The sequence below is a fragment of the Astatotilapia calliptera genome, chromosome 18 (assembly GCF_900246225.1).
Source record: "Astatotilapia calliptera chromosome 18, fAstCal1.2, whole genome shotgun sequence".
Taxonomy (NCBI): domain Eukaryota; kingdom Metazoa; phylum Chordata; class Actinopteri; order Cichliformes; family Cichlidae; genus Astatotilapia; species Astatotilapia calliptera.
Genome location: NC_039319.1, coordinates 17,417,064 through 17,478,011, shown reverse-complemented (window position 1 = coordinate 17,478,011; position 60,948 = coordinate 17,417,064). Strand labels below are relative to the sequence as shown.

Genomic DNA, 60,948 nt, shown 5'->3' with positions numbered 1-60,948 from the left:
TGGACACAGCCTATATATGAAGCTTTTCTTTTTTAGGAGGAATAAGTTTAAAAAATAGAAAAGAATAACACAACTTGCTTGAATGTGCTTTGCAGCCCACAAGAAAAAAAAAACAGCTTGACTTTTCTCCGCCTTGAGCCTCACAAGCAGAGTGGTGTTTGAGCTGTTTCCCAATCTCATGTTCTTCTGTTACCTCTGGAGTAGAATATAAATGATTCCCTCTCAGTGTACAGTGTATGCCAAGGGGCCTGCAGCGACCGTAGTCCGGTCTAAAATTCTTCACTGCAAGCAAACCATAATTCAAGGCCTGACTGATAAATAAACAATACAAAGCACAGCATACTGTGAAGCACTACCTCAATGTCTCCACTTGGAGCACTGTCGCACATTATAGGGCAAACACCATAGGCTACATTGTAAAGGTGGGTCTACGGAATAATAACTACTGTTTTTGACAGTATTCTGTATATCATGGTGGAGGATGCATATGTACAACACTGCAAAACCGAAAGAAATGTACACACAGTAAGTTAAACCCTGCTACCTCTCAGCTCAAAGTACAGTCTCATAGAGCTTGTAGCCCAACGACTGACTGGACAGTTCCCTGTACATGAATAACTTGCAGGGACTGTTTCATTTACATAAGGATGAATCTTTGAAATTCAGCAAATAACTCCAGGTAAAATGCTATGTTCCATATACAATGAAAGTATCATGCTTGTGTGGATAGATACGAAGTTGCCTTATGCATGTTTGTGTGTGTGTGTGTGTGTGTGTGTGTGTGTGTGTGTGTGTGTGTGTGTGTGTGTGTGTGTGTGTGTGTGTGTGTGTGTGTTTCCCTTTCATTTTGTGTAAACAAGTATCCTGCAACAAAAGTAAGAGATTCTCTATAGAATTCATCATGCCTTAAACAGTTTTATATCCAAAACACACCCCAACACACTGTCACTCCCAAATCCCACACACAGGTCCTTGGTCATCAGCCTTTCTTTTCACATTTTAAGTTACACTGAGTACTCCTTTACCACCAGTTTTCAATACACAAAGTATTTCTCTTTATAAGTAAAAATAAAACACAGATTTAACTCTGTAAAGCCATATTTAAGAAATAGTTGTTTAGAGGGTTTTTTTAAAAGTATGGCTCTATGGTGTAAATTACTCTTAGTACATGTAGTGTTTCAAGCCCACGTTATCCTAACGACCCATTTGAAGTTTCACATAATTTCAGTTTTTATGAATGCATAAAACCTGCCAATTTTACACATTAATTTTCCTCACCGTATAAGCTAAAATGGTATGAGAAGCCTCAGCGTATTATGAGTTGGGAGTAAGAGCGGGCTTTAACGATGCATCCATAAAGATACCAAGCTACTCTTTCAGATATAAACACTTTTCAATTAATCTAAGACATTTAGCTTCAGCCATGAATGAGCACCAGGTTACTTTCTCCTAAAAACTAAGGAAGCAACCTGTCAGACTTAGCAAATTTTACTAACTTCTATCAACATTTCAGAAGTCTAAATTGGATGTTGTCACATTAATGGATAAGCACACGAAAGACTGCAACGCTTAGCATGTATTTCACATAGGAAAAAATGGGACCTAATTACAGACTCCACAGTCAATATTAGCTGCCACAAGTGCTAGAAATCTGCATACAGTGCTGTGAAAAAGTATTTATCCCCATACTGATTTCTTATCTTTGCTTATTTGTTCATCAGATCATCAGAGAAAAACATTTCAGAATAAAAGCTATCCAAAACTTGCCTTTGAAAAACTAATTGCACCCAAACCTGTATAACTGGATGCGCCATCCTTGGTAGCAAGAACTGGAATCAAGTGTTTGTGGTAACTGGCAATGAGCCTTTCATATTGCTGCGGAGGAATTGTGGTCCACTCATCTTTGCAGAATTGTTTTAATTCACCCACACTGGAGGTTTTTTAAGGTCATGCCTGGGCATCTCAATTGGCTTTAAGTCCCGACATTGACTGTGCCACACCAAAATTTAAATAAAGGTATGGGAGGCACCTACTGTAGAAAATATTTCTACAGATCAACACAGAACAAGAGACAAGTGTACAGCTAAAGGAACACTGGAGGTTTTGTGAGCATGTTTAAGGTCATGGCAAAGCATCTCAATTGGATTTAAGTTTGACTAGGCCATTCCAACACGCACTTTTATTTATTTATCTATTTTTTTGGTGCCATTCAGTGGTGGACTTGCTGATGTTTTGGATCACTGTCTTGTTGCATAACCCAAGTGGGCTTGAGCTTTAGACCACAAACTGCAGGCCAAACGTTCTCTTTCAGGATTTTCTGGTAGAGAGCAAAATTCACGTTTCCATCAATTATGGCAAGTCATCCAAGTCCTAAAGCAGCAAAGCCAAATCCATGTTTGACTTTAAGCATGATGTTCTTTTTATGAAATTCTGTGTTAATTTTATGCCAGATGCAGTGGGACTCAAATCTTCCAAAAAGCTAAACTTTAGTTTGGACAGTGCACAGAATGTGTTCCCAGTAGTCTTGGGGGACAATTACTTTCACACAATGCCAACTAGGTCTGGATAGATTTTTACCCTGTATAAATGAAATAATCAAAAAAGAAGAAATTAGGAAATGGGTAAATACTTTTTCACACCTCTGTCGATACACACATGGTATGCACCTGAACCTTGGCTCCATTATAGTTGTGGAAATGTCTGGATGAAGCTGAATGCAGTCATATGAACCTAAAAAAATCATTCTAAGTCTCAAGTACTTATCATAAATTACTGGATCATAATTCTGTTAACTCTCTCATTAGTGTCCCTCATAGCTTCATTCGCATATACGCTATATAAACAAAAGAATTGAGCCACACCTCTTCATCTGAATTCAGGTGCTTTCAGGCTCATTGCCATACAAAAATTGTGGAAACGATGGGTCTTTCTAAAGAGCTCACTCAGCACTGTAATAGGATGACAAAACTGCAACAAGTCAGTTTGTTTAACTATCGGTGAGCAGTCTTATTGCAAAGTGGAACCATATAGAAAACAAAGTAATTCAGCCACAAAGTGGCAGACCACTAAGTGCAGCTTTTAAAACCTACTTTGACATTAACAGCAGCACAAAAACTGTGAACCAGGGTCTTTTGGCATGGATTTCCATGACTGGGTGCCTTCTGTACTTGTAATGTGGCCCAGTACTCTGGTCCATATAATCTATGACAGTGATGGAAAGAGTTAAGGTCTGCACATGATTCTTCGGAAGTGCAAATGGCTTGTTGCACATACAGGAATAGGAATTGTCAGTGTTCACCCAAAAATTCACTCGATCAACATTGTGCATAAACGCAGAGTCTGTGCACTGTGTGCTGCAGCAACTGCCCATACACCTTGCACACTGCCTCATGGATTAATGTCTTAATCTTATTTCAGATTTGAAATGAAGTTGATTAGACTTGAGATTGTTTTCATTCCATAGTGGTAATCTTGTACACACCTATTCATTAATGTGAGCACATGCAGTCAGGCTTGTGCCAATGGGAATAGTGATACATAAATGTTACCAAGTCTGCCTCGTTAGCATTGTCCATCACTCCTCTTATAAAAGAAAAAAAAGGAACCAGAAGACAGCATATTTACATAGTCCCAAATTACTGGAAAGTAGGCATTCCCAAAACCTACATGGGCCTTGTGACTTTAACAGATAAATAAGGTCAGCAATGTTACACATCCAGTGGTTGAGAATGGCTATTAACTGAAGCAAAGCCACAATGAGATATCATTATACTAGCGAGTGTCCGTTTGAGATATTATTCTACCGGCGGTTGTCCAACTAAAAACATTTAAAGTACCAAAGACTGCGAGACATTCATCACACCAATGAACTATTCTTTTCCACCAGAAATAATGGGTGGAAATATGTGACCATTATATTATAATAAAGGTATTTATGAGCCTTCAATCTCACAGCCTCACTATGAGATATCTTTGAAAATTTGAAATCAGCTCCTGAGGCTGAGGTTGGGGGAGGAAGGGAGGGAGAGAAAGAGAAGGAAAGAGAAAGAGAGAAAGAGAGAGAGAGAGAGAGAAATGGCAAGGGAGAGATGTGGGAGTTGTGTTTTTCTTTTTTGCCATAGGTTACATTTATAATTATCTTGCTGGCATAAAATGGCCAAGAGGCTTTTTCAATAAAGGTAGGAGGCACCTACGGTAGAAAATATTACCTACAGATCAACACAGAACAAGAGAGAAGACTGCAGCTAGAGGAAGATGGTGTACAGCGTACATGATCTAATAAGTCTGTTTAGTTTGTATATTCATTAGGAACTGGAGCCACTGCTTGCACTATAGGCTGTAGAACTGAGCACTGCGAGGGCTGATGATCTGAAGATGAGGTGAATGAGTCCATCCACTGACCTTCACTAGTGGTGAGTAAGCAGAGCCTCGGGATTGAGGGAAAGATGGCCACAGCCACTTTCTCCAGGCCCTGCAATGCCTTTTGATGACTGGAAATAATCACTAGAGAGAAAGCAAGTGAAAGAGACATAATCACAGAGGCGCCACAGAAGAAGGAGGAGGATCCCAGATTACTTTATTCTCCTCCAAACTACTGCCCTTTAAAGAACTGGAAGTCAGTTTTTAATACTATTCATCTTTTCTTCAGCATAATGCGTTCTGAGAGGAGGATATCTCTAATTCCTTTTCAAGTTAGTCTAAATCCAGGAAGTGAAAAGCGATAGGGATGGACAAGGTCTCATTATACTGAGGCTGCCCCACAGGTAGTAAACTTAAAGAACGAAAATCACATATGTTGCACAAAAAGTAGGAGTGCTACAGAATTTAAAATAAAGCTCACTGGTTTAGTGAGTGACACTATCCTTAATAACATTTTATTCATAAGAAGATTAATATACCTATAAAATTACAACTTATTTAAGAATAGCAAAATGTTTTTAAAAGAAAAAAAATGCTCTAGTTACTATAGAAATACTTGAGAGACAGGCATACCACTCTCATGCGATGCATATGAGGCTACAGCCAGTAGCTGGTTTGGTTAGCTTAACTTAGCTTAGCGGTAGATACAAAATCTATCCAGCAGCACCTACAAAGATAACTACATGTCTATATTTACATGTTTTTACGTGTGCGTAAAAACATGTTTTTACATGTTTTTACATGTAAACATCTACATGTTAAGTCAATCCTAAAAATGTAAAGATTAAGTTCTTTGTTTGGCCTGTAAAGTAAAAACAGGCTTTTGGTTTTGCAGGTTTTTGTACTTTGTCGTTGCAGGTTGTTGCTATATGTTATGCTATGTGTTAAATGTTATAAACCACTATCTGTGTGAATATCCAGACCCTGTAGGGGAGGGATAAGACTGGTGGTAGTGGAAACTTTCTGATTTGTAGTGTATTCGTAGTCTGAGTGTTATAGACCAATCTGAGTAAGCTTTGGTTGCACCAAAGTAAAGTTCCTGTAAATTGGGTGATGCCCATCTATCTAGAAACCAACAAGGTCACCTCTTCCAATCATGATTTAGCTTTTAGAAATGTATCTGCAGTCACTGGTAGCAATATATCCTGGCCAAGATGTCACCTTTTCACTTAACTTTCAAAAAAAAAAGCAAATGGCTCTGCTTAAAATGATCAGTCATTTTAAATAATGAGTACTGAAATAAAAATTAAAAGAGCTGAATATTTAAAGCATTATATTTAGCTTTGCTAAAAGAATGTTTAGCCAATGATGTATTGTCTTAAACACAAAGTTTTAATTGAGTGAATTCTAGTGCTTTTAATTGAAAGTTGAAAGTTTCTTCCACGTGCACAGGAATTGTTTTTGATTTTATGACTGAGAACAGAGCATTGCTTTGAACCACTCACAGTTGCACCTCTAGCCTATGAGCATAACAGTCAATCAAAAGGGAATCTGGGGCAAAGGGGCCTGAAAGGGAGACATATAGCATAAACTGTAGATAGCCAAAGAAAGTGGAGATTCTGCCAAAAGGGATGGAGACAAGACAACATGGCTCCGTGTGGGATTTCACTTTGGATTTTGACCCTGCAGGAATATGTGGAAGTACAACTGACAGGACTTGCGTGGAGAAGTCGGCTCTATTCAATATAACTAAGTAAAGAATGCCCTGTGTAGTCACTGATGCACCAGCATAAATCCTCCAAGGTATAATATTGCCTCGGCAGTTTGCTTTACCTCTCTGGTTGGAAAGAGCAAAGACACTACATAATGTCATGTTTTGGGTTTTTTTTTTATCATGTTTGCCATAAATACATTCAGGTTTCTTGAAATAATTGCGAGCGGTACAACAGATGCAGCAAAATCAAATTTATGGAATTACTAATTAACTGCTGTGAGACATGTGAAAGCAGTCCCTGCAGCAAAGTAAAAACTGTGAACAGACACCATAACTACTTTAGCTGAGATTTATTTCACTTTTTTTTTTTGCTACATTCTTCTTTACTCAAATCTAGGGAGCATAGGTGGGTCAGTTATTTAAGAAATACTTTATATTCAACTTCATATGAATATGTGCTACAAATAAAAGTGATCTTGGAGTGGGTAGTACAATAAGCTTTTAATCTGTTCAGTCATGTCTGAAGCAACAAAATTTCCTTTAAAAAGTTTAAATGTAAAAAACACAAACACATATACGATGAAAATTTACAGGTCATGACTCAAGGGAATTTTTTTTGATCCAATTAAATAATTCCCAAAGTAGGACGCGGGGGGTTTGCAGCTCATAGTCCCTGATGAGGCAAATGGTGTGTCATAATAATTCACAAAATGATTTCCTTACTGCATCTAGCAGCTCCATAGTGTAGTGGTTTACACATTTGCCCAACAAAAGAAAGATCCCCAGTTTGAGGAGACACAAATCCCTTTTGGGGTTGTGGCAGGAAGGGCATCCGGAATAAGAACAATCTGTCAAATCAAACATGCAGAGCCACCCGCTGTGGTGACCCCTTGTGAATAAGAGAGCAGACGAAAGTAGCTTCTTCTATTTCCTTACTGCATACATGTGTGTGTGTATATATATATATATAAATAAAAGTCTTTGAAGTTAAATTTTGATGTCAACTGTATTTTTTGACTTAGGCCAATAAAATAAGCAATTCAAGAAAAAAACACTTCATTGGTGTCGTAATTATTTAACGTCATGTTATTATATGAAAAACAGATGCTGTTGTTGAGACTAACTGTTTATGACAACGAAGACATTCTGCACTGTAAGCAACACATTAGTGACCTTTTCAAAACAAGGGGTAAAAACTGATTTAACCAATATGCCAGCGACACTGAATCAAGTCACTGGTTGAAAAAAATACAAATAAAAAAGCTATGCAACACATAAAATCAGCAACAAATTCTTTTCTTTTTAATTTATATGGGAAAATTAGGACTCCTATTCAACCTAATGTAGGCTCCAAGTTTTAAAACAAACTTTGTTTGGGGATCCAGCATATATAAATCCTTTTTTAAACTGGTTTAGGGGGACAATCTCAAACTTATCAAATATCTTGTATCTTCTTATGGCAAAAAAAAAAAAAATAAAAAAAATCTCCTGTTGCACTTCATTTTTATTCTTTAGATGATTCTCAAGTTTAAGAAAACAAAAAACATCAACAAGGGAACAAAGAAAAACAGAGTCCACAGAGCTCTGCAGCGTCAAGCGTTTGGCTGCCACAGAAAAGTCTAGCACCTCCTGCTGCTTGGGAGGCTTCTAGTCTAGCTGCTCCTGCTTTATCCTGTTTGAATTGGGCCCTCGCTGACTTGTCCTCCTCAGTTCCCTCCTCAGGACGTACTCGCTGAACTGGGATGAGTCCACGCCTCCGCCGCAGGAGCCAGCGATCTCGAAGCCACGTTGCTGGAGACGCTCTAGAACCTGGGAAATGTGGAACAAGATAGAAGGGGGGAGGATGTCAGAAGCAAGATATTGATTATAGAAGGAAATGCACACGGTTGGTCATTTCTTGGTAAAAGTCAGTGTGATAAGCCAGTCAGGGAGTCGCTACAACAGTGATGCTAAATTGTTAACCACTAACCTTTTGTTCACTGCTGCAAAGCTGAAAAGCATTCAATCACCCAAAACTCCTCCAATTATGTGCTGCTGCCTTAGTCTAGCATTGGAAACAGCTTTGGGAGTAAGTAGCAGCAACATACGGCTTGTGACGGGAATTTGGATGGGACTTTCGCAAGACTTTCACAAAACCAAGAGCCTCTCATATTGCCTCATACCTCATTTTCATTGTTTTCTAGTGTATATGTGTGTTTGTCTATGTGTGTGTAGCTGTTCCTGATCCCACAGCCTCGCAGACATCTACAGACGTGTCCAGGGGGGTTGTAGGATCACATTCCATCGAAGAGGCCCCAGGGAGCAGTGAGGCTTTCTCTCTGCCACTTGGCTCAGTGTGGGCTGCTCAGGAAAAAAAAAAACCTCTCCCCAATTCTCCCCCAGGCCCAAGCCTTCACCAAAACTACAAAGGTCCCCCTACTGCTGGCAGCTCTCTCTGCTCCCCTTCCTTCTCTCAAACCCCCCGCCCTGCCTCCATTAGCCGCAGATACAGCATTCACCGCCGGCGTGCTTTAATAACCAAACAGGATTATGGGCCCTGCCTGGGGACAACCTGCTAGGGAGCATGCTCACTCTCTTGCTTGCTCTCCACGACTCACACACACACACACACACACACACACACACACACACACACACACACACACACTCCAGAGTCTGGTTTGTGTGTGTGTTTTTTGGGAAGGAGGCGGTGATTTGACTTCCTCAGACGGAGACATAGTCCAAAATCATTGTAAAATCTTTTCAAATATGCCTTTACTTCATCCTTTATGGATGCATGTCTGAGGATTTTACCATCAATGAGTTATTGGAGTATGAATTTATAATCTGGGAAATGCAGGATTGCCAAATACATGCAGACAATAACAATGGAGGTTGACACAAAAAGAGTGTTTTGTTGAGTAAAGGCTTACTTGTGTGTGCAGCATACACCTATTTTTTAAAAGCTTCAGTTTTGCATGTATTAGTTTCAGGTAAAAACACAGTTCCTGGGAAAGGATCATATTTTAATAGAAAGCAAATTGAAACTTGACCTCTAGTTCTTACAACAAACTTATTTTCTATCTCCTTGTAATGAATGGTGTTCGAATAGACTCCCAACCCTTAGATTTATAACACCCCTAATAACTTATAAGAGTTTACAAAGGCAAAGTTAACTTTAATAAACAAAGATAAACTAATATATCAGAAGTGCACAACCTCAAGATATTGCTGGTATTGATTCACTAAGGCATCCAATTCTTAGTAGGAAATCTTGCCAAATGCTTTTCGGATGTTATACGCAGAAACAATACTTGAACAGAACACCATCAAAGTCTTGATTTTATTTTAAATTGGACGTCAATCTGTTGATCCACTAAGACACTCAGAGTTACTGACTTGTGTTTTCATTACACGCTGAACTTCCTCTTTCTTCTTCCTTACAGTTTCCTTTTGCACCACTGATAAAGGTCTCAGCTGTTCCACTATGTAAAACTCCCATCATTAACAACTTTCTCATCACTTTTCATTAGTTTGGCCCTAATGCCCACTGTAAGCTGGCGTTTTGGTCATCATTGTTCAAATAATTCACAACAAACTTGAAATGGGCTGAGAGGCTCCTTCAGCTTCTCTGGTCTCTGTTTTCAGTCTTTAAACCATCTAGCACATGGTGGAAGACTCTGGCCAATGTAATGACTTTTTAGACCAAGAGACCAAAATAAAATGTTTATAGGTTGTGAGACATGGTTTCACCTGAAGTAATGGGTTGAACAGAGACCTTTCAAACTGTATGTAAAACCAAAAGTCCAGATTAACTGATTTTTTTTTTTGGCATATGAAGCACACCTACAGCTTCATTTTTGTGTGATGCAATGTTATATGTTCAAAACCATCCAAAAACATAGTGTTACATCAGTGGATAGTACTGAAGCTCAGCCCTTTTTCAGCTCTCCAGTTACAGTCAACATTATTATTCCATACAAATCACAGAAAGTAAAGATGGTGGTAGACTTGTGTAATGATAGCTTTCTAAATTAGCGCTTTGATGAACTCATCAAAGCACCCATTTTTCTGCGAGGCCGTTCTTGTAATTTGATTGGATTAAAAAAGATTAAAAAAAGAAAGCCTGCAATCAGACATAACTAATTTTTTATGACAGAAAAAGGCTAAATGAGCACAACATTACTGCAATCAATTATTATGTTTTCAAGATAGATGGATACAAACCTGGACAGAGTTGAGGTGACAGTACCCATTCAGTGGGAACCGGATGACGTGTGTGGAGTCGTGGTTCCAGCCAGCATTGACGGAGTTGCACATAACGTCTCCGATTTCTGGAAACACATCTTCGATCAGGGCCTTGTCACCGCTGAGTGTGATCCTCTCACCCAGGTCGGGTGCAACACGCACCACCAAGCACTCGCAGGGACGGGACACCCGACCTAGCTCCTGGTCCTGGCGCCAGCGCTCCAGCTCAGCAAGCATGGGCTGCAGCTGGAAATATCGTGCTTCCTCATACAGCAGGCTGTAGTCCTGTAGGATATAAAAGTTGAAGGGTTTTCACATCATTGCATTCTCGAAAAAGAAATGTGAAGTTGTCGGCCTTAACGGTTTACACATTAAAACCATGGTAAATATGGTATATGTTTTCAGGGTTGTATCAAATATGTTGTTCCTGTTGATTATTCTGTTTAGATTTCAAAGTATTTTGTAATATTTTTTGTTTTTTCCCTCCTAGATCGATGCTTAATTGTACAATATTATCTTCTACAGGTAGTCTTGATGCAGAATTCTGGACAATCTGGATACTAGAGAGCAACATACTAAAAGACACAAAAAGCAAAACAGTTAAAAGTCGTCATTTTCTTTCTAAAGCTGAGATATTCCAAAAAAAACCCCAGAAAGAACAAGGAAGCTTTAAAAGCACTGTTCTACATGAATGAACAATAAACCCTAGTCGAGACACCACTCAGGAAAAATTACAAAAGATCCAAAGTAGAGAAGATACAGGGCGACGTGTAACACAGGGTTGCATGGGCTAGAGGAGCAGAGCCTTTACTCACAGCACTGCAGGGCCTAAACTGCACCACATTCCAGTTTTCACATGATCCTCTCAACATCTACTCACTGAGCATATGGCCTTAGCCTGAACTTGGTCTTGTCTTTTGCCTCTGCTTATTTTAACTGACATACTTTTTGCACAGTGGACAGTCCATCTGATAATGTGGTTATTTGTTTTCTCCCAGGGCAAGTTCAATAATTATTGCTTAACTATTTGAGTGGGGGGTGGGCTGCTTATGTGCCACATACAGTGACAGGCACCTTGGATGGACACTTGGCACAAGAACACAGAGAGCTGCAGAAAAAAGGATATCGTATGGCCATGGGTGTCAGTATAATTGTTTCAGTACGAGCCTGCTTTTTTACTTATGTATTGCAAAAGAATCTTTGCCAGTTTGTAGCTAGAAGGAATCAAACTGCATCTCTTGATGAGGAAATGCTTTGCAATTGGGGTTTGTTTGGTAGAGCCCTGATATTTTCTCTCCAGCATGTGAACCATTTTCAGTAACTCAGGGAGGACCAGTGACCAAAGGCGTTCCACGGCCTTAGCATTCATTGTGTGTGTTAAGTTGTAGGACTGCTGACTGGCTGATGGGAATTTACAGTTTCTAGGATGGGCATCAACTTACTTTGAAGTCGTCGGGGATGAGGAGCTTGGACGTCCTGAGGAAGTTGAGGATATAGCGGAACATGTGTCCATCCCTGTCAATGAAGTAGTGCTGCTTCAGGCTGTCCAGGACTATAGGCTCTGTGCCATCAAAGAGACGACCAATTCTGCCCGTAAGAGAGAGAGAGGAGGGGTGGTGATTTAAGCAGAAAGGGAGGTAAGGAAGGAAGAAGGAGGACAACATATCAGTGTATTTTTTACACTCACAAACAATACTTGTAACAATTTTTAAAACCTAAACTTGATCTCACTAAATCTGTCTTAAAGAAAGAAAGAAGGTCCTGAGAGGTCAAGGCCAGCTGGTGCTTGGTTGCCTGAGGCAGGGAGGCAGTCACCCGCGGGCCTGTGCTTGGAGCGACAGTGTGGCCTCCCAGCCTCCAGATGGCTCCATGCCCTTTGGCTCTTTACTGCCGCTGTGACATCTGTCAGAATAACCAAGTTGCCTTTGTCTGCTCTCTGCATTCTGCACTTAAAGTGCTCACAAATTGTTTACCCCTTTAAAATAGCAGAGTTTTACAAAATGTGACATCTGGCCGTCGCGTTACAACAATAACTAATAAACAACAAACTGCAAGGAAATTCTGACAAAAAAACATTAGGCTCCATCAGAAAACATCCCTGTAAAACACACAATACATGCAAAAATCCTGCCACAAATGGTTACCTCTGACCCTGGATCTTAACCTTCCCCCTCCACTTAAAATACATCTGTATGGCAGGGCAAACTCACCGAGATTCTGGAAATTTTGTTAAGGTGGCCAGACTGCTGGTGTACATGTGCCCACCTACATCGATGTGCACAGGAGCATTGGACTTGGTGAGCTGAGCAGGTGTTGGGATGCCCTGGTTACTCAAGGGAGACACCGGTGACCGTGTGATCATGGGCCTGGACATGCTGGAGCGATTATCCTGAGGGAGCACAAAGGAAATGCATGTAGGAAGACACATTAGATTGTAATCTTCTGCTGCAAATGAAACAGACAATTAAAACAACTCTAGGGAAGATCGAAAAAATTAGTATATTAGGAAAGCAAAAAGAAAGAAAGGCTAATAAGAGACAACAATCTGTGCATTTCTTTATCCAATATATTCTGCAGTCAGGAGTGGAGAGCAAGGGTGGGTTTTTTTCTTGTTACCCTTTTCTGTGCAAGATAGAGCAGCCCGACCTTGACCTGAATGTTGCCACAATCCACAAGCATCCACTCCTGTGGGCCATAATCTCCAAAACCAAATTAATTTGGAGCATCAATCTCAGTCATGAAAATGAGCAATAATGATTCCTGATTTGAATACTATAATAGGATTTGGAGAATAACGTCTCACGATAACCTACAAACACCATTAGGAGACGATTTCTGTTAAGCTCTGAGATGAAAAATGACTTTATACCCGAAAAAGTTTGAGTGAAGATTGGAGAAAACCTCAAAAGTGTCCCGATCACTAAGGAGTGAGCAGGACATTAGACACATCTGCTTTAAAAAACAAAACAAATAAAAACAAAACAAAACCGTGAACTCAACACATACATTTTACAGTATATTGCACAGGAAGGACTATCTGACACTGTGTGCGCAGTCTACGGTTGAGGGCACCGAGGTGATGATTTCTTCGATTCGGTAAATAAAAAAAACAAAACTACCAAAAAACAAAGTGTCCGGCACTTCGCTCCATAAAGTCGAAAGTTAAATCGCTCTCCCCCTCCCCAGACAACACGACACTTTTACGCGTTTACCTGCGCCGGCATCACTGTGGTTGGAGAGGAAGTCACCGAATGGTCATTTTGCTTCAGAGATGCTGCGGGAACGGGCTCTCCTCTGACAGCGAACATCAGCGAGCTCTCCCTGCACTCCGCCGCTCGGATCGGGAGCCGTTTGAGGGAAGCGTGCACGGACTCATCCACGGAACTGATTGGACGGGGACGCTTTCTCGCCTTCTGATGCGTTAAGTCCATGATATCCGTTTCGTCCATTACGGCTCAGACGTTTAGGGTCAAAGAGATAGGAGAAAGCAGTGAGGCTTTTTTTTTTCACCCTCTCCAACACACCTGCCAAAAATGAAGAGGCGTGAAAAAAATAGCGAGCACCGGGGGTGAGAGCGAAAGCCGTTGCTGTCACACGGAGCGGCTTCTTTGCAGTGGCTGGGAGAAGTCAAAGCCCCCGACAACATTAGCATTGTAGCGCCCGCGGCTCTTTTGGGCTGTCGCTGTTTCAGTGGCAGGTATGTGTGTCGCATTTTCGCGGAATGAAACAAATCCTGCCTTAGCCTGCAAAATGCGATCGTCTGCTTATGATGCGATTTGGGTTAACACGCCACATCTGGACCTTGAACAGCTGGCCTTTGCCCCCCTTTTCGGAGCAGTGTTTCCACGCGCGACCACTGCCCCCCCCCTACACGTTGCTGCCCATTGTTCAGCAGCAGTTTTTGTTCAGCCTTCCAACACATCAGTCGAACAAAGTTGAGTCTGTGACAAAGCCGAAACAGTGGCCAACCTTCTCAATCACATGGACAAAAAAAAGAAAAGAAAAGAAAAAAAATACCACTGCAATAGCCCATTCAACCCCCCCCCAAAATACAACCTCCCCCCACCCATACACACACTTACCAGCCATAAGCACCTGATTGATTGTGCGCTTTCCAGTCACACAAAAGCAGTCAGGAACATCACTCTTATTTTTTAGATGGCCAAATGCATTCTGAATATGATGCTTTAAGGGAAAGGACTCTTCACTATTTACAGGCTGCAAGATGTTATCAATAACTAAACGTCCTTGAGGTCAGCAAAGAAACACTGCATGTGAAGTACCAGCTAACACCCCTTCAAATCAACGGTGTGACCCTCAGAGCAGCTATAAAACTTCTTCATCTGTTTCTCCCTGGCTCTGTGTCTGACAAGTCTAAGCGCTGCGGTGTGGTGTTAACACCACCTCCAGTGACCACATCAGCATTGCAAAGCTACCACACTAATGATATCGTGGAGTATAAAACCAGACCACAACATGTCCAATTGCGGTTAAAAGTACTGCCACAGCACTCTCCTGGGTTGTTTTTTTTTTCCGCAGAAGAAATGTAGGGAATCCACAATTTTTAATAACATTCAGATTAAAATTAATTAGTTCAACCACTGGCCTTAAAACATCCACATTCCTGTTTCTCATTGGCAGTGTGAGTTTCACACCTAGATACCCAATTAGCAATTAAGCTTGCCTTTGAGTGTAGGCCTCCAATGCGGTGTGTGATCCTGGTCTGATTTGCATGCCACTTGTGCACGCGCTGATAAGCGCAGGCAGCAGCCATACATAGTTTTAAAATTCAACTCCAGAATCCCTCGCAGAAGGCAAAGGGGCCTGCGGGGCAAAAGAGAGAGAAATCACATGGCTGCTCTTCAAAAGGGGACCTGTGTAAGGCAGCCGGCAAAGTGCGTGGGATCACACTCAGAATGCAGGTAATTTGTTCCCTGACTAATTTGTGGAGATGGTGGTGTGTGCGTGTGTGTGAGTGAGAGAGAGTGAGTGAGAGAAAGTGTGTGCCTGTGGAGAGTAAGTTCTGAAAACAGCTTGGTGGAATTGGATTTCCTCAAAGCCTTGTCATTGCAAAGGTGGATTGAGTGTAAAATCTGTGAGGCATTATGGAAAATTGCAGGGGAGAAAGAAGAGAGAGTGAAAGAGAACGGGTGGTTGGGTGGGTGGGAAGTGGAGGGTTGGGAGCTGGAGGGAGCCAGTTGAGGGAATGAGCTCTCATATCACAAAATCATCCCGAGTTGCTGGAAATAAAGACGTGTCGTGAACCTTTAGTCGGACCTGTGTCTACGTTGCTCAAAATCAGTTCAAAGGTCACAGCGTCCTCAGAATCTACAAGTACGAATCCTGAGATGTGCCACACGAGCGCTTTTCCAACCTGTTGCCATTTTGAATTTGGCACAGCGCTACAGAAGTCTCCCATGCATGTTAGGATGTTTGCGAAAGAAGTCAAAACGTATGTGTTCAGGGAATCTGTTCGTTTATCCAGCTCGTGTAATTTTGTTGCACCACAGTATGCACAAACAAATCTAAAACATGCGCAGAGCATCAAAGCCCGGAGCAGTCGAGCTACTCCCTTTTGTTTCTGTTGTTTTTCACCAGTTTTCTTTCAGGCCTTTAATGCAAGACCATCTTTCTTCAAACTTTAAGGAACTAACACCTTACAGTAGCTCAGGTTGAATATTTAGTAAGAAATAGCAGGGTATGTGTTCCACTAATAATTAATCCAAAAACATAGAAAGCAAGGATCTGTCTGCTGTTGTAATAATTGAAGGGCCTTCTGGGGTTCAGCATATGTAACAGACTGACTTTAAGTTGGCCATCCCAGAATGCAACTCTTCACTGTTTCGACATATCTCACAAGATACAATTAGCATTTCAGATCAGAGCATTAACATTCAGTTCAAGGCAGGCAGACTGGTATTTACATAATCTGGATGGGTTGTCTCTGCTTTGTTGCCTGTGGCCATTTGTTTGAAATGTCCATACACAGACAACTACAAACTCTGGGTTAACATCAGTTGCCGCTAGCTGTATATATAAAATATATATGAAAAAGGTAATGATGAACTGTTATAACAGCATGGTTTGGGTAAAAACTGTAAGCTAGATCAAATGCATATCCCACTGGACTTTGTATACTTTGTAAATATAAAGTAACTGCATGCTGCAGCAAAGCCAAAATACCGCATTTCAATAAAACTTTTGTCATTGTCATTAATGTTTTTGTTTTCACATCTCCCCTCTTTGATGACAACTGACATAAGCATATAAGTTCTGAACAATGACTGCAGAGACTTTGTCTTCAAACTGACTCCACGTCTTATACTTAACAGTAAAGGGAGTATTTGGTATGTTTCAAATGACCCGTGGAGATGTGTTTAGTATGAAAAAGTACTAAGGCATTAAATGAAAGAATGAAGAGGTTGCCCACACAAACACAAACACATCACCACATTTGAACATACTATGCAAACCTGTACCGTACTTTAAAGCATCTTGTTGATTTTATGTGTAGTCACCATTTCAATTTTTGGCTGTAACTTGCATAAAAATAATCATTTCCAGTAGAGCACGGTGGTCCGGATAAGCTTTGATTCTCCACACGATCAAGAATTTCATACACAGCTGGTAACTATAAAACAAGCCATAGTAGTGCTTACTTATTTATCAACCAGGAACACACAATTACTCCCTCAGTTTTCTCAGACGTACTAATCTACTTGAAAACGATTCTTTGTGGAGTTACTGGAGCTGTACATCATTATGACATCACAGATAAGGAAGTGTGATCAGTGCTATGTAGCCGCAGGCTGTTAGAGACTGTAGTGCATGTTCACTGGCATAGAGCAAACTATCCCAGGGCACAGGAGTGGCAGAGCCACTACAAAAATACAATAACAGCATTTCTCTCCCAGTGTTCCAATCGAGAGCAAGCAAAGATGAAGTTCAAACCGATCCTGTAGTTTCACTAATGCGATTCTGGCCTGTTTTGTTAAGTGTCTTCTTTCAGCTCAGAGCTCTGTTTGTAAATCTACTGTCACTGTGAAACAGATGAACTGAAGCCCTATATACAGTTCTCCCCCCCCCCCCCCCCCCCCTTTCCCTTTTTAACAGCGCCATCAGGTGATTGGTCCTGACAACCAAACATCTCAGTCCCACCATTCTCTTTATTCATTCACCCCCTGGAACTCGTGAAACTGGCTAAGGGCTTCATTACAGGTGACCAGAGCTGGATTTGAGTATTCTCCCTGGGGTCCAGTGGTAGATGTTTAGTAATCAAACACAATCTTTTATTTTATTTTATTTAAAAAAAATCTTTATATTTTAGGATACCACATGCAATACTGTAGAAAGTACACACTTTAAACGGAGTACATGTCTGTTTACAAAGTATAGTCCTACAGGCGAAATAAGTCGATACTGTTACTACTACTGAGTAAGTATATCTGTGCCGATTCGCATCCGGACCTTGGAGTTGATTACGCACGGCGCGGTGGTAAAGCGATCAGACTAAAGACTAAATTCGCTCCTATTTTCGTCTTTAAATGCATAAATGTGAATCTCATAACGCGGACATGGCTTGCATTAACGGATGATTCACAGATTCCGCACTGACGTGTGTAAAAGGTACATCCTGTCATACAGAATAAGAAATACGCCCTCGGCAAAATTACTCCACAATGGCGTCTTTCATTAGAAGATCTAGGGCAGCCAGGAAATGGAAGTGTTTCACGACAAAACTCACTTCGAAAAACCTTTACGAAAACGACAAACGCGGGTTTAAGTAAGTTACGAGCAAGTTGCACAGCAGCAGCAGACACGGAGACGGCGATGTTTTCCGATCTGAAACGCGCCAGGAGCGAATTCACACGGTGGATAAGTAGAGTCTTTGCTCGACAAGATCACAGTCTGAGCCCGCTGTTCGTTTAGATTGGATGCACCAGAACGTCCTACATTGTAGTCACGCGCATACATTTGTACAGTAAGTAAGGGACAATAGCCAGGAAGTGGTTAAATATTTTTTAAGAACTGTACCGCTCGAATCGCTTGGCACATGCGTAAAAGCTGCTGCGCCTCTATGTCCCAGTCCATCCAACCTCGGGAATAAAATCAAACCAAATAAATCTTCGCTTACCTGAAACATAGAGCAGCATAAAGTATCTTTTTGGGCACCTTTTCCGTCCGATTTGGCCCACGATCTGCCTCTGTTCCTACACCAGTGAGAAATGCAATAGCTTGGCTAAGGTAGACAGAACAAAATACAGAGAATACTTGCTCCAGGGCTCCGAAACCCCTCAAGGCAAAGATCAGGATACAATTAGCTCATGTCTCTGCCCCAGTCTAAACCAATCTGCAAAATAAAACCGCGAGCAAAGAAAGAGATCACAGCAGCAGTGCCTCAGTCTTTGTTGAGTTTATGTTTTTATAAAATCAAATATTTTTTTTCTTTCTGCATTTACAACACCCTCACCCCTCCTGCCTCCAACTTGCCTATTGCCTCGGTCTCGCAGAGAAGCTGATTTTAATCGTTATGATTAGTTTTGATGTAACGTTCCCCCGGGCGATTTCTACAAATGGATGGAGTGTTTTTCTGCCAGGGAGGAAAGGCAGCAGATGATGATAATTATATAGATTGTTGGTGGAGTCCTTTGATTTTTTTTCTCCCCCTTACTTTTCAGACATCTAACCTGACTAGTTTGCTTCTTTAACGTATACACGCAGCATGTGCTCCCTGACAACTTGTTGATTAACCTTGAATCAACGAAATTAATAGAATGTGCTTAAATGAAATTCTCACTCGAGTTTGGTCTTTGTGATCTTTTCAGTCTCTTTCCTCCCTTTGGACAACCTCCAAATGACGTAGACCAGTTGTATAAATAAGCACTTGCAGCTTGCCTTGCCTCAATCAAGTCTGAATCAGTGCCCGAGGGTGATGTGCGAGCTCATTTCAAATGTTCAACCATGCATGATTTCAGGAAGATTGAGGCACTTCTGAGGCTTTTAGAATTACTTTGGGGATGCAAACAGTAAAGGAATTACATGTTCAAAGTTACAAGTCAACAGGCATAATTATTCTTTCCGAGTTAAGAGTGGTGTTTTGTGCACATGTGGGCACAGGGTTGACAGTTATTCCTTTAGATTCTTAATAGTTATCCCCATACCATACACTATGAAGGAAGGCTGAAATATCTCCTGCGCCCCCTACTGGGCAGAACATAAACTTTCTTATATGAAAGCAAAGCTGTTAGTGTAACTTTACCCAACATAAAAAGCAGAGAAACCAGAGAGAAAAAAAGATGGATAAGACATCAATTTAAACTAAATATTTATAAACATGCCATGTAGCCTAATGTTCACGCAGAGACAAAACTGAATCCAAGCTCGTTTTGAAGTTCAAGCAACAGTGGAGAAACAATGCCACGTCACTAGGGACTGATGGACTGAACCATGTGAAAACATATTTCAGCTCTTTTCATCAGAAAAGTGGTGTCCTCAGATCTTTTATAAATTACAAACAAAATTGCCTTTTGAGGATGAACGTCCAATTCGGCCATGAAACTTTCCACTTTTTGACCAGCACGTCCCACAGGGACAGGGGATTCAACTGTTAAGATGAGGTTACTTTTTCCACAGGTTGCTGGTTTGGGCCACAATACTTCAAGAATCAGGTGTCAGCCATGATGCCATAAGAATGAACAACCTTTATAGAAATCCCATATGTTATTTTTTTCTGCACGAGTGAAGCTGTCTTTAATATAAACTTCAAAGCATTCAAAATGCGTATCATGAAACTAACCAGGGTAGACTGCTGAATGAGTGCGGTGTTGGTTGCCAAAAAAAGGAACCTAAGCAATTGTTCCAATGTCCCTGTGAACGGCAGGTATTTAACTTGGATTTAGACCTAAATAATGGCAGCAACAGCAGGCCTGCACTCACTGGCTGTACCACATTTTGGTGGACAAATTATCCAGATTGGGTGCAGATGTTAAATTTGCCCCAAACAGAAACTGCCGAACTTGAATGACATCATAGGGTTATAAATGCTCTCACTGGAGAAAGCAGAGAGGAAGCCTGGAAAACTCACTCCGCCTGCTGGAATTTTTCTTTTCTTTTTTTTTATTTATTTATTTATTTTAACGGACTACAGTAATGTCTCAGAAACACTAGGTGTGATTACTTGCATGACAATTGGTCTCTGCTGTTAACACTTAGTGAGAGTAAGTTTTGAAAGAGGAAGTTCAATAAGCATTAGAAGTCCAGGAAAGCTTTTCTTTAGACTTTTCCTAATTGCACCCTAACTTGCTAGAATAACTACTGCCTTATGGTGGCTAAAGATTGCAAACTTCAAATAGTACTGGTGTGCAACATTTAGATTAGTCAGCTTGTTTACTGTGTGATTATTTAATTGTGCCACAGCTACACTGCATGTTAACATTTATTATTATCCCATAAGTTTCTGTTCTGGACAAAGTGATAATTTATGTAACTTCTAAGCAAACTCCATTTACCATTAATAATTCACTGCCCTCTGCATATATATTTTATTACCTACACACATGACACTCCCCCTACCCCTGCGCCCAAACCCGTTGATAAACCTAAATTGTGTGAATTAACACTGCACTTATAGTATCTTACTCGGCTCTCCTCTCTTTGCAATTCAGTGTTGACTAAAAGAGATGTTGGTTTTGCCTGAGACCAAGTTAATAACTGCTGCTTTACCCGCCACACCCCTCTCATGGCCTGTGGTTATGTAAGGGAGTGGGATGGATAAGGGAAAGTGCTGTAGCTGTTGTAGCTCCTGACTCAGTCTGCCCTGCAGGGTTGCACAGTTTGAGGCCAGACCTGTTCATCAAATACAGTATTATCTTTGGCACAATGAAATTTAGCTTTGGAGAACCTCTCCTTTGCCATAATATAGTCCAAGTCACATCAGGCTTTGAAAGGCTAAACATGAATTATAGTAATTGTATAACTGAAGCTCTTTTGTTCCATTAGTAATAGCAAACAGAAAAAGACAAGAAACAAGTGTCTGCATAATAGTTGAGCCTTTGTTCACTCCCTTCAATAGAAACTTTCAGTATGCAAACTCTTTTGAGTTTGCATGTACATGTGCCTCCCTCGGTGTTGCTGTGGGGCTGTTACGAGGGGTGAAACTGGGATTTGTAGTATGTGTAGACCTTGTTACAGGGTTGCCACAACTTACCCGCAGTAACAAATATATCTTCATACATACTTCTTCCTGGATTTGAATCCAAAAACAAACTATAAAGAGTAGGCTTATGATAGAGAGCATGTGCCAGACTGTATATAAATAACTGTAAGGTCTGATGCACACTGCTTGTAGTGTGAAAAAACACCTTTCTATAAGTGCACACTCTAGTGTGTTAGCACACAGGAATAATGGTGTCAGGCTATCATAAGTAGGAGACAGTAATATGGTAAATGGTCTGTATTTATATAGTGCTTTTACTAGTCCCTAAGGACCCCAAAGCGCTTTACATATCCAGTCATCCACCCATTCACACACACATTCACACACACATTCACAACTGGTGATGGCAAGCTACATTGTAGCCACAGCCACCTTGGGGCGCACTGACAGAGGCGAGGTGGGGCCACCAGGTCCTCTGACCACCACCAGTAGGCAACGAGTGAAGTGTCTTGCCCAAGGACACAACGACCGAGACTGTCCAAGCCGGGGCGAACGCCCAACTCTTGAGCCACGATCGCCATTATGCATCAATATCATTTTAAAGAAAATTATATTAATGGATCATTAATTTATATTATATATTCTAGCAAAATATACACAAACAATACTAAAACTATAGTTCAGACTATCCTGCATTAACAGCCTGTTTGACTTGCTATGATATTCTGTTCAAACCATGCTAGCGTGGAAGGTTAAATTGAGTTTGAGCTTACAAGCAACCCATACTGGATTATTTCAGCTAGGCCCAAAGCTTGGTAAAAGGCATTTAGTAAAAAGAGAGACGTTTGTGATTTAAGACTTTTTTAACAGTTTAATTCCAGTTACACAATTAAGTTTAATCTTATTTTATTTCAGCTAAGCTATATTTATAGAGTGTCACTTCACAACAACAGGCCAGGTTTGCTTTATGTTCAGGTAAAGACTGTTTAATACTAGAGAGAATTTCACAACAGCCAGATGACTCCCTATGAACAAGCATTTGGCAGTGGTGGGAAGGAAGAACTTTACTTTTAACAGGGAAAAAAAAACTGGCTTAGGGAGGTGCAGCCATCTGCTCCCCTTGGTTGAAGGCTGAGGAGAAAGAGAAGACAGAAAATAGGAATACATGGAGACCCCAAATAGGGTAAAACACATACTATGAAGGAGGTGGGAGTAAATGAACGATTGTGGCATGGGGAGTAAAAAGACAGGAGTGGAGGAGAAATGCTCAGTTCATCATGGGAAGTCCCCAAGCAGCCTGAGCCTACAGCAGCATAGCCAAAGGGTGGTTCACGAACAGGATCATCTAACTATAAGCTTTATGAAAAAGGAAAGTATGAAATAGAGAGTGTGTCTGTCTCCCAAACTGGAAGCTGGTTCCACAGGAGATAGCTGAAGGCTCTGTCTCTCATTGTACTTTTGGACCTACTTTAGGAACCAAGAGTAAGCCTGTACTCTGAGACCAAAGTGCTCTATTGAACTAATACGATACTATGAGGTATTTAATATATGATGCGGCCTGATCATTCAGGAATCTGTGAGGAAAAGGATTTGAAATACAATTCTCGACTTAACATGGAGCCAACAGAGAGAAGTTAATATGGGAGAAATACGACCTCTCTTTCTAGTCTCTGGTAGTACTCTAATGTTATGCCATCCACACTAGATATCTGGTAAGACATCATGTGGAATATTTCAGACCTAATATAATAGCTTCAGGATGGCTCCTGCCAGATTTCCATTTCGACTTTTGAATAATTTCTCCCACTTCCTAGGCATAGGTAGCTTGCATCTATCACATCACCTGCGTCATCCGACTAACAAAAGGTGGGGAAACCACTGCAAGTAGAACTGGAACCCCTTTCTTATATCCCTCAGCTGCAATTAGCTAGAGCTATTAGAGCTAATGGTCTTAGACAAAATGTAATATAGTAATGTGTAAAAATATTAAGACAGAGAATTGTAACAATATATCAGCTATGATGTGGCAGAAGAGTGATGAGATAGAGCCCTGACCAGTGTAACCGCTGATTATTAGCCTACATTAAACAAAACATGACAGAGTCTGTTATGTTCATGAGATTGTTCAAGTTTGTTATGCAAAAATTAAGATTTTACCACAGCGAGTTTCTTTTTCAGTAACTGAGGAACAATAGAGATCTCAACTCTATGGTGTCATCGGTTTCCCCACTTGTTGGCTTCCCTCGCAGCGCCAAATGTACCCTTCCCACCCACAGTGGACAGAAGTCAGTGACACTACTATGTGGGGAAGAGAGACAAGAGGAGGGGGCTGCTTGGGTAATGCTGGGAGGCTCTAATAAAATGTAATCCTATTATATGGTTCCCACTAGAGGGCAACAATAATAAAGGTTTCCCTAATAACATGAGCAGACCAAACCCAAATGGAAAACAGCTCCTCCGGTCAAGTCCCACACTTGTACATATATCCTCTCATTAACCCAATTGCTGTTGGGCCACATTACAACGACAGGCCTTCGAGATTTAGCCATGATGGGGAGGCAAGAGTTAAGTCAAACAAATGTGTTTCATCAAACTGCAGTTTGGGCTGCTCTGCATAAAGGAATTGAAGGGGGAGGACGGGGAGGAGTGAGGGAATGTGTGCGGGTGGGAAGTTGGAAGCAGAGCCCCGAGGAAACCAATCAGAACTTCTCCACCCTCCCTTCCTGTGTCAAAGCCATTGGGGTCTCAGGTGTGTGTTACATGAGCTAATACCTCCCAAACTTGATTGTTTGTGTTAGAGTAATCAGAGTTTTCTAAATTACCATTTTGGAAATGATAGTCCTATCATTGGTAAACAAAATCACAATATAGTTGTAGTGGAACAACACAAACTAGAAATCACATGATAAGAGTTGATAGCCTAGCAACCCCCCCCCCCCCCAAATAATTATGGAGTTTAATTCTTCCTCATGGGCCAAATAAAATTAAAGCTTTCCAAGTGGTAAAGTTACCAAAAAAAGCTGGGCTGTCATCAGATTAGCCACTTTACAAACAAACTCTTTTGCACAGAAACATTTTTTGCTTGACTTTCTTTGACTAATATTAGGAAGAAATGACAATCTCCCTGCTAGAAAGGGACATAAACACAAACTCTCATATTTGTGTGATATGATAATGTAATGAACGAGTTATTCCACTTCCTAGCCATCTCACATAAATGCAGCATAATATTTATCATAAGTGACAAGGTGAGTGAGAATATCAATCATATCCTCTAGACAGCTTGAGTTATTAAGTGAGCCAATGTAACAGTATTACAAAACCCAGAATAACAAAGTTATTTCTCTCTCTCTCGCTCCATTTCAGCATGTGTGTATGTACATGTACGTGGAGTTTAGTGTGTGTGCGCGTAGGTGTGTGTCTGTGTTTATGTTTCTGACAGCATCAGACAGAGAGAGTGTCGCATGCCTTCCTGTTCCTGTACCACCCTCCAACCCCAGAGCCGCAGACTCAAGGCAGTTTCCAGAATCAAACAATTTCACGCAGCTACTGGAGGAGGAAATGAACTGAGCCCAGAGCAATAATAAAATTATACAAATGTTATTACAGACTCGCCTGCTACTGTCCTACTTTAATTCAAATTTGGGCACTCCAGGCAGTGCTGGTGGCAGAGACCTTCCTGAATAAATCAACATTAGCTTACGTCTAAATTATTAAGGAAGTGGGAGACTTTCTTGTTTATAGTATGAATTATTAAACAAGTGTTTAACGCTGTTTTTCTTCACGAATCCCCAAATATTAATTGCTAATGATCTTTAAGGTGTATGTTTTATCTTTTGCCCTTTCTATTCTACGCTGGGAATGGGGAATCTGAGGTCGCAAGAAATTGGTCTGTTTTCAATTAGATAAGGACGGGGTGCACTTTGAAATATAATTTTCTGGCATCTATGTGATGTGCAAATGAATCTTTGGGTATAACAATATTCCCATCATATAGCCATTGTTGGTATTTGAATGTGAATGCAAATTAATGACTCATGGAAGCAGACGCGATGAGGGCTAGCCATGCGTTATCAGTTTTCTGTTCAACATCTTGCTGACAAGCCATTCAAGATGTTCACAAACAACAGCTGAAAAAAATGTTGGTGTATTATTTGCTATCACTTTTTATTAGCTTTTCCTAATTGAGGGGTCTGAGGCAAACTTTTGAAAGTTTGTCAACATAGAGTGGATATATTTGTTTGATATACTTTCGTGAGGCGTTGTAGTGCAATGATAAACACTGTTGTGTCACAATAAGAAGTTTCTGGGTTCAAACCCTCCAGCTGGCTGGCATCCTTTGTGTAGAGTCTGTATGGTGTCTCTGGGTACTCTGGCATAAAAACATGTATAGCTCGGGCATTTGATGAGAATGGCTTCCTGTCTGTTTGTGCTAGTGGTTTGCTCAGGATGTTGTTTGGTAATTTCCAACAGTCCCGCATTTATCTAAGAGTCAATGTCTGTGTATGGAAACAAAAGTCACATATACTTTCAGGTCACAAATATTCATCAGGAAAATGTCACCTGTCTTCTTCAATGTAAGTTGAAGATGAGTGGGGTCAATAAATCCAAACCAACCAACGATCAATTTCTCATCGTCTGTCTTGAGAGGAAACAGTCAGTGCATAAAACATCAGATTTACGTACTCATTTGTTTGTGCTATATAAATGAAAGGGTGCTGGACTCAAAATACTGAAGCCTTAAGGGACATAGCCCCATGCAAGCAGGTAAAGGATGGTGCTGTAAATGTTCAACTCCAGTACACAACAGTATCTGAAGAGTCACAGTTGGAGTTAATTTCGTAGCACATTCTATGCAGTTCAGTTATAGTAATAGTAGGACAACACAGCAGAAACAAGAAGGTACTAATATAGAAAAGCAAGTTATTACCACTTAATTACCAAATTAATATCGACTACTATCCAAGTAATGATGAATGATGCTATGCTGAAATCTATGTAATCAGGTAATAAAAAGCCAGAAACCACAGGTAACAATGTAGAAACAAATCAATTAGTGACAGTATAGTAATATATTAGTAACAATATAATAACCTGCTAGCAACATAAGGCAATATTATTGATGCTTTAAACATTAGTGTATTATTACCTCATTATAATGCTGGTATATCCAATGCATTCTTTTTTTTTGACGATAACGATGAAAACATTATATTTAATCTTGCGGCTTTTTCCTTGGAAACATTTGTTGTAGTTTCTGTGTAATAAATAGGAGGCAAGGCTTCAAAATCAAACCTTTCCCCCTTCTGTCTAATTCCACATTAATAACCAGTTAAAGCAAAGTTCAAAAAGTTTGAGCTGGAATAGTATGGATATTTCTGTGCCTGATTTCTAGTTGTAAACACATAAACGACCACATATCTGCAGGTACTCATCAAATTTCTTAAAGTTTGCTTTAATGGGACACAAACATGGAATTAGTTGAAAATGGTCACTTGGGGTTTGCAGCCCTACTCTTGGCTATTACACAGAAACTGCTGCATGTGTTCTCAGGTAATAACCACAACATGAAGCATCATTTTTGCATTGCTAATTTTAAAAAAAGAAGAATGCAGAGGACATAAGGTAGTATTGAAAAGTCAGCATATACAAATTCTAATGCATACATATTACCATTTTATTATTATCAGGTTATTGTTTTGTTACCAGGATATTATTATACTATTACTAATTACATTCTAGTTATAACCAGTTGTACAAATTTGAGTATTTTCATATTACTCAGCTATAATGGGTGGTGAGAAAAAGAGTTACCTAGGCATTACCTTGGAAATTAAGTGGTAATAACTTGCTATTTCTACGTTATTACCTTTTTGTTTCTGCCTCATTACTTCTCTATATTTATTACTGATGGTAACACAAAAAGTGTTGCCATTCATTCTTAAATGCACACAATAAATAAATACTATAACTAAATCAATTTTTAAACTTGTAATACAACCCTTAAGAGAAAAAAAACATTATTAACTTACTGGGACTCTTGTTGTACTAATATGGGGGCTGCACAAGACCTAATACTGCTGTTTACTTTGCATTTGATGATCTAGATCGATTTAAATATAGAGTTGTGAAAAAGACGAACTGTCTGCCGACTATGGCAGCGTAACCTGTCCATTAAAAGCTCGTGGCTGCCCTCCCCTGGAGAAATGCAAAAGGGAACCCTTCTCACACCACGGCCAGTAGATGATGCTGTTGTCCCATATAAAGGTTGTGCTGAACCAGTGACTTTGGTATGATCCTATCAATATGGGAGTAATAACACTTTTGAGTCAGTATCTGACTCATACTTGTATTTTCACTTTGCAAATGCAATCTAGTTGCACCATGTAGACAAATTCAGTGGATGCAACAGAATCAGTGGGGCTGATCATTTCCTCCATGTTGTAGAAAAAGATGAGATAGCACCTATTTTTTTTGTGTGTGTGTGTGTGTGTGTGTTTTTTTTTTCAGTTAAGAAAAAAAAATCCTATAATAGATCACCTCTATTTCCTATCAGAAGCGTTATCATTTCCTGTGCTTTGTTGATGAAATGAGATTACTTGGAGATATTCTCAGCGACTTAACTCACAAGGAACACACATCCTAGACAGTTATTGGGCCACAGGGAGACATTATCCATGTGTAGATGAGCCAGTACATCAGTGATCTGGACTTATCTTTTCCCCAGAGTCTACCACCTACCATAAGAAAGCAATGAGCCAAGAGGAATGGATAACAAAAAAACAACAACATATAGGTATCATTACTAGTTTTCTTATGGAGGCTGAAATATTAAGAAAGATGAATTATTAATGATAACTGAGTAGTAGAAGGTTTATTATTGCAACTTCACAGTTTTACATGTTCCAGATTGCGAGCACAATAACTGAATAATACTTGAACATAAACATAGATTAGCCAATTATCCTATAAAAAAGAGAAGATATGATATACAGCCAAGCAAACACTTACAAGAATATAGATCTATAAAACAAAAAAACAAGAAAAATATTTTATAAATATGACATTTTTACGAAATGGAAAATGATAAAAATAAACAGCAAAAAGTGGAGTTTGATTTTTATTTAACAAAAAACAAACAAAAGACATTGTGTTTCAAACAAAATGAGCTGTGTTTATTTTTCTCCAACTTAATGCTCTGACTCTGATAATAATGCTTGTCAGAGCTGTCTTACTTTGCTTGGGATCTGTAATGTGATTAATGATTACAAGGAAAGCCTCTACTTTTAATTACATATAAAGCTGTTTGGTGGTGGTGGTGGTGGTGGTGGGGGGGCAGTCTTAAGTTGGATAACCCCAAAGTTTGATTGTGATTGTGCTCTACAAATTAGTCTCCATTTCCAGTGCACGTGATAGTCATACTTCTCCTGTTAACATAACATCAGCTTTCTCCACGTTGATGTTATGGATGGAGCCGGGCTTGACGGCAATGTCCCCTGCCTCCACTTCCCTGTATTTCCCCGTTGGGTCCTTCTTGAAGACTTGTTTCATCCTCTTCTTTATCTCAGGGTCAGGGCAGTACAGGTACTCATACAAACCAGCAGCCAAGATACCTCCGATAATAGGTCCCACCCAGTAGACCTAACACAAGCAGCAAGACAAACACCTTAATTAGTCAATTGGTTAATCGGTGCCTTGTTAGAGGTAGGTACGTTTTGTGTCTGCAGGCTGAAGTGACTTCTGAATATGACGGCAGACACAGTGAGAACGAGTTACACTTGGTGTCATTCACATCATGGAACACCCAATTTTTATGTCGCTAGGCAAATTATTTTAATTAGCAAATAATTACACATTAATAAACTGTGACTTGACGCCTTGAAGGCTATGATGAGTTAAATAAATGGTCTGGCAAGGGTTCACTCAACTCATTCAATTAGGATTAGCACTTCATTGATCTCAGTTCAGCATTTCTAAAACTCACAACTAACTAGTCACCCTCAGTTGAAGCATTTTTTTTTCATTGAACCAACTTAAAGAGACACTTCGCACCTAAAAAGGATGTTTATACTGTATATTTAACATTTATAACATTCCACACAGAAAGACTGACTTTTCTCTGCTATAACAGGGAAGAAATGCTGAATTAAATTTCGCCTGCACAAACTCCTTAAAGTAAGAATAACATCATACAGAAGGATCTCTCACCCAATGGTTCTCGAAGTTAAGTGTGACCATTGCAGGACCAAAAGAACGGGCAGGGTTCATGCTGGCTCCTGTGTATGGGATCTGCAATATGGATAATAATACTGATTTTAGTCTAAAAGGACTGTACATCATAAATTTGCATATTATCAATATGTGTGTGTGTGTGTGTGTGTGTGTGTGTGTGTGTGTGTGTGTATGTGTGTATGTATGTAAACAGCCCAAATGAGAAATCAGTTGTGCGTTGTGAGAGATGATATCTGTTTCCCTGTGCATTCATTTTCTCTGCAGGTTTCAGGAAGCCCCCAGAGATTGGTTGCCATGCGATGGCGTGTGGGTGTGAACACTGACAAGTGTGAGTATCACACATTCACGAATAGATGCTTGATCCACCTGCTCTTTTTCCACTGAAAAAGCTTGCACTTGGAAAAGAACTTGCACTGAAATTCTTTAATTTGGGAATGTAATGTGAGCTTCAGGTTAATCTTTAAATCTGTTTCACTGCTAGTTGTAGGAGTACTAGATGAGTCAGCTGATATGTAGATGTGGTTGCAGAAAATTTCTAAGGCTCTGATGTAGTTAAATTTTTTTATATAAGTGATCTGAATATACCATTCCTGTGAATGTGACATTGTTTCTATCTATATGTATTTATTTAACTTGCTGAAAACTACTTACTGCAAATAAGTGCCCTATCACTACAGCAATACCAATAGCCAGGCTTGCAGAACCACCTAAGTCTGTGCGTTTGGGATCACAGGTGGCGAAGACGGTAAAAACCAGTTCAAATGTGATCAGGAGCTCCACGAGAAAGCCGTGTCCCACGGATATGGTGGGATTCACCTAGGATTCAGAATCAGAATACCTTATTAGGAAACAATGCGGTTGGGAAACAAATGATGAAAAGAAACAATAGGAACAATAGTAAAAACCTATTTTACATTTATCATAACCATAATAACAACCAAGTTCTTACTGTGGTCACACCAAAGGACCCTCTGGCAGCAGTAGGTGTGACTAAGTAGAGAATCCCAGCTCCTGTAATAGCTCCCAGGCACTGAGCTGCCACATAGAACACAGCCTTTGCCAGGCTCAGTTTTCTAGTTACAACCATAGCTGCAGTGACTGCAGGGTTAATGTGTCCACCACTGATGTGGCCAAAGCACTGCACCATAGTGGCAATAGTAAGGCCAAAGCACAGGGAGATAAGGACTAGGTCAGCTGGCGGAGGCTTCTCCTCCCCTGCAGCCCAGTTGATGGTGGAGCCCAGGCCAAGAAGGACAAAGATGAGTGTGGCTAGGTATTCTCCAGACACAGCCCTCCAGAAGTCCTTGGTCCAGATCCCTTTAAATGCCACCATTATGTTCTGACAGTTACACCAGGACAGCAACCTCCTGGCAAAAAGAATAATGAGAAAAATGATTAGCCTACTTGTGGATTCCTAGTGTGTGCATGTGGCTGGAATTGTACTGAACCCTATCAGAGCAGCTGCCTTTGGGCAAAACATTTATAACTCCACTAGGGATTTAAGCAAGTGACTTTTCCATGACAAAATGCAATTGAGAGCATTCTTTAAACATTGTACATAAGGGCAAATTATCATTCTTAGAGTCAAAGCATACAACTTTTAATTGCTGCTACTCAGTGGACTTTAACCAGGATGAGGAAAGACTGTACATTGTTTGAGTATTAATGCTAAAAGGAATCTGTTTTGTACGAATTCAAATATCTGCAAAACAAAAATGTACGTTCAAAAAACAATATAAGACCTGCAAACCTGCAGGACAACAAACAATAACTTTGAAAAAAAAAATACAAACAAAAATCTAAAACTTACCGAAAGCAATAATGTATTCTCTCTCTCCTTGTCCCCATAACGTGAAATATATTTCATTCATGCGTCCTGATGATCTTTTCAACCAGCAGAGACACTTGACTCTTCATTTTATCTACTGTACAAGTTGTAATTGCTGTGACCTGCAGTACTTACAGAGGAGCAGCAGGTCGTGCGTGCGCAGGGTTGTTGGAGAAAGCAGGTCTGTCAGATGAGCATGATCCACTCATTGTGCCCTGGGATTGCATCCAGCAGCTTTATTAGGTTACTACCCGAGCATCCCCTCACAGGAATTAAACATCCTGCTCAGGAGGAGGAGTCAAGAGATTTGCCTGCTGAGCAAACAATATCTTTGATGCACACAGTGCAACTGCACATTTACTCATTCAGTGTCAAATCGCATTCATATTGGAGCTTTGAAAACTTGCAGGAGTAAGAAGAATATTTACAAATGATTATTTTTTAAGGTGCAAAGTCACCAGTTCAGAAAAGTTGTCAAATAAAAAATAATAAAATAAATCACTCACTCAACTTCATCTGTTAATGACCTAAAAGTGTTAGAAACAAAAAAAATCCTTTATATCTTTAAGTTTTTACTCCTTCTCTGCTGAATCTCCACTTATGTGCACACACACTAGGCGGAGTTTGCTCATGGGAACAGAAAAGGTTCCCGTCAAAAGTCACAACAACATCTACATTCTTGCACTTTACAGATGAAGTCAATAGGATAGGGAGTCTGTGCACGTGTGTGTTTATGTGTGTGTGTAATTGGAGTGACATATTTGTCACAAATGCAAAGAAACAAATATTATTTGACACTTCTGAGGTCTTTAACGTTCATTTGACAGCTGGGTCAAACTGACCCAAACAGTATCTATGCCATATAAACATGCAGGAGGGTTTGCAGGTTTTCATCTTTTACGGTGATTACACTTATTAATCCAAGCAAAGAAGTTTTACACTATTAAAACTATTTAACTATTCGGTTTAAATATGCCCCGGGTCAAATTTACCCAGGAACATCACTACTGTTACTGAGAGGCGAACACAACAGGAGGGTTAAATGTGTTCAGTAACAACCAAACAAGCAATATTTTAAACCCTTTTTACTGTTTTTCTGCCTTCTACATCTCTTCTTCACTCCTCCTCACTGTTATCTATCTCACTGTCCTCACTGTCAGAAATGATTTCCCTAACATGCATTTGATAATATGTCATAACATTCAAACCAACCTCAAACAAGTGTTAGAAAAACATCCATTACTGCAGAGTGTTGGTCTGAATCGGAGAAAAGTGAATTTCTAAATATGCTAAATTAAGTAAAACTGAAAAATCCTGACAGGAGGCTTCTCTGCTCCTTTACTACTCCTATTACTTTGTTATTACTATTATTATTATTACTCTTCTTTTGGCTTCTCTTCACTGGTTGTCAATAAATTTTAGGTTTCAATTTAAAATTTCAGTTTGAACTTTTAGGGCTCTACATGGTAAAGCTCCCCAATGTATCTCTGACCTGTTGAAACCTCATGCTTCTTCCCCAGCACTTAGGTCTTCAGGTCAGAGGTTGCTCTTGGCCCCATGTACTCTGTTCCAAACACGTGGGGATCCGGCTTTTCAGGCAGTGGCACCAAGGTTGTGGAATTCTCTTCCACTGTCTTTACGCTGTGCAGACTCCACTGACTCTTTCAAAAAGCAGCTGAAGACGTCTCTATACAGACCAGCTTTTAATTAATTTGTTGTTTTATATTATTAATTTATTTTTATTTCTGGTATGGCACTTTAAAGAAACGTTCCAAAGTAAATAATCTTACCTTCTTCTTACACTTTATGACCATGCGTGAGAAAAGGCAGTTGAGCCATTGGTGCTTTGGTTGGTTGTAATGATTTAAGGAAAAAAAGGACAAACAGCTTGAAAATCTTCAAGCTGCCTGAGCTGAACTATTGCAGGGGAGCGTTAAACACAGACATGCTGAGTAGGTCACTGTAGCAGAAATTCTGACTGTATGTCTGACTGTATGTCATTCAAATGTTAGCCTTCATATCAGACAGCATACCTAACAGTGGTTAAATATGAAGCTGTAATCGCTAAACATAAAAGCAGTACTTTACTGATGCAGTGTATTGACACAACTAAATCAAACATGTTGATTAACTTTCTCTGACAGACATTCTTACAGTAGTTCTGGATGTCATTCAAATGACAGGCTTATCAAGCAGAGAGCATACAAAACAGGGGAAACTATTAAACTGTATTCGTTGAACATAAAAGCAGCACTTTCCTCCTGTAGTTTATTGACACGCTTCCATCAAACATGTTGATTTAGTTTCTGTAACAGACATTCTTACAGGACGTTAGGTTGGCATTCAAATGACACGTTTATATAGTAGGCAGAACATGTGATAGAGGTCAAATATTAAGCTGTAATCATTCTTGCTGTGCAACTGCCCATTTATAGTCACTTTAGATGTCCACCCGTTTATCACAGCCCATTTAAAAAGTTGTAAACAATAAAACCCCTCAACAATAATAAGGTATGGTAATCCCAAAATAGCTTGTTATGAAAAGATTGCCATATTTAGATCATTCAAGGTATTACAATAATTTCAGTGTAATATTTAGATATTACACTGAAATTATTGTAATACCTTGAATGAAAAGAAGGTATATCAGGTTAAAAAACTATTCAAGCAAAATGTTTTGGCTAAAGTGATTTTATACAAAAATACATCATACTAAATATAAACACATACCATACCTAAATAAATACCATACCATAAATACTGCTTAAATATCTACATTAAAATAAGACAAAATTACCCTGATTCTATCAACAGTTAAAAATGTTATGATCATAACATAACATGAAGCTGTGAAAAGGATCATATACATAATTTACAGTTTTACTTTTGGTTCATTATGCTTCATAAGTCTTAGAATTTGTTAGTTTGATTTTTGGAATTTAGTTTTTAGATTGCAGATTTGCTACTGTATCTACTTCCACCATAAAAAAAAATATGTGTACAGATCTCACACGCAATATTTTTTCATGTGAACTCATTCAGTTAGTTGGGGTGACAAGAGCAAATTAACAAAACAGGAATAAAGAGTGCTTTGTTTTGTCCTTTTGAACATCACCTCATTGTTTAAACAAGGCAAGACCTTTGACAAGACCACAGTGCAAAAGGTTTTGGGGATTAACCCCATTAACACTGGCCTAGTTCGACAGTCTGTTGGTATACACACATCCAAGTTATCAGCTTAAGAAGATGTGCAACGACCATTAAAAGCATAAATTGTATGTTTACTTGAAGTGAAAAAGTGATCCCCTTAGACTGATTGCTAGTTTTGGTCCCCTTGTTTTGCACTGACTTGTCAGTTCTGTCACTAGTTAGTTAACATAAACTAATGTAAGTCAGTTAACTGCAACCACCCAACCAACCCCATGATGTGATGTTCTGTACTTTAACAAGATGGAAATAAACGTTTCAGAACTTTAATTTTATGTACTTATATCCTCAATCCAGCTTCAAAGCACTTTAGCACTTTGTTATAACATAACACTATTAAGCATTAGTAAGGCTGTATAAGGCAAGTGCTTAAGTCATCATTTTTATATCACTACTGCTCCTTAATATGACATTTACAAATACAGATATGTTTATCCAACTGTTACTGTTATGCCATTACAGCTATCACTGCAGTACATGGTGTGACTATGTACAGCTATCAGTGCTACTATATCACTGCTAGTAATAATCCTAATCATAGTCATAATCATAGGCATAATAATATATCTGTATTTATAAATGGCATATTAAGGTTGTCGAATTATATATGAATGGTAAATTAAGCACTTTTTAATACCTTATCAATTAATAGTGTGACATTATTATAAAGTACTACCCAATAATGTTAATATGCAAAAGCTTAAATATGTGTTCAAACCGTACTATGTTTTTAAAACTGTAATGCTGAACTACAGTACTTGCATGTTAAAATGCATTAGGTTACATTAGATTTACGTTATCTGCAGTTACATGACATATCGTATCCATTTTTTGTTCGTGTTAGTGTTCATGTTATCGAACATGAGAGTTATGCAGCAGTTTAAGAGTCACAGCACACGGGCTGAGAACCACTGGTCCAGATTACAATAAAGCTGAATGCTACTTGATGTCAGCGATGTAAAAGTTTAAGCTGAAACTGCTATTGATACAAATAATTGCTTGGAATATCTTTTAGCTGCTGAGATATGAGCTCATCTTCTGTCACATCATTTGGAGAGTGACCTGCTGCTGCCTCACTCTCCCTGGCTGTTTCTGAAATTAAGGGTTTCACGGTGTTAAGCTGTGTCATAGCTCATTATGATGAATACGGTGTCACATCTAAGATTGGATTGCTGTCTTTAACAACTGCTCATACTTAATCCATAGCTAATCCATTCTTAACACGTTATCTATGAAGGTTGTTAACAACTGACATCCCCCAGTTTACGTTCTCTTTCTCTTCTTTTGGTGTTTTTTTTTTTTTTAAATATCTGAATTTGCTTTGTTGGTGAGAGACAATTTAATTGTTTACTTTGATTATTACTTAGAAATTTTAAAAAAAATCATAAACTAAAACAAATATATGAATCCACGGTTGTTATAACCCCTCCTAGCATTAGGTTCTTAGCTAGTCTGTCCCACTTTACCCTCCAACTATGACCCCCAGCTAGATGCTGGTGGCATTGAGATGGAGTAGTGTGTGAGCCCTGAGTGCACATCTACAATGATTTACTTGTACTGCACATGTAACAATACAATTTTGTCAGACCAAACCTAATGATGCATTCAGTGACCATGTAAGTGACCTTGCTCTAGAAGGACTTTCCCCAAAAATTTTCAAGTGTTTGTCTTAAAGATCCTTCACAGGCCAACACACCAATTCTGCTCCCTATCAACGAACAAAAAGGCCAACAACAAAGTAGAGGTGACTTTGACATACAGTAACTTGTGAGAATGCAACGAGAAAACACAATGCTTCTTTAACAAAGGAAAAGAAAGAAAAACATACACACTTTATCAAAATATATTACAGGATTTTGTTAACATAGTAAGAGTTTAAGATAAAATTCAGTTAAAAGTAACAACTGACAACCTCTCCTCTTCATCTCTCTTCCCATGTCTGTCTCTCTGGTGTTATCTGTGTTAATGTGTCACTAAGTTGCAATATAAATAATTCAGATAAAATCTTTTGACCTTTGTGTGTCCTACACACACACACACACACACACACACACACACACACACACACACACACACACACACACACACACACACACACACACACACACACACACACACACACACAATAACATGCAAAATCTCTTTTATAGATGACTTATTAGTTGTTCTGCAAACACAACCTTTGCAGGACAACCTTTAGCTGTTTGGGCATGAAGGTTACAACTTGTAGAACTTTATCATGTCAAGGTGCAGTTGGGGGTATTTTGAATTACTGCTAATCAGTGTACACATAACATGATTGATCCACTATTCACTATAAATTTCAGAAGTTAAATTTTTGTCTCTGAATTTAAAATCTCATTCATGACATAAAGCCATATAGACATATATTGTTATTGTCATTCATCACGCTTGAGTAATGCCAGTAATTACCTTCGTGCAAGTCCAGCCAAAAAACAACACAGAATGAGTAGTTTCATAGAAGAAGGATTTCTCTTCTTTTGATTACTCTCAATTAAGAAAAACAAACAAAAAAAGTCACCTTATGCATAATCTGATAATTATGCATGCATACAGTATTATTTACAATGCTAAATATGGCCACCAGGCTTTCTCATTTTACACTGAAATTTATATCTGCGCACTATACACACTTGAATATTGATGAGCTACATAAATCGTTTAAAACAGTTACTTAGTATCATGTGGGGTTCTTTTCCTGGATCCTGTTTCAATAGTTCCTCCAGGCGTCACACACATCAGAGGAGTCCCTTCTTTACTAATTAAAAGCTTGCTTTAATTCTTCAGATTTGCATGTCTTTAAATTGCAGTTGAGTCGCTTAATGTTTGTTGATATAGTATGAGTTGTGTTTGATTAGGGAGCTGTCCCCTAGATTATGCTGTTCAGTTTCAAATTAAGTAATCTTTAAAGAAAGGAGTTCTTATCGCACTTGTGAAAGTGAAATGTGGATTGTGTATATTCCATAAGATGACACTGTATTAAAATATTTGAGCTTTTAATACTTTGTGTATTCACTTTTACTCTTCATGTTTGTCATAGAAGCTTCTAACTTTTAAACATGTGCATACGAGCCATCAAACAAATACAACAACTAAGTGGATTTCATTATCACTTTGGGTATTATTTACCATTTACACATGGGCAGTGCTAATTAATACTTAATACATATTTATTTCAGCTGTAACCTTGGGAATTTATGGAGAGCAACGCTGGCAAACTGTCTCTAGTAGTGAACAACTTGCTCGGTAATGTTGCCATGCATTGTTAGGCAGAAGCTACTGTCTTTGTTATCACTGCACCACGCCAAGTTCTCTACATGCCACAGTGAAGAGAATCCCAACACTGTTATATAATCTATAGGCTTGCCTGGGAACCAAATGTGAGGCCTCTTTTCAAAACTTGTGAAAGGGTTTATTCTTATGGAAGTAAATGAAGAAAACGAATGCTTGTAATGGTCCTGGACTTTGGACTCCCAGTGTTCTGCTTTTGGATTCATTATTAAGCACTCGCTCTTCGGTTATGGTTCTTGTGTTTTGTGGTTTCGAGTTATTTACTTAAAATCTGGGTTTGCTTTACTGCTGTTACCATTTGTTACTTATGGTTTTATGTTTATGTTTTCTTGTCTCTGCCCCTTTTATTTTAGGTTAACTATCATTTCTAGTTAATTCCTGTTGTTCGTTGGTATTCTGGGGATTTTTAATTCATTTGTAATTCTGTATATTCTGTTTGTATCAGGTGTTTGGTATTCCTAGTACCTTGCTTTTAATTTTAAATCCCCAGGTCTCGTCTAGTTCAGGTGTGTCTAGTTTCCTTGGCGTCTCTAGACTGCCCTAATTAGTCTTCTGTGTATATCTAGTCACAGTCTAGTCACAGTGGTGCGTGTTCTTGCTTCCTGGCCTCATGCCCTTTTAGATTTTGTAACTTTCTCAGTTTAACACAATGAAAGGCTAGTTTCTGTTACCTAACCTTCTTTCTGTGTGCTCCAATCATGACTGTGCTTCAAAAGCTTGTTTGAACTTTGAAATGCAGAGAAAAATGTGCAACAAAATGGATTCATGCAAGTGAATGATGCAGCTAGTACATGCATGCATGCAGCATAAATGGCTTCTCTGCAATTTAAACCTTTTTCTATCCAAGTCAGTGCGCTGTATCTTTTCTTATTTCCCCTGAAATTGTATCCTAGACTCACAGACCAGAGAACTGGATATCCAGTTTCTGCTGTTATTTTATAGAAAATGGCAAACCAGTGAGGTGAATCAGCACAACACAGAAATGCCTGCACAGTATAAGTGGCTAGCAGCTTAACATGAGTCAGCTGACCACACACACACACACACACACACACACACACACACACACACACACACACACACACACACACACACACACACACACACACACACACACACACACAGAGAGAGAGAACAGATTCTTCTCTTTCTTTATCATCTGTTCTGTTTCTCCCTGTCTGTTTCACAGAGGGACCCAAAAGACCTTGAGATTATAGCGCTGTTAGACAAAAACAACTTGAAAGGATCCCTCTGTCTTCTGCTCTGGGGAGGGAGCACATTCCATGTCAGCTTCATTACTCCTATTCAATCATGCAGAGAGCATACTCAGATTTTCTACTTGGGCTAACTTAAGCAAAAAGCCTCACTGCTGGGGCAGAAATATGGAGCTAAAAACAATATTTCATTTTTATTTTATTTATTAAATTTTTTAACTGAAAGACAAAAATAATGTTTTTTTTGTTTTTTTTTACCTAACCAGGAAGATGAAACCACCTATTCCCTTATCTCACCTGCCAATGCATAGTTACAGCCAAAACTACTGTGGTTGAGTGAATCTAGATCTTTGGTTTCCTCAACTTCAACACAGTGCACTTCAGTTCCCTCTAGTGGTAGATGGTGGTTCAGACTCATCCTGTCATTACTGATGTTTGTTTCTACACACTTTTCTACCCTTTGAAAAAAGGAAATCTTCATTATAAATGAATCCATATTCTAGGAAGGACACATAAAAATCAATTATACAAGTTTTGCAAACTGGATACTGCTAGATGAGCACTACAAAGTTTATGGAACACAACAGCCATAGGCCACTCATCTCATTTACACATAGCCAGATAACAGTCAACAAAGCTGACAGCTACATTACATAGAGAACAGATGACTAGTTGTCCTGTGTTTACCGTTATATACACTGCAGTAAATGCTCTGTGATTTTGAAAAACAAAACAAAACAAAAAAAGATGAATGTAGCTCAAATGTAAATTTAGAATCCAAACCTTCTTAATTGAAGGGAACCATCTGACCATCATCACTTGTGGTATTTTTCTAGGGTAGGGTAATACATGTCACAAGAAGCTTTTACAGGAAAATTGCATCACCTTCAGCATAAGTCACTGTCACCTGCCCAGGATTTAATTTTAAGACCCCTTTTTCCCTTTACCCCTCTTTTTTCCACTATCTGTCTCGTTCAGTTCTATTGACTTCAAAGACATTCAGTGACTTGACCAGAATTTTCCACCGTTAATACTGTCATTGGAGCTACAGAAAAACTGTATACAAACATGATTATCAGCAGAAGCTGGAAAACAACCGAACAGTCTGTCTAACACATGTAGTTTGACACTTAGTTTCACTCCCATTTTGCATATTTTACAAAAGGTAGTGACACAAATGCTTTAGGTTTTATAACTCTGTCAGTTCTGAGTATATCATGTTGTCTTTCCACTTCATTTGAAAACTGAGAGACTGAGAAAATCCAGCCTCACTAAGCATGTTATGTACTGTCAAGATCAGTTTGGGACCTACCACCCACTCGCCAAAGATCATAAATATCTTGCCTTCACAGCAACAACTGTGTGTTTTGTTAAGTGATTTTGCCTGCATTCTTGTGTTTTTCATTGCAGCAAATGACAAGATCATTAGAGGGGAAAAAATTCTTCTGTGTTGTGGAAGTATAAGTAAATAATGAGAGAGTGGCTTTCAGGCCTTTTAGATTTTCCACAGTGTCAAGGAAAGATGATTCAGGCTCTTGTAACACTGCAGAAATGAATATCTCACAACTGGTTACTGCCTACTGTATACACACACACATACACACATACACATATATACATTTAATTCACAACCTGGAGATGAGCTTCATAACATAGATTATAATATAATTGTTCTGTCTTTTTTTTCAGAAAGAAAAAGTTGAAGCAGTGAATAATCTTGTTTCCTAAATTGATGCAAAATGCAAAGCTGATGATGTATGGCATGGTACCAGTACATGTCTAGATACAGCCACCCTTATTATTTTTCTAATAAGAAAGGATGATGTGCATCGTAAAAAGGTCTTAAAGAAATAAAAGAAAATCCCAATTTCCTCAGTTCGCCTCAGTCCTGTTAAAGTTTCCTTATCTTTAAACTTTGGTTATTACAGTCTGCAAGTTTGTGTTCTGGTTCAGGCCCACTGCTCTTATCAGCCCCATTTCCAGCTGCTAGAAAAAGGAAAATTTGGGAGTAGCTGTTGAACATGAAATTTAGCAGTTAAATGTCTCCTTAAGAATGGTGAAGATCAAAACAGGGCTAAGAGGGGAATAAATGGACAGAATCCTGGCACATGGATGCCGATGGCTCTACATCAGTAATGCTGAGAAGCTCTCTCTATCATCTTACTGGTTGGTGTAAGTCCATATTGAGTTTGTAGCTTGTTGCACGGCCTCCATTTGGGCAAAAATGATTGACAATTTTACATTTGCAAAACCTGATTTTAACCCTTTTTTGGGCTTTTCATTTGTATGATTATAAAGCTACTACAACACTATCATAGCTACTCTAACATTACAGTACAAAGTCTAATCAATTTTCTTCAGCCAGCACTGAAAACATCACCCAGAGGGGGGCTGAGATTTGCACCACACTGTTGTCATGTCTGGATAAAATTACACTCCAAAAAGCCTACACCATCTTCACACATCTTCAATCCTGGACAAGTAGATGGTTCAGATAAATGTTTGAATATTTTTCCTCTTTTTTTTGGTCGCTATACTTGTCAAGCAATGTTAGAAGAAAACCACAGTGCACACAAGCTCCAAAAACACTCGTATATATGTCATTCTGACACGTGTAGACAGAATGAACACGGTCTTTCTCATTACCAAGCCTTCATTGAGGCAAGCTGTCAGGTTGAAACCCACAAGAGCCTACTGCAGATGCTGCAAACCATCAGCATCAACTCCCAAATCGAAGGAAATAGGATGTCTGCAAGCATCAGCATTAGAGGGAAAAGAAAATATTTACGAGGTAAGCATTCAAACTGAATTTTTGATTATAAGCTTACTCTTCCACAAGGTGTCGGTCCATTGGGTTCAGCTTGAGTTTACAATCTGCTGTCAGAGCTGCCAGTGGACAGATTTAACTATTTTACTAATATGCTCATAAAAATCTGGATGTCCCAGTAGTAAAATCTTCCTTCAATAACACAACACTGATGCTCCACATTTTTTAGAGTTAGAATGAGTGAGAGAAATCTCCCAAGACCTCCACTGACAACTTCTTTATCACCCAAGGTGATCAATATGTTATACTCATGAGCTATAGAGCTTCCTCCTCATGAATTGATCCATGCCATCCATGCTCTTGTTTAGACCAAGGTCAATCAATAAATCATATACAAATGACTGTGAATATTGTGCAAAAAAGGCAATAGAAAAAAAAGAAGCGCTAAGTCGGATTATTGATTTTTATTTTTTTATTTTTTTGGAGGGGGGTTATACCAACCATTTTTAAAATATCTTTAAACTGCATCATATTCACGCCACATATCAGGGATGATTAATGTTTTACTCTATAACCTATTGTTTTACAGTCAGAGTACAAGCTGAAAGTCTTGTCAATGAGGAAAACATCTTTAAGTTACTGAGGCAAATAGGAAGACATTCACTTATTTGTCAAGTCAAGAGGTGAGGGCTTTACCACTCCACCAGTGCCTTAATACTTATGTGACACCAACTCTCAAGGCCAACAATTTTTTTTGAGTCATGAGGTCTTATATTAGGGGTTTCTAAGAAAGGCAAATCCGGAAAGAAATAAAAAGTAGATAAGACAAAGACTTGAAAAAACTTCAATAAATGAGACTTCTACAGAGCAGAAAACCCAAGGGTGTGATGGAGATTTTTGTCTGTATTCTGTAGCTTTTCCTGTAAAAAGGCTTCTCCTTTATCTGTTGTTTCATAAAACCTCCTTTAGGAGTAGACCACATTTTTTTACAGAGAACAAAAGGAAAATACCAAATCTTGTCAGCTAGCTTATGTTTCACCAGTTTCATTTAAAATTTGTAATTCATTAGTTATAGTTATATTCTCTCTTTCTCTCTGTGTGTGTCTCTCTCCTTCTTTTGTAATTCTAGGGCACTTCCACTTATAAATCAGCCTCTGGCAGATTTGCTACTGAATGTTGCCTCTTTGGCCTCAGTGCCAACTCTGCTCTTTTCATTGTGCTCCTTTTTTTAAAATATACTATTTGATGGCAGTCATTCATCAGCTCGGTCCTGGAAACATTTCACTCCTTTCCATTTGCCAAAAACAGGCTGGTGTTGTAGTCGGGCCAGTAGAAAGAAATACACCAGTTGTTTGTTTGTTTTTTTCATCGATCACCTCACTCATAGAGAAAGGAGCTGCCTGTCTGGCCTAAAAGAACAGCAAGGTAATGTATGGACTGCCCACAGGTCAATGATTACCCTGGATCCCAGGCAATCAGGCCAATGATAAAACAACAGAAAACATGAAAATGGATTAAAATAAAATGGATGAAATAACTAAAGTAGAGTGTTATTTTTCCGGAAAGGATTATATCGCAAATATAATTGTTATAATTGTTATTGTTTCGTTTCTGGAAAAAAAAACAGGGTCTGTGCCTGTGGAGAGATCTTTCAGAGGTCTGAGAAATTAATCTAGTCTAAAAGTGAAATTTTTCAGAGAGCCTGCATACAGAGAGGAGATTCACAATTTTAAAGATGTAAGCTCTGCTAGGCAGAGGAAGATGCAATTCAGACGCAATATTGGAAGTGAAAGATCCATGATTTCTACCCTTGACTTACGGACTTGACTCAAACTCTAGCATACTTTAGTGTCTGCTCCACCACTTTTGAGCTCTTTTTAGTCTGATCAAAGCAAAACAGTGGGATGCTCCTTAGATATAACCTGTAGTTACAAGAACGTATTTGGTGTATAGACTGGACTTTAAAAAAAAGGATGCACTCCCTACAGATGTTAATTTTTAAGTACTGGTTTTGGTTTAGGAAACAGAGCGTGCAGAGTTTGTCTGCATGCATCATTTACAATATGGATTTTGCTTCAGGCCAAGAAAGAGAAGTCACACCTCCAGAAAGACAAAATCATCTAGCACAACACTGTAAAAAGCAAAACCTATATTTTTGTCAACACAGCATGAATAATAGTAGCTGTATGATAAATGTGCAAAATATTTTTTAACTTAGTGTCACACACAACAGCGTTTTTTAGAATCATAAAAGAGTTGTGATGAACATGGCGAATGGGTATTTCCCTTGTTTACAGCAATAGACCTGACGAAATGTTTTCTAAACTGATGTAGGTGCTGAGTGAAGCCTCAGGATGGTGCCAGTGTGCTTTGAAACAGACCATGGCCACCTACAGATTAACAGATCCTCAGCTTTACAGTCTGAGTGACAGTCTTAGTGGCATCATACAGTATGACATTAACTTAACAGCGAATGCTGTGACACAGTATGAGCTCTCTTTCAGCTTTCTGATATTAATATTTCTATCAGTCTTATCCCAGGATGATGACTTAATAAGAAAAGCATGCTTAGAAAAAAAAAATCTTCAGAGCTTTTCCAGTTGTGTCAACATCTCAGCTTGTGGCAACTCAAGCAATGGCTGCATGCAAAAATATTGGGAAAATGGCTTGAGAAGTTACTATAGATACATAGATCGATAGATAAGTGTGAATCATCCCTGTAAGAGCAATAATCTTTACTGCTCAGTTCTGCAGTACAGGAACAGGAGACGTTTGTTTAGTGTGCTTTTCTGCCTGACCAGTGTTACGTGGAGGGGGAGGGGGGGGGGGGTCTGGGGTTGCTGAGGATGACCTGCAACATGATCCTTATACAGCTCTCCTGCACAGCACGCACAAAGTCCAGTCTCTCCTAGTTGGCTCCTAGCTGAGCTGGCCGTTTTAACCAGCTTGTCCCACTTCTTACTGTCTTTATGAGTGATGTTTTTATCCCAACAAACCAAAGCAGTATAATATCAATATTTCATGACGCATATTAAAGGATTCAAGTCTCCTGAGAATAAAGCTCTACCCTTTGTTGCAGAGGGTCTCAGTGTTGACAGACCAGTCCGTTTTGTCATGAAGGTGCACACTGACATATTCATGACTGCACCAAGTCAATGTCCAACCCTTGAGTGCATCTATATAATAGCTGCATTGATGTGACATAAAAAAGCTTGTTGTTGTTGTTGTTGTTTATCTTGTGGTAATCAACAAGATAAAACAAGCCAAGCCAACTGCCAACACCTGTTGGCTGGGGCTATTGTTAGGTAGCTAACTGGAAAGCATTAAAATTTAATAAAGCACCCTGCTACAGGTTACCACAGTTTGTTGGGTAAACCAGCACTGTCATAATATGGAGAACAGAGTACAGGTGGGGAAATGTTCTTATTGCTTTCTTGATTTTATTATTATAATTTCTGGATTGTTAATGTAGGGTAGAGCCAGTGCCTATCTATCAACTACTACTACTGATGATGATAATAATAATGTCAGACTATTCCTTTAACAAAGTCAGAACAGTGGCGAAAATTAATCTGACAGTAGTAGAGATGACCACACCTTTGGCTTAAGAACCACCGTTATCACCAACATCAAGAAGACAGTGTGGCTGTGGAAACTCAGATGCATGTTTATCTGAGTTTCCACAGCCACACTGCCTGCCTAAGTTCAAAATGCATAATTGTGACCTTAGAATAAAAAGTTCTGGAGAGGGTGCATAGAAAGAATATGAAGTAGAAAACTTATTTCCTTCACTTCAGTCGCTAAGTCAAAACAACTTTTTCCTGGAGAAAGAGTATGCAGCATATTTGTACACAAAAACACACACACACACCCGTGTGTATGTATGGTCATTGCTTAAATCTAACAGATCTTCCAGACACCAGCAGAGTGAGTTATTTTATGTGTACTAATGTTATTTCTGAGTGCAGTCACAGACTTTCCAATAAACTTTAGGGTAGTTTGTCAGGATTTTCTTCAGGATATTTGTGCACATAGTAGACTTTGCTGAAAAAAAGAGGAAACAGTGTGAATTTAAAATTGTGAAACTGTTCAAGAAAAGTGTGGGAGGACACTGAGTTTTGAGAGGGGGTGGGGGTGGCATTGTTCCCTCATGTAAGTGAATGTGACAGATCCTCACCCAGGAGAGCACTTGTACTGAGCACTCACTAGAGGCCAGCAGGGCCACCTGTCACATAGATCTGTGACTAAAGAACTCTATTAGCAAACAAACACCCAGGGATGGCACACACACATGCACCGACCACACACACTTACACAAACATGCATGAACGCAAGCACACGCGTTCAAAGTGAATATGCGACTGGAGCTGTAAATGTAAAGCGACTTGGTAGGAAGACAATAAATAGGGTGAGGGGTAAGACAAGAGTAGATTGAAAGCCCCATTCGACATCAATGCACATTTTAACGATCCCATTCTCCACAGTATACCCTGCTTGTCACAACAGTCCACATTGAACATTTCCCCTTAATATGATTTACTTTACATATAGGTTGTGTGTTGTGATAAAACAAAATGTCCTTCTTAATACTTGCGAGGTGGTGCATAACCATGTTTCATCCTGTCAACACTCCACTTGGCATATGACAATTATTAAGATGGATTGGCAGTAAATTGTGTACCCTGCCACGTACAGTGCATTTGATAGGAAAAGTGTTCAAACAGAATCATCTGTATTACAAATGAGCTTCAAGTAGAGGTGAAAGGCACACTTAACTCGCCTTTCAGGTCTTCTGCTTGTGACTTTTTCTTATCTTATAGTCTAAAATAATAACCCGTCAAATACATAATATAAGTTTATACATAATATAAGTTATTTAATGTGCAGGGATACCCCCTCTGGAATAGGACAGCCAGAGTTTTTTTTTCTTCTTTTTTTGTCAACACTGTCACTCTGTTGTGATCAAAAAAATCATAATTATATGTGACACAGCCACATCAACTTGAAAGCCACTAAAGTTATGCTGGCAGGGCTCTTTGGTTCCTGTCCTTGAAGCCTTTTTGTCTTTTTTTAACTTCTTGCCCCCCTTCTCTGTCCCTGCAGAGAGAGTAGTGATGATGTTTGATTTTTAAATGGCTGCAGGAATAATATCCATGAAATCAGGGATGATCGTTGCTGTCTCACAAATCACTACCCCTCCATTACTCCCGTTCTGCAGCCTCTCACGTGATGGTGTCTAGCTGATCCAGAGAGAGAAATTCATTGGAACAGGTGGTGCTGTGGACCATGTCCCATTAGTGAGGCTGCCAAAGGCCGGTCCCTGTAGGAGCAAACCCTTCCCTTAATGCACTATAGGCGCAAGCTATTGTATATAGATATGAATTTATGGGCTAAACCATACTTCTTATGGGAAAACAGTCAAGGATTGATGGGCATCTGTACCATCTTTTTATTACTGTATAATGCATTCTTTTCTTTTTCTTTTTTTCAAATCATTTTTATGTGAGCTTGAAATTAGCCTGGAAACATTCAGAGAACACTCATTTGCAGCGAAAGTCAGTGGCTGAAATGCACACATAGGCCTGATGTGTGTATTGTGGGTGCATGTGAAGGGCGGACGTGGCTCCAACTTTGCCTTTGACGGGCTCGGCTGTTAGCCTCTGGCTTCATGACTCTTCCCACATGGCAACACATTATGGCAACACTTTCCATTCTATCCGCAGAATGAAGGGAAATGTCAAAACAAATGAAAGTCACTGTTCACAGTGATATGATCAAACAGTTTAAGAAAATGAAATGGACAAGACTTCAGACAGTAACAAACTAGAGACCTCTATTCAATCGAATTTAACCAGCTGCAATGCTCATGCAGCGGCTTGATGCACACTCTTTATGTACATGCATTATTATACATGTTTATGCACATGATAAATCAAATTTATATACTAAAAGTATAGTGGGCGCTTAAAAATATATTAGAAATCGTAAAAAGAACAAAGGGTTAGGGTTAATGCTGGGGTGCCACTGCCCCTATGGCTGTCCTTGTCCATCTCCCTGTTATTCAGTATCCGTGGGTCAGACCACAGCTATCTTCAAGCTTGACCTTCATTTCGAAAAGTAAGGTAATGTAAAAGTTTTGCGACTGTTTCATGCTCAGTTACAGTTCTGTCTTGATGACAAAATCTGTCCCCAGAAAGACAGAGAATGATAAACACCAACCACAGAACCACAGTGCTGTGGTAGTTCCTGCTATACAAAGTGTCTCCAGGAAACATTAAGCAATGAGGAATTATGTCCTAAATATGACACATAACCTAGATGAATGAAACTTTGAAGCAAGAAGCCTTTTCTTGGGCAGCAAATTTAATGTGGTGTATTTATATAGTGTCGTGGGCGTTAATTAAAAAAGATCAAGGAATGATGTTCAAAATCCTATCAACAAAGGTCATCATTCTGTAAGGAAGGATGAAAAATCAACAGCGTCATCATTTTTCAGTTGAAGTTAACATTGAGAACAAGAGCAATAGCACTAACTTACTGAAAGTCAAAATCAAGTAGAGCAGCTGCTTGCACCACATTGGAACAGGAGAAATTAAAGGAATAGCTTCCATCATTTTATTTTCACAATCTTGTTATAAGTGATATTTGTTTAAATAACATTTCAAACATAGCACACTATTTAATTCCTGTGGCTTGTAGAACTGACTTGAGAAGTTTCTCCTTTATCTGCTAAAATAAAAATGTGAACTTCAGCTCAGATTAGCCGATCTTAACGCTAGCCCAAGTTTCAGCATATGCTTCAGCTGAAACCTCTTTCTGAATCCTTTTATCAGAGTTCATATGGGCCGTTGCTACAGCCTCTGAAAGCTGCTTTACAAACTCCCCTCCATTCTAGCGCCTTCATTTCATGCTAATTCTCACTCTGTCAATATGATGTCATAAAGTCAGAATCAATGATGAAGTCATGATATTGTCTCTATTTAAGGTTCTTCCCAGCACAGAACCATAATTTGAAATATGTAGATACAATAATATTCCTATTTTGATGGTCCTGATATAGTAAAAGTACAAACTCACGTTACCAGTGTACATCTTCTATTGCATTAACTACAGTAGTGAAACTATCAAAACATTAAGAACTGGTTCTCACTGGCTGTATTATTTCAGCTTACCATATAACAGTTTTTGGCTTTCCTACAGTTTTGATTTGTTTGTTTTTTAATGCTTTATACTATCTAGCCAAATTGATAAGGTTTGCCTTTATTATGTTGGACTCCTGTTAAATGATTTACAGTCAGTGAATATTAAATGGGCCCCTTGCTTTTTTGGACGAGTAACAGTTCCTGACTTAAACTGGTGCAATATCTGCTGGCCACAGTGGTTTCTGTGTAAAAAAAAAACAACAAAACAAAACAAAAAAACTTTGCATAGCTTAGACGAGGCATTCATGGGGATGCATTTATGAAAGTGCCAGTGACAGTTTTACCCCTGTCTCTGTTGGCTGTGTTGCATTGCCACAAAATGGTTGAAGAGGAGCCTGTCTCTTCAGAAAAACAATACCAGAGTGCTGCAGCACATTACTGTGTCCTCCTGTTGAGTTGTGCTCAGTGATGCTGTTTATTTAGGTTAGCTAAGTACCCTGTTCCTCTTATGTCAGTTGCTCACTGGCTGAAACTGAAAGCTGTTGAAAGGCTGTGAAAAATTCATCCAAGTTAGACTCCTGGGTCCCATGCTGAGCTGAAAAGCTGATTGAAGAAAAAAAAAAAAAACAGTATAATTATCCTCATCAAGGAAAGTGCCTATTCTGTATTTATGTTCCAAAAAACTGTCTTACTGAGAATGCGCCAATAATCCCCCTCTTTCCTTTATAGTGTCATATACTTCCTTTAAACTTAAAAAAAAAGCTACACTGCCTTTGGTTAGCTTGAAGTTTTCACCTAACTGTAAACCTTTGAACTGCGTTAAAATCTTTAGTCAGATCAAAAAAGGTTGTGCTCTACCAGACACTCCAATATATTGTAATCATGCATTTCCACCCTCGTGTTTAGACGCCTCTTTTGAGGTCTGGACACAGAAAGGTATTATTACTCTCAAAGACGTATATATTGACAGGCAGTTTGCATCATTTACTCAGTTGCAAAACAAGTTCTCTCTCCCTGCGTCACATTTTTTTCACTATTTACAGATAAGAAACTATGTTCGTCAGAGTATTCTTAATTTTCCATCTCTTCTGGAAGAGGGGTCAATTTTTACACTCCTTCTGAGTTCCCCGGATTCTAAAAAGTTGGTTTCTGGTTTTGTGAAAGCTTTTTCTGAGTATTTAAATTTTAAATCTGACTTTTTGAAGATGGCATGGGGGGAACTTGGTTTGCAAATAATTTGATGTGTGGCAGCCATTTTTAGACCATGTATTAAAACAAAGTCCTGTTTGATCGATCACCAATAACTCAGCCTACCACCTTAGAGTTTTATTTCTGTTTATTGCCAGTGTTGATGTAGTATTTTTGTCTTTGCAGTGTAATCTTTTGTCTTATTTGTGTGTTTTAGCCCTTGCTGTTGTGTTGTCTGTTTTTTTTGTTTGTTTTTTTGTGTGTCTCTTCTTTCCTTATATCAAAAAATCTCAATAAACATACTTAAAAAAAACTGTAAACCTACTACGGTGGCCCTGAGAGGCCAAACGGACTGCAACTTCAGAAAACACTTGCAAAAAGAAAAACGCTGCAAAAAGAAAAACGCTGCAAAAAGAAAAATGCTGCAAAAAGAAAAACGCTGCAAAAGCACACACAACACAACGGAAATAGGAAAAAAGACAACGGAAATGTTTCTGGGGAGACAATAACCGGACGGACCAGTTGCACGAACCAAAACATGCTAACAAGTGCACTGGGACTGGGCAGAGCGACTGGGAGACACTTCAAAGAACTGGAGCGGCCAAAGAGTAAACTTTCAAAAGTAAGTTCTGAATATTATGTCACTTATTTATGTGCAGATGTTTAATAATGAGGAACATTAAAACATTACTGTTGGCCACATGCTGGCAAAGTTATGTTTCATTAGCGATGTTTGTACTTTCAGCATTTACTTTGTTTTAAAGCCTTTACTTTATACACCGTTAGATAGTCAACCTTAATCTTACAGAGAATCTGATGATTTTGTGGATAATTAAAGTCAGTCATATATCCACAAACACAACAAGCTGAAAGTCAGTGATGCTGCTCGGTTTGCAGTCCTGAATATCACGGCACAAGCAGGATTCACTGCACTGTTAATGTTAGCTATGTTATATTGCTGCCTCTGTTCGGTGGTGTCAGCCAAACGGACTTTAACGTGTGTTTGAACGAGCTGACGGTTCACTCGTTAAGCTGAAAGAAAGATGCTTTAATCACAGGAGTCACACATATGTCCACTGTACCATCTGGGAACTCTTCTTGTTTAGCACTCGTAATAACACAAACACTAAATCCTCCTGTTTGTAGCAGTGTATACTAGGGCTGCCACAAACGATTATTTTGATAGTCGACTAGTCACCGATTATTTTTACGATTAGTCGACTAATCAGATCATCATCCATTGGACGTAAAACTACAGCTTATTGCACCAGCAGCATCTGCTCTTATATAACTATCATTAGCTTACAGCTTTAAGTGTTTAAGGTCTGTGCTAACTAAAAATAAAGACAAGATGATAGTTTATTAAATTTTAATGAAATTTGCAGATTGTTTCGGTGAAGTTTAATAAACTCCTTGCTATCTAAAATATAACAGGACACCGGAGTATATTCTCGAGCATCTCACACTTCTGATAATCAGTTGTCTGCTTGACGTTTATTCAGCTGTGTAAAAACTATAACTTTAATCTCAGACAAACTGATTTACTCAGGAACAAATAAAATACTAAAAAAAAAAGCCAAACAATAACATTTTAAGTTATCTAAGTGACTCATATATATTTAACCTGAGTAGCGAAAGACGGCGGTGGGTTTGAAAACGATTTGCGGGAGTCCGGTGTTCTCACGGTGCTAGTGAGCCTAGCCCCCGGCTCGCTAACGAGCTAGTGGGTAACAGATGTCTCCGAAAACGTCGGAGCGCTTTTGAAAATATGTGGTGTCCTGATAAACTGAGCAGATATTTGAGGTTTACACAGCTACATTCTCGCCTGAAAATATGTTAAACGTTTATTTTGTGACCCAGAAAGAATAATAAGAGTAACATTAAAACTAACTAGCTGCCGCCATAAAAAGTAAATATTTTAGATAATGTTGACAAATGTAAGGCAATCCTAAATAAGTGGTTACAAAGAGACATCACAATTTTTGGAAGAATATTATTAACCAAAATGGATAGTTTATCTAGATTTATATATCCAGCTTACTCTCTATCAATATCGAATAAAGTTATTAAAACAATTAATAGCTTGAATTTTAATTTTATTTGGAGGAATAAGTGCCATTATATATCTAAAGATGATTTGGTTAAACCATACATTGAAGGCGGTGGAAACGCAATTGATTTTGACATAATGAATGGTGTTTTGAAACTTAAATGGTTAAAATCCTTCCTAAATAATCCACACTCCATTTGGTTTTTTATACCAAGTAAGGTCTTTAACACACTAGGGGGTATCGACTTTCTCCTAAAGTGTGACTTTGAAATTACTAAGCTACCTGCTAAACTCTCTGAATTCCATAAACAGGTCCTTCTTTATTGGAAAATGTTATTTAAACATAATTTCACTCCACATAATAGCCCAATTTGGAACAATAGATATATACTGATGAACAGAAAATCTATTTTTATTCAAGATTGGTTATCAAAAGGTGTTTGGGCAATTGCCCATTTTGTAGATGAGGAAGGACATGTTCTAGGACATCAAGATTTTTGCCAAAAGTTTAATATCCAATGTTCTAAAAGTAAATTTAATCGGGTTATAAAATCCATTCCATTGTCACTTAAAAACATAGTTGTAAATGATATAATATATTCTGACATCTCCCCCAAGTTAAGGCAATTATATATAGATGGTATTCGATTTTGTGATGTTAAATGCAACAATAAGTTTCTTAGATCTTCATTAAGGAGTCTTTATTCTCCAAATTTACTTAGACGTAATTACATATTAAAAGATTTCCAAAGGGAAGAAATTGAAAAAATAAGAACTGATTATATCACCTTCCCTATCCCTCCTAAAGGGAAAGAAGTCCAATTTAAAATCTTGAATAAAATTTACCCGACAAATAGACTCCTTAGTGATAGATTCAAAATAGAAACGGGTAATTGTGTATTTTGTGAAACAGAAGAGGAGGATTTGGACCATCTATTCTTTTTGTGCAATTTTATACAAATATTTTGGTTGGATTTTCATACCTGGCTTTATTCCAGTGGGATTCAAATTACCCCATTTACCTTAAATATGATAATGTTTGGAGTGTTTTTGAAAGAAAAGAAAGCTAATTATGGTGTTAATGTGTTATTAATCTTGTGTAAGTATTTTATACATAAATGTCGCTTTTTTAAGATTAAACCAACACTGGCTCACTGGAAAAACGACCTAAACCTGTTGGTTAAATCTTTGACTTTAGTTAAAAAGAAAAAGGCTGCTTTTTTTGTTTCCTTTGTAGAAGATTTTGATTTAGTGAGTTAATAATCTGTTAATTTATGTGACCCCATCTTTATATTTTATTTTCACTATATATGAAAGTTGCTAATATGTAAGAAATGTTTATTCTCTGAATCTGTAATATATGGTGCATTTTGTTTGTATGTTTATATTACTAATAAAAAAAAAAACTTAAAAAAAAAAACTAGCTGCCGCCATTGTTGGAGACTGCGCTGGGCCGCGCTATGAATTCTGGGACACAGCTGCTTCTTCTTCTTCTTCGGGGTTTAACGGTAGCTGACATCCTTGTACATGCAATGCTGCCATCTTCTGTTTCAGTCCGTTATTACACTCTTAAATCCTGCCACTTATTCCTGCGTCTTTTGTGATCTTACAAAGCTTCAAACGACGCGTCGACTATTAAATCAGTCGTCGACGATTTTGATAGTCGACGTAATCGCGACTAGTCGACAAATCGTGGCAGCCCTAGTGTATACACCTGAGACTGTCACCTGTCTGTCTGTCGTGCACTCTCTCTCTGTTTCTTTCTCTCTGATTGTGTAATAAAAGTATGAACATGTGTTTATAAGTTACACTTGTGTTTGAATCCTGCAGCTTATCACACATTTGATTTCCATGTGTGACAACTGCAAGTGTCCAGAGTGAGGACAGACTGAGGGACCCACTGCTGCACATCATCTGTGAGGCTTTGCACCCCTGATGATCCACCAGGACAAACTCAGCAGTGTGTGAGGAAGAGGAGGAGGAAGAGCCAGCAGCAGCTGACAGATGGAGAGAATAGACAGACTGTTCCCTGTTTGTGAAGGACTGCTAGAAAAGTTTAACATAGCTAATTGTCTGTCCTGAATCAGTCTTATTAGGTAATGTTCAAATAATGTTATCATCCCAGTGTTTTCAGTGTGGGAGAAAGTACTCAGGGCCTTCAAGTTACACACTATGAAAGGCAGCAACAAGTTTAATGTTCAGAAACCTAAAGTATGTATCAGCAGCAGAATGGAGCTAAAAATAAATCTTTGTTTCAGTTCTATGAAGCTTTGAGTATTTTTGGATTAGTAGCACTGCTGTGTTTGTTGCATCATATTGCTGTAATTTTTTATATGCTTTATATATTCTGAGGTAAGTTGATCTATAGCGTTACATCATATTCTATAAGGATGTTATGTGTTTGTATACTTTCTGCTAGGGCTGGTCAATTAATCAAATTTTAATCACGATTACGATCTGGGCTTTCAATGATCATTAAAAATGACTGAGCCGATTATTAGCCCCTCCCTCATTTATCCGCGACACCTTAAAGGCCGGTCCGTGAAAATATTGTCGGGCATAAACCGGTCCGTGGCGCAAAAAAGGGTGGAGACCGCTGATTAAGAGCACCCGAGGGAAGCTCGGAAAGCTAAGCAGAAGTTATTTGGAGAGGAGAGTGACTGCCGTTGGTTGAAAAGAGAGGTAAAAAAAACTTCAGTGGTGTTGCACACTATTTTATATTATTTTTTAAAGTCATTATTCAATACGTTGTTATTGTTAACCCTTTAAAGCCAGTCAGAGCAGCACGCTCCGTTTTGTGTAACTATTTTTAAATCCCTGTAGAACCTGAACCGTGTAAGCTAGCGCAATAATTTGTTTTGCATATGAAACCGGAGGAGTTGTACTTACATCTTATGCCATCAGCTTGTCCTCGGTCACGGTTTCCTTCCACATATAGCTTTGCAAAAATTGCGTAAAAAGCTCTTGCAGGAACAAAAACATAATATTCCAGAAACACGCTTTGCCGATCCGATCAGCTGTTCGTAACACTTCCCACAGCAGTGAAACAGACATCAGCGCGAACTATCGCATGTCCGCCATTTCCTGCCCGAAACTGGAAGTGACGTCATTTTCGCAGAAAATGTAGTTTTTTACTTGTAGGCCTTAAAAGCCTATACTGGTCATGTTTGACTTTCCTGAATAGTTTCTGGGATGCTTAGAACTCAAATTGCACTGCTGGAAATATTTTATTTTGATGCACCTGCTGTTTTCTTTGCAAATTTGCGTCATAGGATTGTTTTTTCGTTTTTCCTGCAGTATATAAAAATTGGTGTATCTCCAAAATAAAACTATGAAGGCACTCAAAATAAATTTCCTGTTGTTGTAAACTATTTTTTGCAACTTTTTTGTATTTAAAGTTTTGAGGGATAAACCTCTTAAATTTCTCCAAGTAGAAATATATGTAAAAAAAACAAAACAAAAACGATTTTCAATTTTTTTGTAGTTTTTTGCAATTAATGTAATTACTATGGACTTAATGCATACATATTATTAAAATATGGGCTATAACAGTTGTATAGCAACTTGAAATGCTCCCACAAATGGCACTACAACATGTAAAAAAATAATATAAGCTCTGGCGGACTTGGTTCTATAGTAGGTCGTAAGGGTTAAATAAATATCGTCAAATAATCGAGATCTCAATTTCAGTGAAAATAATCGTGATTATAATTTTTGCCATAATCGAGCAGCCCTACTTTCTGCCCAGTTTGACCCATTTAACAGAAGTCAGCCTGTTTAAGGCTCTGATATCTATTCTGTATGACTTAAAGCAGTTATGACAGGGTCTGATTTTCTCACCCAATAAAAGAATATTTCATATATCAGTCTACTCTTCATTCTATCAGAAACAGTTATCACAGTTCGTACATTTGCTTTTTCCACACATATTGAGCCAAATTTAGTAATGCCAACATATTAAAAGAACAATATTTGTCTCTTATATATAATACATCTATATATACACTGTCACAGATACTTGTCTTTAAGTGAAGATTTAAGGTGAAGGGAAATATAAATAAATGCAACTTGAATCTTTACTGAAGCTCAATGTTTGGCACAGAGTTCATGTTCACTGCTGTAATAACTAATAATGATTAATATAATATTGGCCATATTATATTTACATTACCAAAGTGAGATGAACAACATTAGCTAATTGTTATTTACTAGCTAATCTTAAATGACTGTTCAGTACAGAAATGAAGCCCAAAAATCATGTTTTACAGTCCTGTGGTCTCAGCCTCAGATACTTATCAAATCACACAGAGCTCATGTAGAAACAAATGTACAAAATATGTTCTCCTTCATTTCTGTCAAACAAAGCTGTATGAAACGTTTCCAGCTGTTAGTATCATGGTTGCTAGGCAACCTGGGCAGCGTGACAGAGGCTAGACCAGGGGTGTCAAACTCAAATACGCAGTGGGCCAAAATTCAAAACTGGAACAAAGTCGTGGGCTAACATTAATATTTATTGAAAAAAAAAACTTCCTCCAGATATAAGAATGAATCTTTTTTTATGGACTCAAATAAGTTTTGCTGGAAAACTGAATATGGAACAAGAAAAGCTTAATACTAAACAATATATATATTAGCTGTATAATACCAGTAGGCCAGCTCTAATAGTAATTTGGTATGGCTTCGTGGGCCAAATGTAATTAGGCTGCGGGCCAGAGTTTGACACCTATGGGCTAGACCGTCCCATCTCACAAGCCTACAAGCCTCACACTTCCGGCCTTAGCGGTCTTTGAGTGCGGCCCTTGAGGACCGTTAAGGCTGCGTACTTTAAGGCTGCAGACCCTGAATTGGGAAACAGTCCCTGAATTGGGATACAGCCATACATACATGTTTTGGTTCGTGCAACTGGTCCGTCCGGTTATTGTCTCCCCAGAAACATTTCCGTTGTCTTTTTCCTATTTCCGTTGTGTTGTGTGTGCTTTTGCAGCGTTTTTCTTTTTGCAGCGTTTTTTTCTTTTTGCAGCATTTTTCTTTTTGCAGCATTTTTCTTTTTGCAAGTGTTTTCTGAAGTTGCAGTCCGTTTGGCCTCTCAGGGCCACCGTAGTAAACCTTTAGTATCTGATATTGCAATAATAGAAACTGTATATAAATCTTTTTGATTATTGCAATAATGTAAAACAGAGTGTCCTTGAGCAACAAACATTAATGCAATCAAAGTGTTGCATTTCTCTCTTTGGAGTAGTGGTGACTATGGATTCACTAAATGGCTGGACATAATAGGGACTGTCAGTATTATAATAAGAAAGTTCTATTTCATCTTTTCTTGACCTTTTATTTGAATACTCCCTCTGAGTGTGTGCTTTACAGCAAAATCAATAAGTACGTCACTGTGGTCTTTGTTTCCATGCACAACAACTGCCAGTGGCTACAAGCTGTGCTCAGCATGCTATGTACCATAATTCAGTAATTTGTTTACATCTGCAATGACCAGGTGAAATAACACAATTATATGGAATTAGAATCACATAAAACAGAGGATTCCCCTGGGCTGGAAAATCAATCAATAAGGCTTATAAATGTTAAGCAGCAATAGCAGAAGTGTTAACACCTACATGATGGTTTCAGGTAGAGTAACACTCTGTTGAACAATGTTCTAATCAAAACAAGTGGGCAAGACACTGCGTCTAATAACATGTTTAGATGTTTTTTTCCAAACAATAACTTTATGTCTGCCTGTGCATCATTAGTCTTGTTATTGCTTAGGCATAAACATATAGATAGAAAGATGAAGTTAAGACATTTGTATATCATAACATAAGAAATAATATGGAGGTTAAAATAAATGTTTAATATCTGATATGTGAGTTTTTGTGAATTTTTGAGACCTCTATGTCATTAATGTTATTTTTCTTTTCATGGGTTTTATATTTGTGTGTGTGTGTGTGTGTGTATCTATCTATCTATCTATCTATCTATCTATCTATCTATCTATCTATCTATCTATCTATCTATCTATCTATCTATCTATCTATCTATCTATCTATCTATCTATCTATCTATCTATCTATCTATCTATCTATATATATATATAAATTAGGGTAAGAAAAATAGGATATAGAGTTCTTTTTAACTGATGTTACAGAGACTCTGGTGACAACTTGTTTTAGATGTGTAATATAGCATGCAATATCACTACAAGAAGTAGCACTATAAATAAGTCAGCAGTGAAGCAGCATTCCTAAGTAATGATGACATAATACTATGGAAAATGCATGCCTTGTCCAAACTAATACTAGTAACAGGGTTCAGTATTGCACCAGTTGTGATTAAATTTAGTCAGCAAATCAGTCAGAACCTTTAGCTGTCCTTTAGCAGTGCTAAAGTCACTGGAAATATTGAGAGGGCCTAGCTTTGCATAGTTCTTCTTCTTGCATGTTTTAAGAGACGCTGTAATAAAGTGGCCTTAATTCAGCATCACACATCACATACTATCTATGAGCTCAAATTGTGGTCATAAATATTTGGTAGTTGGAAATCAGACTGTACTGTTTATATCTTTGAGGTTCATTCTATATTTTCTATTTTCATTCGTATATTCCGTCTTTTATTGTAATATATAAATATGTAATAATTTGTGTAGTGGTAACATTCTTTGGAACAATAGGTTGGAGATTTGAATCCCGTCCAGGGCCCAAGGTTGGATCCCCCCATGTAACCCAAGCCTACCTCAGACTATCAAAAGGCAACATTGCAGAATTCGAGGACAGCTACAAGTACCTTTGATTACCACAGGCAAATAGGAACCACAAAGGAGGTTGCTAGGAAAATACATGCAGAGAGCAAGGTAAGTCCTGAGGAGTCATCTGAATGGGAAGAACAAAATCCAGGCAATTTCCACCTACGCCCTGACAGCCACCTGATACCCGGAAGGGATACTAAACTGGCCAAAGGAGGAGATAGAAGCTACTGCCATCAAGACAAGAAAGTTCCCTACCATGCATGGAGATTTCACCCTAAGTCTAGCACCCTAGGATTGTACGCTAAGTGGAAGAAAGCGGGCTAGTGAGTGTCAGAACCACTATCCATGATGAATCAGCACAGATCCATGAGCTTAATGCTTAGTGAATACCTCAGGAAGCAAAAACCCAAGATAGAAGGTGGAGGAAGAAAAGGAACCATCTTGGAAGGACAGGACCCCGCACAGCATGTGCCATCAGCACATAGTATAAGTAGCTGATATCGCCGGAGAAAGCTGGTCTGAAGGACAGCACACATTACACTAATTATGGCAGCACAAGAACAAATTCTAAGTACAAGATCGCTAGAGGCTGAGGTCTACCAGACAAGATCCCAGGTGCAGGCTGTGTACGGATGCCCTTGAGACAATCCAGCACATAACAGTAGGGTGTAAGACTCTAGCATTCAGGATATACATGGAAGAGCATAACCAAATGGCTCTCAAAGTATGCAGGAATATTTGTTCCAAGTGGAAGTCTCGAGGTTAAAAGCCCCCTAGGATAGTTGAGAAAGACCAAGCTGAGATCATATGGGACTTCCAGATAGAAAAGGACAAAACTGTGATGGCTAACCAGACAGTACTGGTAGACAAGCAGAGGAAGAAGGCCATAATGATAGATCAGAAAGATAATCTATGAGTCCCGTATCCATTTTTCTTATAAAAAAATGTTTCTGTTAAAAATGATTGTGAAGTAGTCACTTCCTGTGAGTCGCGGGAACCGGAAGTTGTGCGCGGGAGAGACAAGACAGAACGGTAACACGGCAGACTTCGGAATCTACAACTTTTCTGCTGCTGGTTTTACAAGACGTACACGGTAAAAACATTATGCTGGTTAATTTGTTAAGCACTTGTGCACTTTGTGAAAAGAAATAAGTGGCTGAGATGGATGTCATGTGTGCTATTGATATTATTTTACTTGTTTCTAGTTATTCCTCTCCATGATTGTGAAAGGAATAAAAAAGAATTGTGGACATCAGTATGAAGCATGGAATCTTTTGACCAGAATAGATACACAAGATCTCTGTTCAGAAGAGCACAGTTCTAAGAACAGCAAAGATTCTGTGCAGGACCCTCAAGCTCCTCTCTTGCTTGAGAACCCGAAATTTGCTTGTATTGATAACAAAGCAAAAATGGTGTATTCAAATTAGTGCTTTCAGCGTTAATCTCCTTAAAACGACGTTAACGTCTTAACCGCATTAATGCAGCGAATCTCCGTTAGTGAGTTCACGCTGATCGCCCCATGCGTGGGTCTGTACAAGCGCGTTAATGAGCTAATGCGTTGATGCCGTGCAGCCCCACGCACGGGGCGATCCGCACTAACTCGCTAACGGAGATTTGCCATGTTAATACAGTTATGGCGTTAACGTCATTTTAACGAGATTAACGCTGACAGCACTAATTTAAAAAAAATTAAGGTTCTGTGATGTTGCTGTATCCCTATTTAGCTTTCCCAAGCTTTAATAATTGTGTTGACTAGACTAAGAGCACTGCTATATTTGCAGTTCAAAACACAGTATAACCCAGTCAGATTCAGTGCT

At 38.8% G+C, this 60,948-nt stretch overlaps 2 protein-coding genes and 1 long non-coding RNA gene across 10 annotated transcripts; 1 reads left to right on the top strand and 2 right to left on the bottom strand.

Moving 5' to 3' along the window:
- Positions 1 to 7,596: 7,596 nt before the first annotated feature.
- Positions 7,597 to 19,132, bottom strand: LOC113010810 (BTB/POZ domain-containing protein KCTD1). 7 transcript variants are annotated; one of them, XM_026150025.1, is made up of 7 exons: positions 19,098 to 19,117; positions 18,435 to 18,510; positions 14,985 to 15,124; positions 12,511 to 12,689; positions 11,743 to 11,887; positions 10,280 to 10,585; positions 7,597 to 7,882 (listed from the first exon to the last, which is right to left on the bottom strand). In XM_026150025.1, the coding sequence occupies exons 3-7, from the start codon at positions 15,072 to 15,074 to the stop codon at positions 7,721 to 7,723; spliced, it is 882 nt and encodes a 293-aa protein (XP_026005810.1). In that variant the 5' UTR covers positions 15,075 to 15,124; positions 18,435 to 18,510; positions 19,098 to 19,117; the 3' UTR covers positions 7,597 to 7,720. The 7 variants fall into 7 exon arrangements, with proteins under 7 accessions (XP_026005810.1, XP_026005808.1, XP_026005814.1 ...); XM_026150023.1 differs by lacking the exon at positions 19,098 to 19,117 and adding an exon at positions 18,616 to 18,761; XM_026150029.1 differs by lacking the exon at positions 14,985 to 15,124.
- On the top strand, positions 15,133 to 41,036 carry LOC113010812 (uncharacterized). Its single transcript, XR_003270388.1, has 3 exons — positions 15,133 to 15,222; positions 29,952 to 30,015; positions 40,938 to 41,036. It is a non-coding gene; the product is annotated as an uncharacterized LOC113010812 (long non-coding RNA).
- Positions 28,611 to 31,799, bottom strand: LOC113010811 (aquaporin-4). 2 transcript variants are annotated; one of them, XM_026150030.1, is made up of 5 exons: positions 31,651 to 31,799; positions 30,637 to 31,054; positions 30,339 to 30,503; positions 29,664 to 29,744; positions 28,611 to 29,096 (listed from the first exon to the last, which is right to left on the bottom strand). In XM_026150030.1, exons 1-5 carry the CDS (start codon positions 31,740 to 31,742, stop codon positions 28,872 to 28,874), a joined length of 981 nt encoding a protein of 326 aa, XP_026005815.1. In that variant the 5' UTR covers positions 31,743 to 31,799; the 3' UTR covers positions 28,611 to 28,871. The 2 variants fall into 2 exon arrangements, with proteins under 2 accessions (XP_026005815.1, XP_026005816.1); XM_026150031.1 differs by having other exon boundaries at positions 31,498 to 31,716.
- Positions 41,037 to 60,948: the final 19,912 nt, after the last annotated feature.

Excerpts from the sequence above, each read along its gene's own strand:
- LOC113010810 (XM_026150022.1), bottom strand. The coding sequence starts at position 13,749 with ATGGACGAAACGGATATCATGGACTTAACGCATCAGAAGGCGAGAAAG. Across the intron at positions 12,690-13,512 it reads CCACAGTGATGCCGGCGCAG|GATAATCGCTCCAGCATGTC; the intron begins GTAAACGCGTAA and ends GTGCTCCCTCAG. Across the intron at positions 11,888-12,510 it reads ACAAAATTTCCAGAATCTCG|AATTGGTCGTCTCTTTGATG; the intron begins GTGAGTTTGCCC and ends TCTTACGGGCAG.
- LOC113010811 (XM_026150030.1), bottom strand. The coding sequence starts at position 31,742 with ATGCAATCCCAGGGCACAATGAGTGGATCATGCTCATCTGACAGACCT. Across the intron at positions 29,745-30,338 it reads TGATAGGGCACTTATTTGCA|ATCCCATACACAGGAGCCAG; the intron begins GTAAGTAGTTTT and ends TCCATATTGCAG. Across the intron at positions 29,097-29,663 it reads TTAACTTCGAGAACCATTGG|GTCTACTGGGTGGGACCTAT; the intron begins GTGAGAGATCCT and ends TGCTTGTGTTAG.